Below are 72,089 nucleotides of genomic sequence, written 5' to 3' on the forward strand. Positions count from 1 at the left end.
GAAAATGTCAGTGCATCCACACATTGCACTTGTAGTGCCATTCCAAACCTCTGCAATTCTCTGTTATGGAGAGTTAGAGGCTGGAGCAAACATCTCCAGAGCTGAATGTTTGTACAAAACACCCTTTATCTTATTTGTTCTTTTCTGAGATCTACAAAGTCTGTTTCACTGTGCTGCTGTTCAGTCCTGGCTCATTTCTATTCTCAGACTGAACAAAGCAGTCTTCAGATTATAAGTTTCAGAGATTCCTGTAATGGAGATCTATATGAAGGGTTTCACAGTTGGATCTAAGCTGGCTTGTACTGATTTCCTCCAGATGTCTGGTCATCTGGAGAAGGAGAAATATCAAAGGTCTCCCCGTGCATTTCAAAATGTATCTTTTCCTTCTTCTGATGGAGGCCCTAGTGCCCAGTAGTGCTGCCATTGTTGGGACTGTTTCAGGGGAAGCTCCTTCTGCTGTGTGATGGAGTTATTCCTTCAAGGAGCTCACTGATCTCATAGTTTTAAATTATAAAGGTGACCTGGGGCTTAATGTCATGCCCATGTTCAACCCTCCACATGCCCCAAACTCAAGCTGATGCCATTTTTATAGTGTGTTTGCATACAGCAGGCACCTCCTGAGGCCCCTCACCATGCTCACACTGGGGAAGAGTCCTAGACAGAAGAAGAATGAACATTTGGATAACAATGCAATTCTCAGTGAACCCCTATTAAATCTCCTTTATGTCCATATCATGGGGTTTCTTTTTCTCAGAATAAGAAAAATCAGCCTTCAAAATTGGGATTTAACTCAACTGCAGTGAAGAGCTTCTAGGTCCTGAAGACTACAGCCGCTCTCTCCTGTAACAACATAAGCATCTCAGGGGCTTCCTTCCTGTGAACTGATCCTTTCATTCACTATTGTTTTTGTTATTAACTTTTTGATATAGCGTTTGCTGTTAGATGCTACTGTTGATATTTTGCTTTTATTTTAAAGCATCCAGGAGCCATTAGGACAACTCCACTTTTTCAGGTCAATACAGCTACCAAAACCAAAACAGTAAATAAAATAGCCCTTTTTGTCAGGAGATCATGCTATGGAAGTAGTTTACTAGGGCAGGTGAAAGCTAAACCTCTCTTTAGCCCCTTGTCACCTTTAGAACATGTGCAAGATTTCTTCTCTTTCAAAATTTCAACATATGAAATTCAAGTGTGTGGAACAAGACAACAGAGGTGGGTGACAGCCAACTGTCAACTGATATTTCAGTCAAGACCTGTACCTGCAGCAAGGGAAGAAAAAGAGCAAAAGACTCCATGAGACACATTAATCACTGTCCTTTCATACCAGAAGACTCTGAGAGGCTGCAGAGGAGGATGATGAAAGCTTTAGAGCAGATAAACAGAGAAGCACCACAAAAGCTGGGTGATGGTGAATGCAACAGTTGCTAACACTTCCATACAGTTCTGTTCTGTAATTCAACAGGGCCATGAAACACAAGGCCAGAAAAAGTTATTTTATCCACAGGTTCCATGTTCTTCTGCATAACATCTGACACAGAGCTTTAAATTCAGTCCTGACATAAGTGACTGAAGTAACTGGGTGGGTCAGTAATGTGGTTTCTGCAAATACATTGGAGATTTCTTGTTACTGCAGGACAAGGATGGCAAGATTAAACCAAGTGTATGGTGACACTTGCAGTCTGGGTTAAGAATCCTCACTGTTGGTCCAAAGACTGGCAAGACTGGCTGCAGATTGGTAACCAAGGCCACCATCCTGCTCTAAATCAGCTCCTGTTCACCATGTTTGGGAAATCAAAGATAGTGGCATGGGATACAGTGGCCATGCTGGTGTCCTGTTGGCCAGAGAAAGCAAAGTTACAGGTTCCATCCTGACCCATCAAGGCAGGCAGTCTCAGATGGTTCCTGAATTCTGGGTAGGTGAAATGGATTTCCAACATTTCCAAAATGCCTTAAATACCAGGTATGCAATCTGCTTCAACTGCATCATGTTTATAAGAGCATCAATGAAAAATGCTTTTAGTGCTGCACCATCAAAGAGTTTTAGCTGTTCTCAAACTCAAAGAATTTGTATTTATGCCCTGAAATAAACAAGAAAATATTTTAAAAGAAAGGGTATGTTCAATTTTATCGTCTCCTTATGATTATTGAATTGATCCATTCTTCCTTTGCTCCATCAGTATATAATATTGAGTATATTACTTTCCTACAAATGCCTGGAAAAAGAGTAGTTAATGCATCATGGAAAATAACTTTGTGTGAAAGACATTTATTTTATGAATCTGGCTTTAAAATTCTCTCTTTGGTTTTAAAATTACTATCACAGCCAGATTGTGCATCAAAAAGATCCTACTTAGCAGAATATATGATCTCAAAAATTAATATCTGTTGGATTGTTCATACAGAGTACTTTGAGAAATAATTTCTCACAGATGGAAAGCTATAAAAATGGTATTCTGCTATCTCGTAGTTTGAACCACAATCTCAGAACAGATGAAATATCGATATTGAATCAAGCTGTACCTGGTTCCGCTTGAATGAGTTCTTCCAAGTTCTTGACCTCTGTTCTACCATTGTTTCATTTTAAACTGGAGTCCAATGGAAATAAAAAACCCAAAACCTACACAAAACACACACAAAAAACCCACCTTTTCTCCATGAGCAAAGACAAATCAGGAATGACATACTGTTTTCCAATGAGCCTATTTGATAATATATACTGCCTTTGAAGAGTGTAGTTATAATAAAGAAATGGCATTAATGGATCACACACATGAACATTTACTTGGTGTGAAGTGTTTTCACTGCTCTCCCTACAGAATAGATATGTCTTGACAAAGAGACATCATAGAGAACACTGCTGACATTTTTAGGTGATGGAATAATGAAAATAAATGTTCATTACTGCTGACTTTTTCTGGAGATGATTCTCTATTGACAGAAATATTCTCAGGGAAAAATTCTAACATCATCAGTACAGAAGTCTGTCTGTGAATAGTGAATTTTTCTCTTGGAGTCTCCTCTCTTCATTCAGCAGTTCTGTCCTGGCACAGTTTCCAGAGTGTTCTATGAGGATGCTTTCAAGCACATTGCCTTTAAATCACTACGTAGGCCACACCAAAAGTACCAGTATAACCATTTCCTGGAAAGTTTCAGTGCTCTCTCCAGGTGTTCCTAACTTTCTTAATAACAGTAATTCACAGTGTCAGGGTCCCATTAGTAACCAGATGGATCATTTAACCACTCACAGAAGGTATCCAGCATCTGCCCCACTGGTCCGCGTTTCCTGATCAGAGTCTGATGCCTTTTGATCTTGGGCTGCAGTTTGTCTGTGACTTCTTGTGAACAACAGCTCAAGCGCTGACACCTGACACCTCAAAGTCCACTCTTAAGCTAACAGAGATCCTGGAGAAAGAGCTGAAGAAATGGAGCATCAGTGATCAGACAATTCTGCTCTTTACCACAGACCTTACACAGAGTCATGACACCCTGCTCTTTTTTTACTTTTTGGTAAATACCTTGTATAGAGCAACTTGTCCCAGACAGGCTCTTATTTATTTCATCTCAGTATAGCATAGCAGACCATTTACAGGTACATTACTTTTATTTTCCATACCTTTCATTTGAACATATTTATTATCCTTCACCTAATAAATCTTTTATCAAGTTATACATAAAGCTTGGATTGATTTAGAAAAGTGTCTGTGGCGGGTTTTACAGCTGAAGATCTCCAAAGTGCTCTTTTATCACTACTGGGTTTTCCATATAATGCTAATAGTGGTTGGTCCCTTTGTGCTGCCCAGGACTTGCTGCAGAGGGTCCTTTGAGGGCACTCCAACTGCTTCTCCCAGGACAGTCACTCCTTACCCTGCTCAGGACTCATCAACCTGAACAGGGCTCACAAAAGCTGCTGCTAAAACTGGTTCTAAAAGCTATTCTTCAGAAAGCACGTGCTTATTGGTGATGTGCCTGCAGATCCCCACAGTAGCAGAAGCAGAGAGCAGAGGCGAGATTTTCATGTCCATGTGGCTCAGTTTGGGCCGAGGGCCCTTAGGAGCAAAATCTGGTCACTTTTCTGTGCAGGAGATGGTCACAAGAGCTGGCAGGCAGCTCCAGACCACACACTATGGACTAGCCCACCTCCTGCTGAGAGCAAGCCCAGGGATCTCCTCTGGGGCTAAATTCAGCATCTAAAATCAGACAGATCAGTAATTTCAAGGAAAAGATTTGAGGTGCCATTCAGATGTGGGATGGGTCTCAGCCCAAAGGTCAGTTGGAAATCGTAACACTACTCTGAAAGGGCTTGGAAATTGCAACAGAAACAGACAACCTCCTCCTGCCAGAATTCTTGCATTCGTGGTGATGAGCATATTCCCTGAAAAAATTAGAAAGGGGGCTGTGGACTAAAAAGACTACTGCTGGATGAGAGGTACAGCTGAGGTACATCATGCGTGGTGTGAAGTCAAACTTCCCTGGTGCTCAGAAGTGTTAAGCCCTCAAACAATGTTCTGTAAGATGCACTCAGATTTTCACTGCAGAGGAGAGGTAGTATTTTTTAAAAAGCTTATTGAAAAGGAATTTGGCTCTCACAGGAGGTCAGCAGGATTGAGCTACTTTAGATCTACATTAGCATATTTCCTCTGTGTCCAGCCAGACATCACTGATGCATCACAGCTTCGAACTTTAAAGGAAGCTGAATGGTTTCTGCTATAACTTGCCCAGGGACTGCAAGGAGCCCCAAAATCCAATTTTGGGTCTGCCAAGGGAGCTGAGGACATGCCCTAGGAGCCCAGAGCGGCTTTTGGCTCCCGGAAGAGAATGTGAAATCCAGCCTCACCAGGCTGTCTGGAAACAGAGTTGTCTGGAAAAGCACTAAGGAGGGCCTTAAAACCTGCCCACTGCAGCAGGTTTAGATTAAAACAGGTACGTTGTAAGCAAACCTAAACCCACTCAAATGGCTGGAGACCCAGCTCCTGCTCAGCTTGCAGGGATTAAGTGCCTCACACTGACCAACTTCACACTAGCAGCCAGCCCCCATGCTGCTCAACTCCCATCTTGACTCTAGATCCCACCAGGACTCCTTTTTTCAGCAGGTGTTAGGCATTTGCTCTGCAATGCAAAATCTGTGTTGAACCTGCTAACTGAAGGCTGATACAGAGCTGTAGGTAGTCCTTTTTTTTATGTTGTTGCACGTAGGCATGGGAGCATCAGTGTGCCCAGCTGACCTTGTAGGGCAGTGCTTGCACAGCACCTTTTTCCACTCATGTGTTAAAAAATGTCCTGCGTACACACTTCCACACACTCTTGTGAACACTTTGCTTTTGTTCTTGCCTGTTTTGTTTCCCTTAATCTAAAAGAAATTACTCAAACTGAGAACATATTGTTGCTCTTTGAGTGTGGAAAAACATAACATAGCAACTTGTCTTAGCTTTCTAATAGTTTCACGATGTGCTTTTAAACAATGTCAAACTTGTTCAAGGCTTGTGACATTTGAAGTTGGCAAGTAAATCAACGTTTGGGTTTTTTCCCAAAAGCAAAACTTTTTAGAAATAAAATGGTTGTATTTATTTCAAAAGAAAATATTCGTCTCTGTTTTTTTCTGGTTTGGGGTTTTTTTTTAGACACAAAGTGCTGTGTATGCAGGATTATTTTTATTTTGCGTGTATGTTGCAGTGCTCAACATTTTAATTGCCACTTCCTCAATAAAACTATTGGAAATCTTCCATCTTGCCATTAGCACTTACAAAATAACTGTTAACAATATGTTATCCAGACACAGAAACTTTATAATTAACATTGGACTAGTCTTCAAAGTCCAGTGACTAAAATATATCCTATAAAATTACTGGACTTCATTCAATGCTATTCTGCTGGTTTAATGTTCAATAAATGTGTTGAGGGGAGATATTTGGCAGCATGGATTGGTCTCTCTGGCAGAGAGAATGACTACAATGGGGCTTGCTCTCTGCTCTATGGCAAGAGCACCAAGGCTCTACTGGGCTGCCGAGCAAACACTGAAAGGTTGCTGCTGGTGTGAAATAACATCGCTCCCAGACACACTGCTGTGCAATCCTTCACTGCAACGCTCCTCCCTTGTCAACTGACAAGGAATTGGACAGTTTTCACATGAGCAATAAAACACAACAGGCAGTGTATTTCTGGACCATTATAGCACAACTGGGGTAGTGTCAGAAGGCTGAAGGCCAAGCGTCTCAACTACGGGAGAAATACAAGATTGGCTCTGAAGCGTCTTAATGCTATCCTTAAATGGAATTTCTACAGTACATTAAATAAGGACAAATACTTAGTCCTGTGCCTTTAACACAGACATGGACATGACATCATTGGCAGCTAATTAAGACTTATTCCAGCCAGGATTGTGCTACAGCCATAGCAGGCCACTGCGCTGGTAAAGAGTTTGGAGGACAGGATGAAAAGAATTGGAACTCACTTTTATTTAGATTAAACTGTGAAAAAGGCATGATAATGGATTAAAACCCACATAATTTTGCAGGATCAAGGTCATTTAAAGCAGTGTCTCCACGTAATCTGATCATACAAAGCTCTTTGCCCATGGGAAATATCTGAAAAAACTCTGCCTAGTTTCTGAGATAAACAAGACTAATGGACCAAAAGACATGTGGATAGAGTTCTGGGAGTTATTTTTACTAGGATAGAGCTCTTAGGCCAGCCAAGAACACCGTTGTGTTTAGCACTCTAGCTGCTCATGGGGTGAAGCAGTCACTGTCCCAGTACACTTTCAGTTCTTCCAAGGTATGAAATACTTCACATGCAAGGTGATATCTGTGCCAGGAGGTGCTGAAGGCAAGAGTCAGGCTGTACAGGGTTCCTGCCTAGCAAGAAAAGTTGAGAAGTCAGAAGCAAAATTCCTGGCCTTAGAGCCATTGGACTCAATAGGACAGTGAAGAAAGGAGGGGCGTGAATGAGACATGCACAGCTCTCCCACCCCTGCAGTTTTTGCCCTGGGTGGACCCAAATATATAAAGAGAAAATGCATAAATATGAACTATAAATATTAATACAGTTTTTCTCTATCCTAAAGGCAAAATTTACTGTTTTTCCAGATCACTTTACTAACCTCTTACAGATTTTTTTAGCAGGCAATATGTAAAAATATGACTGAAACATCTGGGCAGACTTTCCTTCAGAAAATAAGCTTTAGTAGGAGCTGTTTTCTTATACTTTCCCTGTTCTCTGCTCACAGGTCAACTAGTGAGGCCACAGGTCGGGGTAAAGGCTTCAATGGAAGAAAAGCACCAGGGAAGAGCTTTCATCTTTCATGCTTGTTGTACATATGAAAATTTCCTTTCTGTCAGCAATTTGGACACCCAGTCAGACCAGTTATTTTCAAATTGTTTGTCATTGTCTGAGCAGGTTTGGTCTCTTTGCAAAGCATAATTTTTCAGCTCTGTCACAAGCAAGAACAGTTATCTGAGCAAGTGGTTGGATTGCTGAGAGAAATTGTTTGGCCTCAGAAGAACCCACTAGGACACAGTGCAAGGTCCAGTCACCTGGATATGTCTCTGCACTGAATCAGTGGGCTCCTTCTGTTCAATAATCTACTTATACTATAATCTAATAAAACCTTTGTGAAATTAAGTTATTGATCATTGTGAGAGTGACTGAATTGTGCAAGTAGGACACCAGTATATCACAACAGTCAGGTTTGAGATGAAAAACACAGTTTGTTAAAGGGAAAAAAATCCTTTGTTTAATCACTGTCAAGCACTCAGACTGAAAAGAGAAAACTTATTTTGGAGGATATGTATTTTTTGCATTTTTTTTTGCCATCGTCATACAGTTATCACTCATAAGGTCAGATGAAAGGCACCTATAAGGGACACTAAAATGTTATCTAGCTGATCCACCTCCAACATGGTAGGGCATATAACTACATGTACATCATTCCTACCATTTGCTTTTCTAACCTGTTCTTTCATCCCTTTGATAATTTGGCTTCACAGTTTCCCTAGACAATCTATTTTCATGGTTGGTTATTTATTACAATGGAAACAATGTTCTTACTCTTCTGCTACCTAAGTGAATTATTCCTTGCTTAAATTACCTCATTTTTATATGCACAAAGGGCAAAGGATTTTTTTTTCATTCTTCTTGCTTCTACCCTCATGTATCTGAAGGCTATTTTCACAATTCCTTTTGATTCTTCTGCAGACTAAACAATCTAAATTCCTTCAGCTGTTATTTGTAAGATGTGATTTGAGACCTTTGCCCACTGCTGAAGTACTCTTCTGGTGCCCACCATGTCTTTTTGGAATGCAACACACACTGAATAGAAGGAATATGACTTATGTCTTACATGATATCCCTGTCAGCTGGCTTCTTCTAACATCTGGGATTAGGAGGCTGAGAGAAGAGATGTGAATCATTCACACTGTGACCAGGGTAGGTATTGTAAGACAAAGCATTTCTGTGATCTTTATCCAATAAAACCATTTTCATCTTGAACTCCATTTATTTTCCTGAACATTTGCCTGAATACACACAGAAGGTGTATGCAACTGAGGACACAAAGGCAGCTGTAACAAATTCAGACAGATATCCCTAAATAAGTGTAAATGTCATCTCATCCTGAGTTAATATAGGTACTCTTCTTTAGGATGATGCAAGATTATAAATTATTCTGCAAGTTTGAAAAGAAAAAATTGCATATATTTATCAAACTGGTAGTAGATGTATATTATGTTGTAGTTTTAATGTTTTAAGAAAAATGAGGCAATGCTAATAAAGAATACATGATCTTCTTATGCTCTAAACAAGAAGGGAAAATACACAAAACCCCCCAACAATGAGCTATCATGCCCAAGCTGTCCTCAAAACAGGACATGACAATGGGGTTTTGACCTGAAAACTCTTCTCTTTTTTCCCAATTATATTAGTCAGCCTAATAAAAGAGATGCCCTCTCTCCATAGATCTTGTTTCTCTGGTGGTTATCACTGTGATATTTGCCACCACAGGCCCCTAGGAATTTATGGATCACTGTCTCTCTCCCTCTCAAAAAGACAGAAAGGAGAAGGTTAGATGAAAACCTATCCCACTCCAGGTCCATACTCAGGGACTTCTGTGTTAGCCTCAGGTGAGCTGATAGGTTGGTACAACAGGTGCAGTGCCATGAAGAAATGTGACCTCGTGTCCCAAAGCCATGAGACCACCAGAATCGGTGCTGCACTGGTGCAGTGACACCAGGGTGGGTTTTGGAGGCTCTGCTAGTGCTCCCTCTGCTCTAGTGCAGCTCCCAGACTTCAGCTCCTTGGGTGCATGGTGGCTTTGGAAAATACAGTCTCCACTCACAAGCAGGAGAAAATCACCAAGTGATTTGTTACAAATTATTTGCCATGCTCTAAGAATAACCAACTTATTTCATTTAAAAAGAGGGCACAGAGGTTCTCTGCAAGCACGTGAGCACTTTTCCCCAAGGAAAATCTCATAATGGTTAATATAAGCAGAACTACAGTAGTGCATATGGTTAACAGCTGCTTTAACATGATATGGCATGACAACTGTCTGGAAATCATTAGCCTAACTTTTCTTTAGTATTTGGGTAATTAACCAACAGACAGAGCTATTTCAGCTTATCAGATAATACTCTTTTTTTTATTTTTCCATTTTATTTACAGTACATATAGTGCTGTTTCTCAAAATAATACATGAAATGATTGCTGAGTGAATGAAAAAAAATCCAAAGTCTCAACAGATATTTGACATATATTTAGATCTTTCCAAAACATTGAAGCATTCATGAGTTCCAAGGAAGACTTTCCTTTAAGGAAATTAAAACATAAAACGCTATTACTGTTAAGGTTGCATAGAGACTAGCAAGAGCCCGGAATATAAATATTTATATGAATACATATATAAATGTTGTATAATATATTAAACTGTAAAGCAGAGTTCTCAGGGACTTTGATAACGTCGATCACCTTTTGATACAAGATTCTGTAGCATATTTTTATTGCTCTTGACAACTGCCACCTTCCCCCTTTTTATTCTATCCATAAGAATTTTGTTAGCAGTATGGCTATTCTTCAGCTTAAACAGTGATATCAGAAAAATGTTAGATCTTGTAGTATTAGGCAGAGCCAAAACTGAAGAGGAAGAGAGAACAGCACCACACAGGGAGAGTAAAATAATCTTATGCTGATCTACAGAAAGCAAAAAGTCATCGTTGTCTTGTATGAAAACATATATAAATGTGTGCAGCATAAAGGAAGCATGGGAAGCTTGAAAAATATTATAGTTTAACAAGCCAACAGCTCTATAATTCATTAAGGTTGCTGGTCTAAGAATCAAAATTTTGTTTATTAAAAATAATTGAAGTTTTGTTGCATACTAAAACTTTTTCTCATTCTGCAAAACAACCATAATGTAAGAATAATATCACTTCCAAAAGCTTCTTTAGGAAGTAAATATGGTCAAAGGAACGTCCTAAAATTTAGGATGTACATAAGTGGCAGAAACAAACACTTAAAGTCCTAAGAGCTGAATTCTTTTCAGCTTCATGAGTCCAAGTAGTAGGGAGGTAATGACATAAAACTTTCCTTACTGCTCCCCAGGGTGTTTCATTTGGGAATTTTTAGACCTGTCCTTCCTTGAGGACAGCTCAGAATTCTATATAATACCCACAGAAGACACCCTCGTGCAGGTGCATCCAGGTTCTTTTAAGAGGGGAAATGAAATGCTTTTAATAGTTTTCTCATAATGAAGCATTTTTTTGGAGTGGGGAAGGAGAAGTGACTGGACAAAAATCCAAGGGGTTACTCAGCTGCCTGAGAATAAGCCAGGGATTAGTTTGACCCAACAGACTTTTATTTTGGATGCCACTATGTGCATCCTTCTCTAGCTGCTGTACACAGGATAACTTATTTTCCCCTTAAGGACTGCATATGTACCAAAACACACATTTTTTTCCAGCACACATCTGAAAGCAGAGTGGTAAATGCTAATCCTGTGATGGATTTTGGAGCTCAGCTACATTTTTGCTTGATAAAGATTCCATTTCAACAGTAGCTGTTTTGTAAGAAAAATGTGTAATGCACTGCTGTCTGAGTCTGATCTATCACGTTTCTGCTAATACAAAACTTTCTAGAAGCCAGACACAAAAGACTCATTAAACATCAGTAGCTCTTCCAGATCGCCACTGCTACTAATTAAGTGCATGTTAATGAGGACAGCATGCTTTCTAAATCCAAATCTAGCAATTTGGACAGAACTCAGCAATAAACTCCCATCCTGATAGGATTTGACGAACTCCTAAAATGCCTGTTTGTGGTCATCATTGGATAATATAATAGTGAAGCTACCTGATGGTATTCCCACATTTACCAGAGTCCCGTGTGTTTTGTGAATCCAGCGTGAGCAATGAGTGCAGTGTCTGTGAAGTCACGGTGGAGATGGATCCGACTGTGCCTTGTCAGTGGAAGTTGTGGAAGCACAGAGCAAGAGCTCATATAGCACAGACAGCTACGCCTTGGGAATAGATGCAGGGCTGAATCTGTTCCTAGTTTTGGTTCCATGGGAGACAAATAACTGAAAAACTCGCATTTCCTCATAAATGTCACAAGTTGAGCTACTTCTCCAAGATCTTCATATAGCAGAGAATGCTTTTGGGCTGACAGTCTTGCACAATGTTTAATAACTCTCAGGAGAGTATTTAATTACATTTTGTCTTCTCCAAGCTTGACCCAAGCTTATGCTAAGTCATCCTTTGACTGAGAAGGACCTTTTGAGGCGCAGTGGTGGAAGTCCTACCATCTTCTAGCTGAGCATTCCCCTCCTTGCAGAGATCATGGGAATACTTTTGGAGCACCAACCATGAACTGCCATGCGCAAGCACATTTTGATGACAGCATCTGAGCCAGATTCCCAGCCTTCCTGGGGAGTTTCTAGGAGTAAACTTTCAGATTGTTCCCATCTTGGTGCAAATGAGGCATACAGCCATTCACGTACAACCAGCCATTGCAGTAAACAAGCACACAGCGTCTTGTGAGCATGGATAAAAAGCAATTCTTATTGGGGGAAAAGGGCTTTTACCTCACTTGCCCTTTTTCACTCTCATAGGACAATAGCTTGAGTAAATCTGCACAACAATAGAATCAGATTTCTAATCACAAACTAATGTTTCCATTCACAGCACATTATTGGCCTCTGACCAAGTTCCATGTGGGTCCAATACTGCAATCTTCATTCAAATAAGAAGAGATTTATCAAAGCAAGGATCAGGACTTTTGTCTATAAAATCAGCTGGTTCCTGTTAGAAGATTCATTCAATCATGATGACGTTTGTAATATCTCCACCAAAATCAGTTAAACTCATTCCTTTTGCTTTGCAAGATTTGTCTCATAGTACATTATCAAAGCCTTTTTGTTACTCAGACCAGTGACTGTAAAGAATTATCAGAAAAAAAATCTGAAACTGCTTAGAAATACTGATTTCATGAGGTGGGTGGGATGACTGTACAGAAATCCCCTTCCAAATTAATAACATTTGAATTCTGAAGCAAATGTAATGTGTTAAAATTGTCTTCAATATCACAATGATTTTAATAAGTCTTAGAACATTTCAGTCACAACAATAAAACACAGAATTATAAATAAGAATAATAGTAACAGACAAATTTGAAGAATAAGTATTGCATCTATCTGGTAATAACAATGGTAAGAAAATGAGAAATTAAATCAAATCAGAAAATGAGCTTTCAATTGAAAGTTTACTATACAGGCATTTTATAACTTAAAGTATGTCTAAAACAAAAGTGATAAGATAATGTTAAATATACCACCATAACATTAATATTTTTTCCAGTTTCATAACTTCCATCTTTGTTTTTCAGTATTTAGGGCAAGATTCCTGGGAATGCTTTTCATAGCTAGCTTGTCATTTATAGTGTTTCTTCTCTTATTTGTTCCTAGGAGGTAAGAAATGACAGTAAAGGAAAAATGATGGGTCAGTGAAAGGAAATTATGGAGAAATTATCTAGCTTTATTCTCATTTTCTATGACATTATAGGTCCTCTTCTTTTGTTAGAAATGACACATTATAGTTTCTAGGTATTGCTAAATGCTGAATCTACCTGTCCACCAGACCTATAGTTCCCAGACTATTTGTGAATCCAGCATTGGACTGTAGCTCATGCTATTTATGAATCCAACTGGCTCTTTTTCAAGTGACCCAGCCTGTAGTCTATAAACCATTTGTGCATCCAGTGTTGGACCTGTAGTTGTAGTTTTGCAACACCAGCAACATTTTTGAGAGGACTGCTGCCAAAGAACAAATAATATCTACATTTCAAGAAACAGAATTCATGTCCTAACGCTTCCTCCAAGGAAAAGGAGAACATTACTCCCCGTCTTTACATGTTTCTGAAGAAACATTTAATCCATGAGCTAATTGGTTTATTTTGCAGAAGAGTTGTCCTTTCTTCTTTCTCTTTTTTCTTATTTTCTCTATTTTTCCATGTTTCTTTCTCTTCCCCTCCCCCAGTGAAACAAGGATGCTGTCAGGACAGCTTTTTTTAAATGTGAAGATCTGCTTAATAAACTTCTTTGAGACTGTTTGGGACAGAGATGTTTCTTATAATTGTCAGTTATAGCTAAAGATAAAATGATAAAGGCAAATTAGAAGGTTGAGTTTGTTACTGTGCAGCTATTAAATTTCTATTAATGACTTTATCCAACCGTATGTAACAAATATATTACTGCAAAGCATACATTTAATATACAGTGCACATGTAGCCAGATAGTTGAAGGACATTACAAACAATGCAAATATTTGCATTCTTTTTCCATGGGGATGCATTTATTTCTGTAACATAAAGCAGTCCAAGTTCATCTAATACAAGAATAGGTGTTTTTTTCATGGCAAATGCATAAATCCTTCCCCCTGGATGTTTTCCTGTAAAACTTTTGTGGCTCAGCCCTCTCATGCAGAAATAGGATAGCACTCACTGTTGACCAGGACAATATGGCCATGTTAGACCTGGACTTAGAAAACAGGGCTCCAGTATCAGCTGTCTTGCTGATGCTCAGAGGTCTCTCTTGGTGATTGGGACCTGCCTCTTCTAGGCACCTCACATACACCTAAGAGCAAAATTTTGGCTTCCCTGAAGAGTTCAGAGGCTTGAGAAAGCAATTTGCTCCTCAGCCAGGCAGTCGTGGCTGGTACAAGCTCCTCACCAAAGGCAAGTGGACATAGCCCAGCTGAGAGCAAGGGCACAAAGCCTTTGGTGCTCCTCCAGGCCATGTTCTGAACTGCTGACTGCAAAAAAGTCTTGTTTTCTCCGTTTTTCGTTTTTGACATGTCATAGCTGTGTTCTCTTTCTCCCTGTTGGTTTTTTTGTTGCTGTTGTTGTTGTTGTGGTTGGGGAGCATTTTTCTTTTTATTTCTCTCTCATTCTCTTTCAAATCCATCACTGTGTTGCCACAGAACTCATTTAAGCCATCAAGGATTTAAATTTAGCTCTGGCAGAAGTCAGAGGGTAGGCTTATGCGCCCACCTCCAGTGATGTAAGGCTAACCTCAAGGTCCACACTTCCAGCTGAGCCCAGTGCTCAGCCCAGGAAAGCTAAACACACTGATTTTCCCATGCCCTCAGAGAGGCCTGCAAAGCCTCTCTGGGCTGCCTGGTGGCAACCACTGGAGTAAACAAAATGAAAATTCAGCACAGTCAGTTCTTGTTTAATCCCCCTGCATCAGGACTGACCTGACCAACCCGGCAAGGCTGTGCCAGGTTGTGTCACCTGAGGGACCTGGCCCCTGGTCTGAGGAGCCTGCCTTGACATTCACTGGGCAACTTTCAGCCAAAAAGCTTTGTGTTCCCTTTCCAACACTGACTGCTTTTTCCCACCCTCTGGAAATTCTCATAAAACATGTACTGTTATTATTGAGGGACAGTAATGCTAATATTATAGAAGCACCCAGGGGCCTGGCATGAGGTGCACACCAGCCATGGCTGTCTTCAAATACCCAATCTTCTGCGCTGAGGGCAGGTTTTCACCTTCTTTTTCACAACCTCAAAAAGTCTGCTGGAAAGAGAAGTTATAGGATGTAACATAGAGGGTAAGATAGAGAGGTCTTAGGGGCTCTCGCAGAAGAAGTAAGAGAATATCTGATCTCTGCATCAACACCAGTGTGTTTTTCCACAGGAATATTCCAGTCATAATTTCTCTGAAAGAGAGACTTTTGATGGCTCAGGGTAACCAACATCTGGCTCGTGTTCCCTTCAGGGATTCCAAGATCACCTTTTCACATTCAAAAGGGAGAGAAGATGTACATGCTCCCAACCTCTGGCTCGCAGACATACCTTTAAAAACTTTACAGTGCCCTGAAAAAGTGTTACAGAGGAGATGTCACCAAACAGAGCCTGTCTGAAAGAAGTTTTCCATGGTTCAGACAAGTGATCTGCTGAAGAGACATGGTGAGTCCACAGCTCATTTGTTCATTCATTTATACCAAGAATTTAAAAAAAAAAAAAAATCAATTAGCTTTCACGGATTTGGTTAAATATTTAACTATTTTAGCATGAGAAAACTCTAGTTATTGTGCCAAGTCTTTTCATGGAGAAGCAATTATTGATTGACGCATGCTATTTATTGGTACTCTTTAAACAGATTTAAAATTCCTCAGTCCTACTGCTGCCATTTATTCTCTGTCCTAGGGTACCTGGAGATGACCCCACATTTTATCATTCTGCAAGGTGCTCTGTGGCCACGTAATGGTTTGGAAACTCTGGTGTGAAGACTTTCAAAATCACGTTCATGGTTTTTGGACTGGTTTCTCTGTTAGTTTAAATTGGCAGCCCTGCACTGACTTCACTGAAAAGTCTGGCAATTTACACCAACTGTGAATTTTGATCTTTATTTCTTCTTCTTTTAATTTCTGAGGACAGATTGGTTTATTTTAAAACCTGGCTGCTGATTCAAAATGTGTGAAATAGCTTTTTTTTGCTGCATAAATATTTTCAAACAGTATTTTCAAGGATTTTGCAATGAGCTACATGAAGCTGGCAAAGCTCTGGTACCCCCTTCATCTTGTGCAAACAGAATTATGTAAAGAATAGGCCTCTGGGACATTAACATGTTCAAGAAAAAAGGACATTAAAAAGCAACTTTTTTCTCAGAGACCCTTAACCTTTCCCCATCCTGGCCCCTGGAGAGACATTCCACCATCTAAATATTTTACCTGATTTATCCTTACTGGATTTTCTTTATACCCCTGACAGAACCAGCTGGCCAGTTCACTGCTTGCATTCGCCATCACTGCAGTGAACAATTTATCTCATGCTGTGAGTCCCTTGGTCTATAAAGCTTATTCCAGATTCAATTAAATTTCTAAGTGTAGGCACAAGGCCATCTAAAAGTTGTTTTTCCCTTGAATTTAATGGGGTTTGGCCTAGAAAGTTGATCCTCTGGCCTGGTAGTCTTTCCCAAATAAGGGATGCCTTTCTTCCTTACTCAGAATTACCTCAAGATCTTCTTAGCAGTGGGTATTTGCTTAACTATGCACCTTCCTAAAATGCTTTAATGTGATGAAGCCGTTGAGCATTTCCAAACATAGATGTAAATTTGAGACTGTACTGTAAATGGTTTCTGCATCCCTTTGAGTATTGTCTGAGGCCAAAACTCATAGGCAGGGAAGCAAGTCTAAAACCTTGCCTTGAAAATCAAGGCTCAGTATCTGGCTGTTGAAGGAGGGCTGCACCTCCTCTGAGGCTGCAGGGATGTTCTTCCTTCTCCAGAGCTGGCATTTGCTCAGCTCTCTGCACGTGCCTCAGCATCCTCTCCCTCATCCAAGGTTTTCTTTCCCTTCTCGGCAGTGTTTTGGGGAAGCAATATCAACTTCATGCAGCATCCACTCTCTTTCCGGATGAAGAAGAAATTTTCCTCCTCGGCTCTAACCACTCTTATTCCAGGTTTCCAGTCAGTTGTACACTGGTATTGCCAGAGGAAAAAGTTAACAAATTGGATAACAGCAAGACACAGACACTGCCAGATACCTACATGCATGTGGGATGACTTTGATCCCTCCTTTGAGCCTGAATTCCTTTCACTTTCTTATCTCCAAAGGCTGCGTGCAGGTGGGTGAGAGCTGCACAGGCAATCCCAAACCCAATCCCAATCCTGACACAAATAGTTGTCACAGGCCTTTGGGCATTAGATGTAGATGGATTCTCCTGGCCTTTGCTTCATTTGACAACCTGCATGCCTTGCACCAGTGCACTTCTCCGTCTAACAACAAGAGATGCTGCTTCCTGCCCCTTTCCACCTGCCCCAGATCTGCCCACTGCCTGCCCCTGCTGCCCAGCTCTATCTCACTTTGCATTTCCAGCCCCGAGGGGCTGCTTCCCTAGCTGCACTGTGCTTCCTCACTCTTGCATTCCCAACACACATACACAAATACATTGCAGGTACATCTGCTTCTGCAGGGATTTCCACTGCTCTCTGCCCATCCTCCTGCTCCCAGTTTTCCAACTCACAGCATGACAGCAGGGGCTGGCCGGGGGATGTGCATCCACTTGAGCTGCTCCCTTCTCCTGAAGGTGTAGGGGCAAGGCACAAGGGGCCAGGCAAGGAGGGCTTCCTCCCAAAGGCAAAGCTGAAATTTATTAGAGGGCTGGAGTTCTGTCTTTAGATCTTTCCTGGCTCTGCTCCCGAGAAAATCATGTCAGTGAGAAGAGCTGGCAGCGCTGCTGCCGGCTCCCCCGGCTCCACAGCCCTGGAGCACAGGCTCAGCGCTCGGCCCTGCAGCTTCTGAATCGCGGCTGAGCCGCACGTGGAGCTGGCTGTCGCTCCCAGCCTTTTCCCTGCCTCTCCGTGCGCCGCTTCTATGAATCACAGGTGCTGTGCATTTCCCTCCGCGGACTGAAAGGAGTTTTCAAGAGCTCCAAAATCACTCCAAGTTAATGGGAGCCGGGAGCCCAAAGTGTCCCTGAGGAGCTGCACTGCCCCAGCGCCGCTCAAGCCCCGGTGTGTGCTGGAACTGGGATTCCTAAGTCACAGGATGCTCTTAAAAATGTGTTTCGCTCTCTCACACAAGTAGGAGCCAAGAGCTTGAGAGTTCTGGTCTGGCTTCTGCAATTAAACTGTTCGAAGTTTTTTTAGGCAAGTCACAATCCTACTGAGCCTCTTTCACCATCTGTAAACAGGAGATAACAATACTTAACATCCTTCCAAAGTAAATGTTAATGAGACTTCAGCAGCTTATGTCTGCATTGGGTCTTGGAGATACAAGGCACTGGGAGAGCATTATGTGCTGTTGTTACTAATTGTGAATATCCTTCACTTTAGTTTGTTGTCAATTATTATTAAAAGTGAGAATTTGTGATCCAGTGTAATATTACTCAGAAAAGATTTAGTATCTTTCACAGCCTGTAAATAACTTGGTTGTATTTGTCTGATGCAGAGATGGTAATAGGAAACAGATTTCAAAAGTGGTGCAAAAAGGAATGTGTGGTTGTTCTGACAATATAGTTTTCTTAAATTTAAACCTGATAAATCAACTTTGAACTTATATTTTCTGTGAGGAGAATATTTTTAAGTGAGGCAACATAAATGAATTCCTTAGCTGAAACATAAACATTAGCACTATGTTCCAACCCTTCTGTTGAATTCTAATGAATAAACAGACACATGTCGGGGCTTTAAACAACGTTTGGCAAAGCAGTATAGATAATTTGTTCACAAATTGCAGAAGGAATCTGAGGTGGCTCTTCCTTTTACCAACTTTTTAAACCCAAGAAGTGAAAAGTGATGCACACATTGCAAGTCCAGACACATCAGTGTCATGAAGGGCATTGGGACATTTCCGCTGTTTACCAATACTCTTTGTCTTCGTTACCATGAAATACCTATCTGAAGCCATCTAAAATTTTGCAAATTACAGTTAATTAAGCTGAAGTGAAAATATTAGATCAACTAAGCCCCTCACAGGGAAAATTACCCAGGCACAGGAGAGCTCTGCTCAGCTTCCTTCATGTTTTTCCTTTTCTTTATTTCCTCTGGAACCACAGGACAATAGATACATCCACTCAAACTTTGTATCTCCAGCATGAATATCTGGTTTTCCTCCCCCATCCTGTTCATTCCTATGGATTCACACTACCATGGGCTTCCCTGAAGTGCAGGCTATCCCCAAAAATCAACCTTACTGTAAAGGGTGTACTGTCTTTTGGCTGCCGTGTCATGAAGAAGTCAGTTTAGGTAATGCAGAAATTTTCCCAGGGATATGGGATTGCTTTTAGGGTTTTCCTCTTAGAGACTTCCATCCCCAATGGACTGAGTCTACACTCCCTAAGACCAAAGGGTTCCCAGCCCTTCTGGGCCATGGTGCAGCAGCTGAAGGATTACTGATGCTGCTATACTTCTTTGCACAGGAGCAAGTATGCACACAAGTACAGGTCACTGACGCGAGGCAGCCGATTTGTCTGTGGAAAATGAAGTCTGGGCTCTTTCTTTCATGGCTGAGGGGTTTTTTATGCTCTCAAGCCTCATAAAGCCACCGTGTAGCTCCAGGTGTATGCATGGTTTTGTGTGTTTTTAATTTGGCTTCTAAAATACTTTAGATTAATATCCATAATATTTTTCTAATATGATAGAAAGTTTGGAAGAGTCAGCTCGAATTAGTTTTATTATTGTTGGTAGCAGCTCTTGGCATACATGGATCTTTAGTGGAATCTTGACTACTGTGGAGCTGGAGCAGATAGGAATTTCTTACAAGGACAGAAAGGAGTGAAAATTTTAGTTTTTTCCATATTTCTAAGCAGCCAGTTATTTTGGAATCTGTTGCAGATGTATCCCATTAACTGTCAAGTTACTTAGTAAACCCACCAAATTACTGCACACTCACTCAATAAAAGTGCTAGATATATAAACTATCAAGAAAGTTCTCAAAGTTTTGTTTAAACTTCAACAGGGAAAAGTAATTGGTTTTGGTTTGCTGTTTTTTGTTTTGTTGTATTTTTGGGATTTGCTTTGTTTTGGTTTGGATTTTTTGGATTTTTTTTTTTAACCAAGGAGTATAGCCAGGGAAAATGAATGTTAGAAAACTAGCAGCACAAAATGAGGGCTTACATTTCCAAACCTCGACATACCACATGTGCCTATAAAATACAGGAAATGGGTACAAATGTGAAGCTGCACACAGGATTAGAGGCACATGAACACATTTAAAGCAGGTGGAAATAATGTCAGCTGCAGCTGTAATGTTAGGTTTGTACCAGGGGGCAAAGAGTAGATGCGGCTGTACTGCTATTAAAGTACTCTTGATACAATTTTCTGAGAAGAAAGCATAAACACAAAAAAACTTCTGGCATCCTTAAACAAATGTACAGATGTTAGTTGCATCTCCTCCCATTGCTTTTAAAACAGGAAAGCCTCCAGGCCTTCAGTTCAACTGCAAAGACATCCAAATCTAGAGAGCTACTCTGTCAACAAAAGAAGACATGGGGAACAACACAAAAGTGACATTTTTTTTTCTTTGATCAACTGGCATTACACTATCATGCAAGGCCAACACATGACATCAAGCTATTGGGAAATCTGTGGTCTGGTGCTAAGTTATCCTTGAATAGGTGTGTCATGCATTAAAGCAATGATGGGATGTACAGAGAACAAGTAATTAGATGGCCTCTACTGCCCCCACAGACATCCCTACAAGACCATCACAGGCAGGGGTAATCCTCTGTAAAACTTCTGTTTTCCCTCATGTTTACCAATTAGGAGCCTTTGGGGTATTCTATATCAGAAAGAGCCTGGCAGGATCTGTGTAAGGTCTACAGAGGAAACAAGCTTTTAATCTCTTTTCAGATAATCCTACCATCAGTCAGGGTAAAAGTAATTTGTCATTAGCTATGCCCAGTGCTACAATCTCCTCCCACAAGATCCTGGGGGCAGCTTGAGCGGCAAACCCACCAGCCAGGTGCAAGGGCTACGAGATGGCACAGAGGCACAGCACAGGATGGCCCCGGCCCTGTCTGTGTCCCCTGGGATATGAGCTGCTCTGCGTGCACAGTTGGTAAAGTTTACTGCATCCTGTGCCTCTCCTGCCAAACTCTTGCTCACAGTGAGGATCCAAATCAAAGGCTCTTCTACTTCTGCAGCCCTGCCTCCTCATAGCAGCTTAGATTACACATTTTCCATGGACTAGAGGAGCACCCATATCCTACAGCTTAAAAGCAAAACCTGAAGGATTGCGTGGTCCAAAGAAATTTGTGTTTCCAAAAAAGACAAAATGCGAATGATTTCAGAGTCTGGAATCCCTTCAATCAGTGCCTTCCAAAAACAACCCTAGCCCTGCATCCAAAATCTACTGAGAGAAAACAAGCAAACCTTTCCCACTTCTGAAGATACGGCATACTTGCTTCAGTGCCCATTAAATGCGATAGTAAGTTTTCCTCCTCCTTGCCAGGTTAAACTACAGATATTTCTTCCCATTCTCTTCTACTGTGCTCTTCCAGAGCACAAATAAAGCACCATCTGGCCCTTCATTAACTCTATTTGATTTCTTTTGATCTCATGTAAACGATGAGAAAAAGATCTAAGACTCCCTTCTCCTCTTTAGACATGTGCATAACTCACATCAGTGTCAATGAGAGTTAAACATGCCTACAGAGAGGAAGAAATAGAAACCACTGTGTGTTTCACTTTAGCATCTTTGCATTTGCAAAATGGAAACAAAATGGTCTAAAACCTAATTCCCAGATCACATTCCTCCAAGTTTCAAAGTGAACCTCAGAGAGGATGTAGAAATACCAGGATACTGTGACGGGACACAATGGGGTTGTTGATGTTCTTATTCATACAGAAAATCCTCTCGATTGTCATGAATTCAAATTTCTGCAGCCCTAAGAAAGAGAAAAATAATAAAATTTAAAATGCATTTTGAAGTTTTCCACAATATACTTAATCTTCTGTTTATACACAAGACAAATTTGCTGTAAATTAAAGCCCAAGGTCACAGTGCTTTCCAAAGCTCCTCTTTTATTTGCCGTCCACAACCCCCCTCCCTAAACAGCACCATCACTTTCCAGATGAATGGAGCACGTTCAGCATTATCTTTTCTCACTGCTGGTCATTTTGTATGGACAAAAGATGCTCTCTCTGTTTTTCCCTGGGCAAAGAAGCAGTGGCTCTGGAGAGCTTGCAGTCGCCAGTCAATCCCTCACCCTTTCCAAGGCACGGGCGGGAAGTTTGCACCCATCTCGGGCAGTAAAGGCCAGGGGTACCTACAGCCCCTACCGGGAGAACCCCAGTCACCCACGCAGCTGTGGTCAGGCGGGGAGAGGGATGTGGCGTACCCCCTCCCATCCTCCGGAGCCGGGTGCTTGCCGTGGGATGCTGAGGCGTTCACTCCGTCCTGCACCACACCCTGGCACTGAGGCTCCCGCTGTGCCCTCCTGACAGTGAGTTTCTCAGCCTCCGCCCCACACCTTAGCATTCCCTTCAGCCCCTGCAGCGAAACTTTCGACGGAACAGGTGATGGATCTCAGGGTACATGAGTGTGGTAAGAACAGCTAAGCACGTCCACGAGCTCATCGTTCTAAACATACGGCCTCTTGCAGCCAGCGGAAGCCCTCTGTGAGTGTGTGCGCATATTTGTACACGCACACTTACACATCTCGGGCCTGTCTCTGCGGTCCGTACTCCCAGCCTGAGCACAGCCGGACTGACGGACACCACGGGTGCTTTGCTGCCCGACCTGGACGGAGAAAACGGCGAGCGCGGGGCTGGGGAGTGCGGAGCTGCTGCGCGGGGTTCCGCGGGGCGCAGGCGGCACGGGCCGTGCCCAAGGGGCTCTGAGCCCTTTGGCGGCACCGCGGCTCGTCCCGTCCTCCGCGGGCGCGGAGCGCGGCAGGGAGCACAGCGGCCCCGCGGAGCCTCGGCCACGGCGAGCCGCGGGTACCGCGGGCGGGAGCCGGGCCCTCACAGCCGGTCCATTTCGTTCTCCTGGCGTTTAATGCGGGCTCTGATCTAGTGCAATAATCAATAATCATCCTTTAGTCTTTGAACACCAGGGGGCTGAGAGGACTTTTCAAGACAAATTCCTCTGGCGATGATGTATATTTCACACTTACTGTGCACTTTCCACTGAGAAAAGAGAAAGGAGGAGAAAGGAAGGAAAAAAAAAAAAAGGAGGAAAAAGAAGAAAAAAAGAATAGAGTCAAAGAAGAAAATACTAAAGGAAATAAATTAATTTATCTACAGACATGAATGATTGAAAGAATCTGGACCGCAAGGCACGTCTATATTTAATAGAGAATAGTTCAATCGATGTACATGAATGTGTGTATTTGTGTTTGGACATACATATAGATTTATATTACTATGTGTATGTGACTGGATATACACACAGGCATTGTTTGTTGCTAAAAAGGCGCCAAGGAACTTTACCCATGCAAACTTTAAAGGATAGCGATTTTAAAGCCCCGCTTTTCTTGAGTCCCCCACTAGCGCCGCGTTCTCGTCCCGCTCCCCGGTTAATTACGAGCAGAGTGCTCACACAGTTTTAATAACTGTCTCCTTTTCAGCTCATCATCGAAAAAAACAATATATTTAAAAGATATATCTTGTATGAAACACTTGATAGGTAACACGGGGGAAATGATGTCCTGGATGTTACTCTGAAAGCATTTTGGTCTGACTGATTGCGGAGGAATTTAATTTTGAGGAGCCGAATCCCTTCATTCAGGCGACAGGCTTAATCGGGCCATGCTCAGGAGCTCGGCCGGCACCTCCCTGCAGCGGGCGACGGGGCGGCGTGGGGAGCCGGCGTGCGTGGGCTGCACGGCAGAGAAGGGTGTTTGGTGCCTTCTTCAAAAATCGCTGCCCATATGGAGCTCAGTTTTTTCCTTCATCGATTCCTTTCTAACCCTACAGCCTACCCGCCTGCATCTTTCTCCGCCGGCTCCCCGAAAACGCGCTCGCCCGTCACTTCTTTGGTGTCCCCATCCCGGCAGGGCGCTGGGGGACGACGGCCCCGTTCCCAGGCAGACCGACTCCAAAAAAGCGAGCAGGCGGGACGGAGGGAGCGCGGCTACGGGCCGTGGTGGTGTTTCAGTACGGAAACGGGACTGCGGGGACCCGCGGCGGGTCCCGGAGGGTCCCGGAGTGAGTGGCGGCCCCATCACCTCCCCATCACCGTCCCCAGACGTGGGCCGCCGCCAGCCCGCCGCTCGCCTGGGCTTCGGGGACGTTTCAGGGGAGGGGAAAAAAGTAGAAAGCGAGTGCTGCCCCCCAAATGAGCGTGTTTGCGCTCCCTCGGCAGCGAGAGACGAGCGGGGCTGATCCGAAAATCCGGGCGTGAGGCTGCGAGGCGAAGCCTTTGGGCTCCCAGCGCCGCGTCCCACTGCTCGGGTAAAGAGCAATCGGCGAAGGCGCGCTTCAGTCAGCGAGACAGGGCAATTCCCCTCGCATATAAACACAGGAACGGCCTTTCATGAAATTCAGACAACTTTGTAAAACGCCATCTACTCACACGTTCACACCGAGAAGAGCAGTAAAAGGATATGAGTGCAGGGTCTGGATTTTATATTTTCCTGTCCTCTGGGGTCTGGTTTTAGACGGAGGGGATTGTGTCTTTTTTTTTTATTTTAGGGATTTGTTTTTTTTTCTTTTTCTGTGTGGAGAAAGATTAACCTTTCGAGCTGAGAAATACAGGTGCTTCCAGGAATTTCTCTCTCCCCGCCCGCCTCCCGACTCACACATCTAGGAGAGAAGGGCCAAACTGGATTCTGCCGCTCAGGGAAAGAGAGATTACGGCGTTGAAAGTTAAAACAAAGGGCTCCCGTGTTTCCCACCGAGCAGTAGTGGGCTAGTGGGCCAAGGAAAAAGCCAAGTCCTTAGCAAGTGAGGGAAGAAGGAAGAAAGCCAGTTCAAGACGGAGAGACAGGGATTTTCGTTCAGAAACTGGTCTACGCTTGGAACAGGAAAAATTGACTCTTCCCTTCACATCTGCCCGATTATTTCGGTTTATTTATATCTGATGGAGAAAATATCTTCTCCCTCGCCTTTCTGGAAACAGGAAAAGCACTAGTCGCTCTCTCCTACGGGATAAGCTTTTCTGCCGCCAAGAAGAAGCGCTGCCAGCGGGATCCGCAGGGCGGGGGCTGCTCCGCGCCCCTCCTGCCCCAGCCGCTGCCCCTCGCCCGTGTCCCACAGAGCCTTAGAGCGCCTCGCAGGTCAGGCTCGCCTTTCGGGGGAGCCCTGCGAGACGCGGAAAAGGAGGCCCGATCCTGCAGTCACCCCCGCATAGCGTTCGGACTGAGCAGAGACCGAAAGGTCAGCTTCCGAAGCAGCCTGCCGGGCCGATTGGTGGCCGTAAAGCCCTTAGGTAACTTTGCAGTAAAACACAGAGGGGTAAACAAGACAAGACAAGGGAAAAAAAAAAAAAGCCTTATTTGATACGATTCAGTAATAAAATAATCGAAAAAGTTATATCGTTAAACCTCTCCTAATCGGGCGCTCTAAGAAGGGAGTTTGCAATTAGCTGCAAAATCCCCTGTAAGTTAATGACCTAATTTGTGAGATATAAATTCACGAGCTGTCTTGCTTTCTTCCCCTTTTTTTTTTCTTTTTTTCTTCTTTTTACATTTCTTTTTTAATTCCCTGGACCTCCGTTGACATGTCTCTATTTATTTGTTATAATACATGAAAGCTACAACTGGGACACTCCACAACATTGAAAGAACAGAAAATACTCGCTAGAGTACCCTAGGCTTTGTAAATAACCGCTTTGCCAATAGATGGCATAGTGTCCTTTCCATTGTGAGGAAGATCCGCTTCCCCGTTTATTTACCTGTCTTGTTTGTTTTGCATGCAGAATTTTTTTTAAACGTGTAAACGTCGCTTTGCATTTCCTCCTCTAGAGTACAGAAAACACAGATATCTTTAAAAAGGTATATTGCAAAAATTAAAATTACAGATGTAATACATACTGTGAAACCTATAAAAATGCGTTTACAATGGTTACTTAAAAAAGAAATTTATAACTTTCATATGTACCTTACTCGTGCAATATGCAACTGCCATATGTTTCCTAGTTCCATAATTCAGTTTTTCCTGGACAGCTGGAGCAGGTAGTACTTCTTAAAGTACATTTCATGTAATATGAGAACTAGCCCTGACTAAAGACCGAGGGTTGCCATAAAAAGACACAAACCCTGCTTAAAAAATGTTGTTTAACTACACATCATTTCTTACAATGGTATGATATAAATGTTCTCGTAGACCCACGTTATGATAAAAAGGGGATATACCTTATCTTTTTACTGCTGAAATCCCGGCTTCGAAAACATAAATATTTCCAATTAGTGACTCTACCCCAAACTACAGTGATTTAAAACTACCTGATTTAATTTTATTCCATGCACGTTTTCTTTTTTTTTTTCTGTGACAATAATGAAAATATGAGTTAAATTTATAAGAAAGCAATAAAAAAGTAAAGCCAGAGGTTTCTTCAACCCTCATTTAACGTTTGTAAATGCTTATTTTGTGGCTGAAGTAATGAAAAGGCTATTTTTAAAAATCATTTGTCTGAAATGAACAATAAATATAAGTGGGAGCGGCGTATTAAAGGATGGAGATTTCCTTAAAAAGCATTCATACTCGTGGCTGTGTAATTAGGAATTAAGATAGTAATACAAGCGCTACAAAACGCAGTCACCAGAATGTTTATAATTTTAACACAGATGCCTTTAAACTGTGTTTTCAATGCATTAATGTCGTTCCTCAGCATTTTCATCCGTCCGGAAAGCCGGTCGGTTGGCTGAACGTTTATTTCCGTACGCTGATCTTATTTATACACCGCAGCAGGGGAGCGACTATTTTTTTCCCCTAAGTTTTAAAGCGAGACCTGAGGCTGCGGGGGTAGTGCCCGGTGAGGACGGGCGGGCGGAGGGGCTCGGCGGGCGCACGGGGAAAGGCCGGTGCCCACCGCGCGGGGGATGATCCGCGCCGGCCGGCGGTCCGCGCGTCCCGTCGGCGGCCGCGGCGGGCTGGCCCGGACCCCTTCGCCTCCTTCGGTGCGCGGCCGTCCCGCGGTGCTAAAGCGGGAACAAAACTTGCCACGCCGTATCGATGAGCCCTCCCCTAACCCCACTCGCCGCGGCTGTTTGAGGGCCGCCGTGGCCACGCTCCTCGCAGGTTGGGCTTGGCTTCGGCGCGACCGGCGACAACCGCAACGAGGCTCCCCGCAGTTCATCCTAAAGCTGGGTCACTCCAGGTTACAAAGGGCTCTGTGCGCGATGAAAGCGCGGGGGGCTTCCCCTCTCTTCCTCAGCCCTGTTCCCTTTTCTCGGCTCTTGAGCTAGGAGCACAGGACGGGATGCTGCATGCTCTGTGGTCCTGGAGGCTGCGTACAGAGCGGCCTCGTCATCCGCTCGTTTTGGGACCCGGCAGTCGAGTTATGTAGTTTGAACCCGGGGAATCTCAAGCGTCGGGAAATCGACCCGGCTCCCTCTCGCTCCGGCTTGGCCGCAAAGCTAAAGTCCGGGCGGGTGCACGAGGCGGTGTGTTCGGGACAGACCCCGGGACGAATATCAGGGGGCTGCCCACGGCCGCCGGGGCACCGCGAGCCTGGGCCCGGCGTGGGATCAGCCGGGATCGCCTGCTCCCCGCGCTGTGAGCTGCGCTCGTTTTGCGCCCGAGGAAGGTGACACACAAGTGGGAGCAGGGGCTGGGCCGTTCTCATCGGAAACCAATAAAGTGCCCCTCCACCGCTCCGGACGACCGTTCCTGCCGTCTCCCTAGTGCCACCTCTTCCTTCGGGCTGCAGCCCACCTGGCAGCGGGGAAAGCTACCCGGCCGGAGGATCCCTGGTGGAGAAGGACGTCAGGGCTCCAGGGGACTTTCCCGCCTCTTTTAAATTTAAGCCATGCTTAACCTTCCCTCAACCCTTTTGAGGGTCATCTGTATCGCTGGGACAGTCTCTCTAGGCTTGCTGTTCACCCCGTTATAGAAGAGCTGGAAGCGCTAATTGGCCCTCGACACACGCTCAGCCGCAAGCAAGGGCAAGGGAGAGGGACGAGGGCGAAGGTGCACTTGGGATGTACAGAAAAAGGGTTTACAGACTACTTTCTAACCTGAGCGTATAATTTTTTCAGGGGTTGATAATGTTTGACTGACTAGCCGCCGTCAGCTCCTTGCTGTCAGTTTTACACGCCGCATCTCCTTAGGGTGAAGCGATTAGGCTCACTTGGGTGGTGGAGGGAAGAAGAAGCTAATGATATAAATATGTTTTCCTTAGTGACCGCTTCTATGGATCCCTGCTGGGTAGTTACAGAAAACCATGTCTTTGAAGGGAAAAGGACCCTGTGGATATTTTACTCTCTGGTGGCGTCCGGCTTCAATGTTCGGAAAGATTTGCAAAAATCCCACTGTGAATGGCAGAACATGGCCATAACCTTCCTGTAAATGCCCCTCAAGATTTTCGAAGGGAGAACAGGAGAATATCTTTTTGGTGGAAAAGAATACATTTTTTACCCTGAAGTCTAAATATGTTACTCTCCTACATCAAATAAGCACTGCCTCACCAATTGCCTAAAAACCCAGACTGCGTTTTAAAGTCCGGAAATAAAAGTAACCCCAGAAAGGTGTTTTGGATAGATATATTATTCCATTAGCAGATCACTATATATATAGATTCTTCTCTCTTTCATCATCCCATAAAAAAATTAATCGGACAGACATATGGATAACAGGTTGTTCGATAAATTTAAATCCAAATAGTTATTTCAAAAAGTCAAGAAATGAAAACAACATGCCACATAGCAACCTACAGAAACCTAGGGAGGAGTAAAAAAAAAAATCAACAACAATGGGCATTCCTCTAAAAATAAAAACAATCCGGGCGATCTGTCCATCCGCCGTAGAGCGGGCAGGCTGCGCGCACCCCGCTGTGCGGCGCGGAGGGGTGCGGAGCGGTGCGGAGCAAGGGGTCAGGGTCTCCTCGGCGGGAACGCGCGGCGGCTGGCTCTAGAGGGAGGGAAAAGAATAAAAAACGGGCAGGATCAACAACCCCGTGCCCAGAGGCTTCTACGGAACCTCCGCGGCACCACCGCCGCTTCGTCCTCGTCCCTGCCTGCGCGCAGCAGCCGCCCTCCGCCGGCGCTGCGCCGCGGAGAGCCCGGCGGAGGAGCCGAGCAATTCGCCCCCATGCCGGCAGGTCCCGGCGGCCGCTCGGGGCCGGCCCCGCGCTCCGCGCCCGCGCCGAGTTTCTCCAGTAGCTCAGCCTCGCCCTAAAGCCCCCGCACCCCACGTCGCTCGCACCCGGGCCGCGCCGCCACGGAGTTCGCCCTCCTCCTCCCGCGCTCCTCCGCTCCCCTCCCGGGCCGCGGCGGCGGAGGTCGGTACCTGCTCCCGCGGGCCTCGCCGGGGCCGTCGCACCGGTGGCGGTGGCGTGTGTGGCCCGGCGGCAGCGGGCGGCGGGAGCGCGGAGTGGGGCGGCGGAAGGTACCGTCGGAGATGGGTGGGCGGGAGAGGAGGCTGCGGGAGCGCCCTCGGACAGATAGCATCCATTTCCTTCCTTCCTCTCCTCTATCGATCTCATCTCCACCGCGACGGCGTTTAAACTCCTGCAAGATCCTCTATCTTAGCACGTTTCGATCACTCTCGCACATCTGATTTCCTTCAGATTCAATCACGGCTGGAAAGGCAGAGCAGGCTGACTTTAGACCACGGAACAGTTAATATGTCCCAGATTTAATGTAAAGATAAACTAACTCCACAGCACTGTTCGTCGGTGACAGGCATTAAGCATTTTCTGCTCTCCTATCAATTCAGAGCGGCAGCAATTGCAGGGCAATTTTTTTCGTAGTGACGAATTTTTCTCAGACAAGTTGCCATCTCTTCCAATGTGGAAAGAGTTAGTGCTCCTACGGCGTTTCGTTTCTGTTTTATTTTTTTCTTTAATTAATTATCTTTTTGTCACATAGCTAATTTTTCACGTCTGGAAAGTACTTTTGCAATTTTAACGCTGATAACCTTATTCGAAGGGATAATTTATCTCTAGGGTATATTTATTAATCAGCCCATTCCTCATAGTCTCTGACGAAACAGCTATTGAAATTAGCGATAAATTTGCATTTTACGGGTAGGTAAAATGCGATGGTGGAAACGGTTACGTCTCCTAAATGGCAGCTATTTCCGTTTCAGATTACGATCAGAAATCTCAGCTGTGCCACTCCACGGCCTGAACAGGACCTCCAAGACTGTGACATAGGCGAAACACATCACGAATTTCCTTCTCTCCGTTGCCCAAAACAGAATGAGTCTGAGATCCTAGTACCCTACACAGTGAAATTTGCCCCATTGATTTTTTTTTTTTTTTTTTTTTTTTTTACAGCTGTAGGGTTTCTATTCTATTTCTTTCAAGCGACCACGTCACTCCATTTAGTTATGAGGATTAAAAAAAAAAAAAAAAAGGGAAAAATGTCCCAATAAGAAAAAAAAAAACACAACAAAAAACACAACAAAATCTCACTTGCTTTTTCATTTCCCTGGATATGCAAAGAAAATAATATCTGGTTCCAAAACTTCAGTAGTTTTTACTCACTGGAAAGACACAAAAGAGGATTTTCCCTGTGACTATTTTGTGCACCTGAATATGATTATTACTAAAGCTGCTGTGGCTGGATGCATCGATGTTCATACAAGGTTCGGTTTAATTCTGGTTTTATTGCAGCCTCAGCTCTAATGCTTTGGGTTTAGCGGAGGTTACGGATGCTACGCTGGAACCTCACTGCAGCCAGAGCTTGAATAACAACGCGATGAATCTCCAAGCGCAACAGTAACAGCAATAATTCCTAATTCCTCACAGCAAAACACGGCACAACGTCATTTTTTAAAGTCCGAACGGTTTTCCCGGCCGAAACGCCGCGCTCCAGGGGAGCCCCCCCTTCCCTCGGCGTTTCGGGGGGAGGTACGGCTGGGGGCGGGGGTGTCCCTTTAGCGTTCATTGCGGGTGCATCTGCCGCGGGCCGGGGGCGCGGGGCTGTTTGGGCCTGGGCGGAGGCGGGCGCGGGTCGGTGGGGCGCTCCCCTCGTCCGCGGCGGCGGGGCCCCCTGGAAGGGCGGCGGGACCGGGGCGGCGGGGCCGGGGCGGCGCTGATTGGGCTGCGGGCGGCCGAGCCGCACCGCCCCCGCCCCGCGGCTCCGCCCGGCCCCCGCCGCCGCAGTGACACTAATGAGCGAGTTCTTCCCACAGGTCTCCTGCCTGGAAGTGCTGACAGATCAAGGCAACAAATTTCAATTACAAGCCCTAATTTGTGTCCGCAGAGCGTTTGTTACCCATGTCAGCCCTGCCTGGCCCATCAGACGGGGCAGAACGTGGAGGAGGAGGAGGAGGAGGAGGAGGAGGGGGAGAGAAGGAACTCATCTGCAGAAAGGAATAGAATTTTTTTCCACTTAAAAAAAACCCAAAACAATCCCCCCCCCCAAAAAAAAAAAAAAAAAAAAAAACTTGGCTGATAACTCGGATTTAAAAAGAAAGGCGAGGAAAAGCCCCAGCCCCTTGCCTGCGCGGTCGGGCGGACGGGAGGGCGGCCGGCGCGGCGGGCCGGGCGCGGGTGCCGGTGCCGGCGGCCGCTGGGCGCCTGGATGCGCGGGCTCTAGGGTGGCGGGCATGGCCGACAAGCGGCGGTCCTCGCCAGGCACCACCATGAGCCTCAAGGCTCACGCCTTCTCCGTGGAGGCTCTCATCGGAGCCGAGAAGCAGCAGCAGCAGCAGCAGCCGCCGCGGCAGCCCAAGCGGAGGAAGCTGGGCGGCGAGGACGAGGCGGCGGAGGACGAAGGCGGCAGCGGCTGCTGCGCCAAGAGCTCTCCCGCCGCCGCCGCTGCCGGCAGGACCTGCGGCGACATGGACCTGGGCTGCGCCGCTCGCGCCCCCGCCGGTGAGTGCCGCCCCGCGCCCCGCCGCTGCCCCGGCCCCGCTCCTCGGCTGGGCTCGGCATCCCCATTCCCGGCCGCCACCGGTGCTTTGATTCCCCGTTATCCCTTCTGTCTTTCCACCCTACGTGGGCACCCACCACCATTCCCGCTGGCCTGGCGGTGAGGATCCGCGGCGCCCCTCGGCCGCCTGCACGGGGCAGGGCGGCCGCCGGCGGGGCTGTCGGTGCCGCGGCGCGGTGGAGCGACGGCGGGGGGCTGTCCCGAGCCCTGTTTCCGAGGAAAGGCAAAAGCGCTTCTATGACACATATGTGTATGTGTGCTGCTGAAAGTGCATATGCAACTATGTATATAATTATGTGGGCATATATACGTATATATATATATATACACATATAAATAGACACGCACACAACACCTACGTATATGTGTGTGTGTAATTTGTAATTTGTGTGGAGGGGAGCGCAGTTTCACGCTGCAGAGCGAAGCCCGTGGCCAAACGAAATGCGCCGCCGTCCTCGCATCCCCGACGGGCTGCGGCCCGCCTCGGCCCGGCACGGCGTGGTGGCGATGGGGGCAGCTCGTCCCTGGCAGCCCGGCCGTGCTGCCGCGGTCCCGGCGCTCGGGTTGCCTCCCTCCCTGGAGCCAAGGCTGCGGCCCGGGCTGGCCGCTCGGCCGGGGCTGAGGGAGACCTCGATGGAGAAGTCAGCGCTGCCCCGGCCGCTATGGCTCCCTCCGCTCTCTCCGCAGGCGGCTGCGAGGAGGGCTTCCTGGCGGGCTCCCCGCCCGCCTCCCCCGGCGGCTCCCCCAAGAGCTCTCGGCCCGGCTCGCCGCTGCCCACGCCGCAGGCGCCGCGGGTGGATCTGCAGGGCGCCGAGCTCTGGAAGCGCTTCCACGAGATCGGCACCGAGATGATCATCACCAAGGCGGGAAGGTAACGGGCACGGCGGGGCCGCCACCCGCGCGCTCCCGGGGCGGGCGGGCACATCAAAGCGGGCCAAAACCGGGGGAACCCTCCAGATTTACGAGGCAGGTAGATGGCGATAATGTTAGATGGGCACGGGAGCATGTGGCGTTTCGGGTTTCCTGTTCATTAGGGCGAGGTCTGGGAGCGCCGTGCCCTTCTGGGGGGAAGCTTTTCCCCTTTCCAGGGGATACACATGGTAAAAACCTGGGAAGTATAAAAGTATTTGAACTTATTAGAAATTACAAAAACATATTTTATTGAATCCATATGCTACCGTCTGCATTTTCAGAGAGGCTTTATTAATGATTGAAACGCAGTCTTAAACAGCACAAAGCTGCATTTGTCTTAAGAGAGTCCAGTCGGGGAATTTCTGTTTTATCTTACAGGTGCACTGAAATAACAGCAAAAACTAGTTAGCCATAGTCAGGTTTTACCCTCCTTCTTATTCAGAAATAGCGGAGATAGGATTTTTGTTTCCAGTAACTACTTTTAATAGATTAGTTTTTAATATATATATATTGTTTAGCACTTCGGCAAATACTGAGTATACTGGAATAACTTTCAGGTTTATAAAATGCAGAAAAGTATTTTATTAGCTTGTAGTTAGGACTTTTTTTTTTTTTTTTTTTTGTGCTTCAAGAATGAAGTTTTCTGATAAAAAGCATGCCAAGCTAAGAGCTAAGGGCAGTTTTATGTTCAAACCACCTCATTGGTTAATTAATCCGTTTCTCCACAGAAGGATCTAAATCTTGAACGTTTGGTTTTTCGTCGTTTTTGTTTTATTTTTTTTTTTTCAGAAATTTGCTCGTAGATTCGTTTCTGCTTTCAATAAAGAAGTTTTACTATACCTTTCAAAGACAGAGTAGCTCTCGCACTTCACCTTTAGTAAGTTGCAGACAGGAAGTCCCGTGTCAATAAAGACCATATTGTTGGGTTAGAGCATGGCACATTGGCTTTTATAACTGCATCCTTGCGGTGTTATAATTGTATCACCGTAGATTTAGCTTTCTAATTCGCTGCTACAGCAATGATACACCATTTTTCTGCTGTCACTTGAAACTTTAGTGGCTATTTGCCTTTCTGTAAGCCTTGGGCTTCCTGGGTGGAGGTGGTGTTTGCACATCTCCAGGAATACATTTCTTACTAATATCTCAAATGGGTTTTAAATGTGTGTACTGCTAAAGTAAAGTCTCAAACCCAAATGATTTACTGTCTAACAATAAAGTTGAAATGATGTGGTAATAGCTGTACTCCCAAAGCGTATCCCCAAACATACAAAGCATTGTTCGAGCAAATGCACTTTAGAAATCTGTTTTGACATATCGAATGGGCCATTTCATGGCTATGTAACTATAATCGTCCAAAAGGACTCTGTAGGCTAAAAGGAAGAACGAGAAAAATCCCACGAAGCGGTTACTTTTCCTAAACAACCATTCCCGAGTCTGTTTCGTATTAAAAATGACCTCTCTCTTTCCAATGTTCAGGCGGATGTTTCCTGCAATGAGAGTGAAGATCTCAGGTTTAGACCCACATCAGCAGTATTACATTGCTATGGATATTGTGCCAGTGGATAACAAAAGATACAGGTATGGTGGCTTTAAGGCAAAAAACATATGATGTAAGCTATAGGGTGCTTGGCTGTTGGGAAAAAATATTAACACAACATAAATCAGCAGAAGATCATGTTTAACTCTCCTTGAAGGTTCTTATTTTCATCCCAGTGTATTTTAGAAGACCATATTGTACCAAGTATGCAAAAGCAACTAAAATTCGTGTTGAAGCTCTTTATGAAACATTTGCCTCACACTGTGTATGTACTGCGGGCAGATGCTCAGGTTTGGCTTTCAGAGTGCAGTTCTAGTGCAGTCAGGAAATGTTATAATATTTTATTCCTCCTCCTGTCAGTAGGAATTATTTCCTATTAACAAATAAATATGAAAATGTACATTTTTTTAGTGCCAAATGGTATTTACATTAATTGATAACATTAATAGCATGGATATCTGCTTTAAATACTTACAAGCTATGTAATGTGACTTAATAAGTAAGTCATGCTTCAAATTGCTTATAGAATTTAATTTAAAAAGTGAGATATTTGGTTGCTTAAACTAAAAAAGGTAATGTTTCTAATTACAGTTATCTAAAGCATTATTGTCTGGAGAATGATGTGAGGAACAAAAGAGGCTGTTCTTTGAACATTTAGGAGTAGAAACTTTGTGCTGAAGCTCTCACTGTTTTGAGGGTAGTTGTGTTTTAAGGAAGCTGGTTGGGCTCTGCAGAAGCCACTTGTCCTGTGGAAATGTTTTCAAGATTGGGCCCCCAGCAGTTCCTGTTGTGAGTTGAAGCCGTTTCCAAGGTCTTGCTTTCTAGATGCAATCCCATGCTCCGGAGTAGCCAGGGGGGAAGCCTGGCCAGAGTAGCTCAGAGGAGACAGGATCAGGTCTTTACCAATTGAGGGTTTGATTGTTTTAACCTATACTTAGTATAATGTAGGGAAAACTGCTGCAGATTTAATTGTAGAACTAGGAATATTGCAGACCATGATTAAAAGGTTGGTTCTGCAGGAATGCTGCCATGTTTCCTAAGCAAATGCTGCCCTGTATTTTTCCTGTACTTACCTCATTGACTGCTATTTTGTCATTTTCTTGTGTGGTGTATAAGACCTTTCTTAGGACCATTTTTGATTTTGAGTTTTTCAACAAGGGGCACCAAATACCAGGGCTGACGATGCTCAGCATGTACAGTCAGGGGAGTTTTTCCTGAATCTACCATACAGGAAAAAAATGCTTCTTTTTCCTTGTATCAGTGCAGTGCAGTTCAAATAGAAGCTTTTTTTTTTCTTTTTTCTGTTTTGTGTTGCATGTGTGCATTTGCTTAACAATCTAAACATATAATTCCTAGAAGGTCTGAGCAATTCATAAATTCATAGAATACCCAAGGTAATAATTCCAAATGAATTGAAATGTTAATACTAAAAATTAAGAGCAGTTATACTGAGTATGAATTGTTTAAACCTCATTTCGTTTAAAATAATTACAGTCATACTGACCTGCACTGTCTTCACAGTGTGCTACATGGTACCCAGATAACTGAAGTACCTTAACGAGAGTTGTAGGAAGGGCGGTATTTTCTTAGTTGGCAAAGTAGATTTTTTTTGTATTCATGTATTAGTAACTATGCCTTTAAGCTTTCCACTAAATGTTAATGTTGTACATGTTTTACTTGGTGCCTCTTCTCATTCTAGTCTGTGCTTTTTATTGCTGTCTGTTATTTCAACTCTGGCTGTTTGTGCAGCTTCACACACTGTCTTGCAGATCTTTAAATTTCATAGAAATGACAGCAGTTGCATGGAGCCTAGTCTGCTGACAGAGCAGATAGCAAAACTAATGGAAATGAAGAAAATTACATATAGGTCTGGATTTCTACAAAATTTGACCTTATAAATATTTGGAAGCTTAAGCTGTAGCTTAAAATGTGTCTTTATCACTAAATTTATATTTATGTCCATTTATGACTTTATTTACTTTTCTACGAAAAACATATATTTAGTATAAACCAAGAAATATAAAATAAATGAAAAATGTTACAACAGTGATCTGGGGTGGAGAATTTGTCTCCAGGAGAGAATTTCACTACCATTCTAGATCTTAGCTATGTAGCTTGATCTGAATTGTGTGGTGCGATACTTGCATTGGATCATTTTGTTCTCTGTTCTGTGTTGCTTGTCTTTTTCTAATAAGGAACTGAATTGTGCAAAGATATGATTTGATGAAGTCTTTCTTGTTTTCATTTAAAAATATAGCTGAATTACTGGATTTTTACTGTACTTGAAAAAAATAACTTTCAATTAGTGCTTTTTAAACTGCTTTGTAAAATGCCTGCCTTCAAAATAGGTTTTTAACCATAGCAGGTACAATTTTTGTTATAAAATCATCTTGTCAGCACTGGCATATCAAATGAAATACAGACTCCATGTTTTGATTTTTTAACCTTTTTGCAGTACTATTCAAGCCTATTAGGATGACCTACCGAAATATCAAGAGCATAGTTTCACATACTTTCATTGTTTTTCTCAATCATAATGTTCTTTCCCTTCAATGGCTTTATTTATAGAGTCCTATATTAGACTCCACATGATGAATCTTCCAAATATGGAATTATTACTCAATTTGATAAAAGAAGGATCAGATTCTTCCCTATTTGCTAATGCCTTTTCAGAGCAGAGCTGTAGCAGTCAATGAACTGACAGCAGCTCAAAGCTCATTTTGAAACCTAATGTTGAGACTGTGACTGATTTTAGGAAGAGTAAGACCAGGTCAGAGCATGGATTTTAACTTTATTTTTGCAGGTGCCAGGACTATGTTTTGAAACAAGCAAACAAACAAACAAAATTTCTTTTTGTTTATATGAAATTGTGTCATTTCATGTTTTGTTAATTGATGGGTTTTGGCTGTAAGCATGGGCCCTGATTTATTAATGCTGAAGGTGTCTAATAGATTGTTTTGGTGCTAGTGGTTAGAGGTATTTGTTTTCTTTTTACAGGTATGTTTATCATAGTTCCAAGTGGATGGTGGCTGGTAATGCTGACTCCCCGGTGCCGCCTCGTGTTTATATTCACCCTGATTCACCCGCCTCGGGGGAGACGTGGATGAGACAAGTGATCAGCTTTGACAAACTGAAGCTTACCAATAACGAGCTGGATGATCAAGGGCATGTGAGTACTTGCTCTTTCTTCCTTTCTTCGGTGGCATTATGTGTAGGCACATTGCTCAACCCTGAGAGGCTCTGATGTACAGCTTCGGGGTGCTAGAAATAGGCTTGACTTTTCAGAGTTGTTTTGGAACTTTACTGTCCACATCTAAAAGCTTCTTACTTTCTGCTCCCATAATTAACTGCTTATTAGAGCCTGCTGTTTTACTCCCCCCTCCAATATAGAACTCCTTCTGCAAAGTAAGACTTTACAAGGCTAAATTGCCTAATACAGAGGGGCAGAATTGCTCTCAGTATTTCCCACCGAGCGTGTTACTCGCAACTTCTCCTCCGATCGAAAAGGACTCTTAAATTCACAAGTGGCTAGGAGAAACATTAATAGTGTGTAATAACTTCACGTGAATAAAAATACACTTAAGTATTTTCTTAACCTAAACGTTTGTGTGAAATCCCGTGAGGTGTTAATAATTGCAGTCAAAAGCGAACAACATGGGAGCTGGGTTTGCTCCGATGATGATTTATTGCATACCTTATGAAGCAAGACCCTTTCACAGCTGAGGCTCATTACTTCTGGAAAAGCTGGCGAAGACGTATGCAGTATGAGTGTTCTGTTTGCAAGTTCTAAATTGTTTAGTTATGACATTATCTAATGTGACAAAATGTGTTATGTTAATATTTCCTTTTCTCTTCAAAACTGTTGAAACATGACAGATGTAAGCCAGTATCATTCCAGCAATCCCTAAAATAGTTTTACTTGACACCTTAAGAAATAATTAAATAATGAGAATTGTTTTTAGTCAGGGTGAAGTGTTTGATTTTACAAACCCCTGTAATAAATGACAAATGTTGGCATCCTTTCAGAAGAAGCATTGAGTTCCAAGTGGTAGAGTTTTAAGATGTTAGAGGAAAGTTTTGAGACAGGATGTGGATTCCATTGTCCTTAGCGTAACCCAGTTTATTAACCCAAATACTTTCTCCTTCAAGGAAAGGAGTGAAAGAAAATGTACCTGGCATAGAGCACAAAGATACCACATTCATCTTTCACTATGGTTGTAACTCTGTAACATTGAGCCAGGTATTTTGCTAATACATAGTCTGAGATTTTCCCCCCCTTATTTGTGTTTGCAAATGCAATGATCAGAGGCAGGAATACAGGAGCGTGGCTGACCTAATAAATGTGATAACAAGGATAAAAAGACTTCCATTTGTGCAATAATTTTCATTATTTTATTTTGCTCTTCCTTAAAAGAAATGTGGGGGTATTCATGCCTCTTAAGTTAGCAGTGCTTTTCTTAGGATAGTACAAAAGAGGTTTTATATTGCTACTCTCCAGAATTACAGTTATGGAGTCTTATTTGGCAGTGTCCATTTGAGTTAAGGTTAGCTTCCCCAGCATTTGTGTACTTGTGATTCCTCTCAAGTGGGACTTGTTTTCCCTGAATCCCGAGTCTGTTGTAAGGGCTTTGAAAGTGAAGCAGATGCAAATGGATGAAATACTGCTTTTCCAGTAGTGATCTGGTTTTTGTACTTGGAGGGTGCAGAGCGACGATCTGTGGGTAATGTGTGGTCCATCCATGCACTTGCAGTCGCAAACTTCCCTGTGATAAAATCTCAGCTATGCAGAGAATTGTGTTATTCTATTTTTCCATCCCAGATTTTAGCTTTGTGTTCATTCTGAACTGAAACCTGCGTAGTGTACACAGCACACCATTATTTGTAATACGGGGGGATATAAATTTTCTGGTCTTTAGTGAAGTATTTTGGCTTGGAAACGAGTGAAGCAAAGCTCAAGTACTGTGATTTGAGACACATTGAATTGATTCAGAGCTATGGCAGTGCCCCTCCTCCCCAAAATGGAAATTTAAGTATTAAAATAAAAGGACAAAAGAAGGATGACTGTAAAATAATTTCATATTTCTCAAATCTGGAAAATTGCAAACATGTCATTCATAATTACCAGAAAAGGCAAAAGCAGAAAGCAGAAAAGTGTCTCTTCCAATGGGTACATTTTTTCTTTTAAAGCTATGGTAGTGTGGAATGCTGTATTGAAAAAGCTATGTAGCCTCTGAATGCCTCTAGCAATAATGGAAAATGAATAATCATATTTTGTGATGAATATAAAAAACAATTGTTTCTCATAAGCAGGAAGAAACCATTTTTCTCAGGAGGGTACCAGGGGACGGATGGCAAATTAGAAAAGCTAGGAGTCAAGGCTGTAGAATCCCTCCAATATTTACTCTTGTATCAGAAGTTCTGACTCTCCCACCCATGTATGGGACATGGGGTATATTTTAGATCATTAGAAAGTAGATTTTTTCCTCTCGTGCGTAGGCAGAGTGGTTCAGAGAAACCTCAGTGGGGTTTCCACCAAGCAGCATTGGCCTTGAGCTGTTGTTCTTTGGGAATGCTTTCCCTGCTTTCTGCTTCTGGCAATTTAATCCTTGTTGAAATTGTTCCTTTATGCTTCCTGTGCTCATTTCATGTGTAAGCTTTTGCAGAGTTTTTGTGTTAAAATCCTGGGGGTAGGTTTTGATCTTGAAGGCTTTGAGGTAGGGAGCTTGCATGATGTCAGTCTAGGGCCTTTTTACCTATTCTAGAGTATTAACTCTCAGGATCTCTGAGAGAAGTGGTCCATGTCAGTGGGAATAGAGACAGTATTTGCAAATAGGCACTAAGGTAGAATTCCTACACAGTATTTATGTTGTGGTAGTATTGGTGGCAGCCAGTTCATTCCCCTTGCATTGTGTTGCCCTGGGATTAGCATTCTGTGAAAGGAGATCAGCCACCTCTATGAGACTCGCTGCTTGAGCACTTTCCAGATTCCGTGCTGCCCGCAGCTATTTTCATCAGCATTTCAAGTGAGACTTTGTGACTGTGCAGTTTTATAGTGTTGCTCAGCTCAGAGATTTTTGAAGTACATATCTGCACATAGGACAGTCTCTGATACCTGGGTTCCACTTGTAGTCTGCAGAGATGAAGCAAAATTTTACAGACATGTTTTCCTTGTGTGTTTCTGATCTCAAAAGAAGTTCCAGAGTGAATTCTCTGCTTTGGAAATACTATAGAGTCGTTAAGACACACACTATGGCTTTTGTGTGGTTCACCTAAGTTGTGATGTTAAGGAAAAGTAAACCTGGATTTTTGCGCTGAAAAGTGCATGGTCTGATGCTCTTTGTTAATGCCTCTCATCCCTCTCTCATCTGTGGAGTGAGTGCTGCATTGTAAAACCAGCCTCTCCCTCCGGCTGGTTAGAGCCAGCTAATTTTTCTATTTCAATGCAGTTTTTCAACTGAATTTCAGTGGAGGGGAAAAGTCAACATTTTTTATGCTATTTTCCATGCTTTTCAACTGAGTATTTTTTGATGCAGAGGAACATCTTTTAACTTTTAGTGAAAATGAGGCTGTTAGTGTGTTAATTGTTCCTTGGTGGTTGGGGTGGGTTTTTTTCCCCATTTGAAAGTGGGGAGAGGCTGGAAGCAGAGGCAGACTGTAACTCTGCCCAGACTTGGCTCCAAGTAGCGAGCTCTGCTTACAGTCAATGGGCAGTTATATGTTCTTGTCACAATGAAAAGCTGTGAAACATCGGTATTTGCACTTGCAGTCTTGTCTTAGTACAGAGGGAATCCGTGCTCCTCAGCCCCACGCACTTCCCTAACTGCAGAGAGCCTGAGTGCTTGTGCTTTGGAGGGAGGGTAAAGGAGGATTTTTGGCAAAAACAGCAGCAAGGACTGTGTCAGTAGTGGGGAGGTGACCGTGTAGTCTTGGCACGGCCAAGTTGCTGGAGGATTGGCGTCTCCCCTGTGAAGGAGTTTCTGGCTCTCCTTTGCTCTGGCTGAGATGGTTGTGCCATGGTGGTTCTCATGTTCAGGGTCAGTTCTGAGGCCTCATCGTGGCAGCAGCTCTCAAAAGCCATTGCAAAGGTAATCCCAGCTTTGTGTGGCTGCAGGTATTCTGGTGGCCTTTGCTCTGCCTCCTACCTGTGGGCTCCCTGCTGCAGTGTCTTCTGTCTGATCATGATTTCTTGACAGCTGCTGTGACCAAAGTTTAATTTTACTTTTTGTGAGAGAGGTTTATTCCCGCATGAAGTGCTTTCATCTTGTTCTATGAGAACCTTGTAGAGAGAGGCAGGCTCTGTGAGTTGAATGTAATGCCACTTCATATTTGGGAGTTGAATGTAATGCCAGTTCATATTTGGGAGCACAGTGGGATTTCTGACTGGGGTTTTTTGGTGTTGGAATTTAAGGGCATGAAGGGAAAGTTGCTGTTACTGCAGATAAACTGTTAGATCCCATTCATGCTTTTAATTGTGCAAGCACTGTGAAATGAAATCCCAGAATCTCCTTTTCCTTAGCTATTTCTTCACAGTAGCTTTAGGTGATCCTTTGAATAATAGAGCTAGATTGTTTTTGGAGTGGATGTTGCATCTCCCTCTCCTTTCATGTCCTGTCTTCATATGTTGCACTTTAATTCACAAGGGCTTTGCAGTTATGCATTATTTAGAGTTTGGAGTCCTTCAGATCACAAACAAAGATCCCATTGTTAGAAGACATGGTACAAAATCAAGAAAAAAGAAATATTGCTATGGATTTGCTAATTGCCAAAACAGCATGTCAGCACAGGAAATTTCAGTGCAGGACAGAGGCCAGACAGGTTGTTCCTAGGAGATGACATGGATCAATTTAGCTGTAATAGCCACCCAGATAAGCAGTGGGAGGTGTTCATCTCTGTGCTGCTTTGATATCACTTGTTCTGATGTGTGAGCAGGGCTCTTTGTAGCTGCCAGGGTTATCGTTGATGTGTGGGCCAGCAGTGGTTTGTGCCACAGAGCTGATGGGGTCAAGTAATCCGTGTGGGAGAGAACATGGCATGCTCAGTGGCACCCAGACAAATGGCAAGGCACAGAATAGCAGTGGATTTGAACTGTGCAACGTCTTTTCTTGATCATTTCTTTTTCTGTTGCACCAGTATCTCCCCTGGTGCCACTGGGTGTTCACAGGGAAACAGAGTGAGGAATGTGCTGTCCTCTCTGCATTTTCATTTTGTAGATCTTTGCCGTTGGAGAACTGAAAGGAGTGTTGTAAAAGAGAAAACACTTCTGCATGATAAAAAAATCTTGCTCTGTTCAGAAACTTGAAAAAGACTTCATATGAGAACATCCATAGGGCACTCCCTGAGCAAATTAATTGGAGCCTGTGATGTCATTGTCAAAACCTTACTAAAAGGCTAATAAAACCCCTGATTATCCAGAAACTGGCCTTACCAAAACAGGGTCATGGAATCTGGACAGGACCAAGTGTATTAAACTAGCCAAACTCTAGTTTATCCAAACAAATGTAATGTCCCCTGTATGATTTGGGTGAATGAACTTCCATGGTGCCTGACATAGGGGCTCTGTTGAGTGCTTGAGCACGCGCGCATTCGGAGCCTACTCAGGGAGCAGGAAATTAAAAAGCTTCCCCAGAATGTTGAAGGTTCTGAAAACAAAAGGCAAATTTCTGCTGCTGTTAATCCTGTTAGGTCAAATCCAGACTTCAGTGGAAAAAAGTGACAAAACTTTCATAATTCCAGTGGGACCTGGAGTTCACTCCTGATTTCTCTTTTTGGTTTTTTTTTCTTTTTTTTTCCTCTTTTTGAGCCAGTTTCAATTAAGCCAGTCTCTGAATTTGGAGCTCCTGAGTCGTAATTTTTAAATGCTTAGGGTTGGCAATAACATAAATGCACAGGGATTAGACTACTGTAACAAGAACCTTCAGAGGTTAAAGAAAACATTTGATTTCCAGTAAGTGGCATGGTAAACACATACCATAATCTGTTCCAAAAAGCTATTAGTCCTGAAACAGCAGGGTGTCCTTTCTAACAAATGTTATCTTTTTCCTTGCATGACTGCGTAGATTATCCTTCACTCTATGCATAAATATCAGCCTCGTGTCCACGTCATCCGAAAAGACTGTGGCGATGATCTGTCCCCTGTCAAGCCCATCCCCTCGGGAGAGGGGGTGAAAGCCTTCTCCTTCCCTGAGACGGTCTTCACCACTGTCACAGCATACCAAAATCAGCAGGTAATTCAGGCTTTCTGGTTAGCTCTTCACAGGCTTTTCAGAGCAGACCAGAGATGTAAGAGATAGGAGAAAAGGAGATACTGTCGTTATATCACTTATTAAAATAGAACTATTTAAACCTTTTTTTTACTAAAAGTAGCTTTCACTATTAGTATTACTGTAGTGCCTGGAGGCTATAGCTGAGCCTTCAGAGATACTGCATGTAAAAAATCTTTCTTATTATGGAGATCATGCTTAATGGTGTCTTGATTATAAACACAGCATTGAAAACAAGGCAAAGAGCAGTCTAATTTTCAAAGGTGTTTCTGTACCTTTAAATGTAGATACGTGTCAGGAGAGACTTTTTAAAGCACTTTTGTTCCTGACTCCAGTGCTTTTACTACTCCCAGGACCTTAACAGAGAAGCTGAGTTCTGAAGAAAGTTGCAGTTGTTTTTATTAACTGCATTCAGCCTGTGTTATTAAGGACAATTTATCTGGGTCCACACAAGTTCAAAGTCAGAAGTGAACTGCAGGTTGTATCACTCGGCTCTTTCTACCTCTCGTTCAAGTTTCAGCATGCATAATGACACCATAGTTAGTGTTGTGGCATTTTATTAATTCCATATAAATTATTGCAGCTGTGTTTTTTGAAATTACATATGCATTGATAACTTTACAAAGAGAGGAGCAGGAGAGCCATGTAAATACTGAAATATAAGTATTTGGCAATTTTCCCATTTATTAAAATAAATTATGGTTATTTGGGCTGTGGTGTGTTTTGCTGGGTTTTTGGTCGGTTGGTTGGTTTGGGTTTTTTTCATGGAGGATAATGATCTAGAGATAATCTCTCTTTTCATATTTCCTTCTTGACCAGTACAGAAATAAAATTTAATTTAAATTTTATTGCAGTTAGACCGTGAACTCTCTTAAATGAAGAATGACATTTGCCTGTTTTTTTTCCTCAGTAATTCCTACTGCCATTTGGCAGCTTTAAATACCTATTAGCTTCTCCAGGGATGTACAAAATAATGATCAGAAGATTGGTCCTTATTTTGCTATGTTTCAGGACAGCCATCTTAAACCATGCAAATATGAAGATGTTTCCTCTGTTAGCTTTTTTTCTGTCAGGAGAGTTGTTTTCTGTGCTCCTTATCTGAGTTTACAGGTAATAATTTTTCTTAATAATATTCGCAGATAACTCGTCTGAAGATTGATAGGAATCCATTCGCCAAAGGCTTTAGAGATTCGGGCCGTAACAGGTAGGTGTTGGGAAGGAGCTGGGCTGCTTCCTGCTGACCAAGTCAGTTTGTGGAGGCTGTTCAATGTCAACACTTGTAGTTACAGACAAACTTGAGAACTCAGACTCCTTGAGGGACCACTCAGACTTCCCAGTAATGTTCTCTGTGGTGAGTTGTCATTGCCACACCTCTGACCATCTAGGTCAGGAAAAGACTGGCACTTGGCTTGACTCATGTGCTCAAGTTTCCTTTCAATGGAAGCAGTGACGCACCATGAAGGCTGCAAATGGACTTGAAGTATACTCAGGTCCTTGATTTCAGGCTGTGCTTGAAATCTCCTCTTTCTCCTGGCTGGAGACAAATTGCAGATACCATTGTCAAACTACAAGCTCAGGTTCTCTTGCCTGTAAGTGGCACATAGCATGGGTTAATGGCTTGTCTCCTTGTTGAGGGGGAGAAGCTGGTTTGTGCAGTAACTTTATGTTTAGTACACTTGCCTAGGAGGTGGGAGACCTATGTTCAATGTCTGTTTAGTCTAAGGAGTTTTAAATCTGCTTCCTAGGTGAATACCTTTTCCAGCAGGCTGTACAAGACCTTGAAATGAGAGTGGTTTCCACCTCTTCTGTGGCAGATAGGCTGATTAATTGCTTATTCTCTCTTGATCTGTGAATCTTTCAAAATAGCAGTGGGAAATTTGTGTAGTGCAAAGTGGAGACTTAGGTCTGGTCAGGGCTGCCAGTATTTGCCAATATGAGGTATTTTATCCAACGACTGTTTAATGCAAGCTACTTAAGCCTGTTTTGAATTGTATGTTAAACCATTTCAGCTAAAAAAAAAGAAGCAGTATTTCATTGTGGTGTATAGTATACATCAGTTCCAGCTACCACATTGTGTTTGGTGTCTGCAGCTGCTATATTTATGACCAGGCCTTGCAGAGAAGGGAGCAGACTGTGCTGGTAGGAATGATCAGAGAGTTTCTTTTTGATAGTTGTTTTATTGAGCTTCTCTGTTAGCAGAAGCTACAGCAATAGAGCCTGTTTTACATAAAACCCAAGTTACATAAAACCTGAAACTGGACAGTAAATGGCAGTAGTTTTTGGAAAATGGCTACTTAAAGAAGGGATGACGTAGTTGCAAAGATTTACAGGCATTCACTGTAAGTATCTTTTTAGTATGTCTGAGATTTCTTCTTCTAGCAAGAAATAAGTATGCTTGTTCTGTGGCCACTGACATAAATAGAGTTTTGCCCTCTTTTGTAACCTTCTGGTTAGAGATGAACAGTAGCTTCCAGGTAAATGCAGTGACTGAAGAAGTAAAACATGCTGTGTGTACTTTAGGAAGAAAAAGGGTTGCCATACATGCTCTGTTTGAAAGCTCTCTCTCTCCTAGGCAGTGTCTCTGCTGTGCTTGCTGTTTGCAGAACTATAAAATAAGTACTATGGAACCTCCTAAGAAACCCTGATCCTCTGAAACATGCAGATTTAGGTGGACTTAGAATTTCTTCCATAATGTTATATGAAAAAAGAGAAGATACCCTTTTAGACAGCGAGGAAATAATTGTTCAGAAATTAGTTTTGAACAAGTTTCAATGTGGCAGGACAGCTCTGGAATTACCTGAGGATGATGTAAGAGTGCTGCATCTGCAACCACACAAATACAGTTATGGGACTGGGTGTATCCAGAGAGATTTATTTTTTTGTTTGGCTGCTAGGAATAGTCTGGTTCAGGCATTGGAAAAAAAAAAGCAAGATATTTTGATTGAAAGTCTTTTTGAATTGAAATGGATTAGAAAGGCAAGTTCTGAAGGAAGAGCCAGCATCTCTGAAATGTTTTGGAGCAGCCTTTAGATGAGGTCTGAGTGCTTTTACTCTACAAACTCACTTGTTACAGAATTGACTCTGCAGACTCTTGTTTGTTGCAAATTGTTTTACTGAAGTCAGTATCACTGTTTTCTTTTATAGTCTGCACTACTGGAAAAGTATGTTTGGGAATTCAACTCAGAAGTTTAATTGTCAAGGAAAATTTCTATTGGTATACTCAGTGGATTATTATTTTGCTCTGTTACTAAATACTGAAATGAAATGTTCTTTTATCCTCATTGTTCTAGCTGGTGTGTTTATCATTGAGGCATTTTAGTCTGCAACAAGTTTAAAAAAATACTGTGGTTAAATTATACCAAACTTTTCAATATTGTTTTTATGCAGCTATCTCACTCTTCACTGCTCCATGCAGTAATTCAGTTTTTATTAAGAATATGCCCTTCTAGGTCATTCCTGTTTGGTCCCACAGGCCATTTTACAGAAATCAGTAGCTTCGCCTTTTAAAAACATTCCCTGTGCGTTTGCAACGCACAACAAAATTTTGGTGCTGAGAATAGTTTCACTCTTCAGTCGGGCCTTAAGTTCGACCCTATAAAAACTTTTACTCAGGAAAGAACCAGAATTTCTCCTTTTAAATACTTTGGGAAAAATATAACTGTTTTATTAAATAAACTTGGGCATTTGATAGCGCAAATTAGGGTGGTGATAAAATGTGGAAATTGTTCAAAGGCATCTTGTATAAATTATCACCTTGGCTACACTCCTCCAGGAGGTGGCTTTTATCTCCACTTTAACTAGAAATGAAAATTCACCATTACTGCAGAAAATTAAGGCTATCTTTTTAGGCCGGGTTCAGCTAATAAACGCTTTATAAATGTTTCCTGACAGACATTTGTGTTCCTGCTGGAAGGAGCAGTGTCAGAACAGGTCTGTTGCTTCAGACTGGCCTATTTGCATAATTCGAGTTTACAAAGTATTGCTGCTCAAAGGCAAGCACTTGTACTTGGTGTGTGCCTGATGCTGACACTCAACAGGCCTCTGCTGAGCAGCCAAAAATAACACCAAAGTTATACCTCTAAGTTTATATACCTCTAAGGTGTATTATTCATAAGTAATTGTCAGAAAACAAATGGGCCTTTATCTTCAGGAAACAGAGATTCTCCTAAATAGTGTCTGCCACCACTGTCTCTGATTTCTCAGGACACTGTTGTAAGAGAATGAGTGAAGACTTTTAGTTTCTAAAGGCATTTTGCTTAGCAAAACAATGTTGGGGTTTTTTACACATGATTTTAGTAGCAAAATAGCTGTACATCCATGCCTTGCTCGTGTTCTAAGTGTGATTTTCCAGCTCATCAGTAATGACTGGGAATCCTGTTTTAATAGAAGTTGTCAGTGGATCACCTTTATTCTAGGAAGAAATACAGAGGGATGATCTCTTTCAGAAATACCATACTAGCAAAACATTTAAAATCATTTTAGCCAAATCTTCCCACTCAAACAGCCCTCCCAAAAGGCCCAAAATATTGAAATAGAGAGCCAGGCTTGTGGAATTGGAAAACACTTTGTGCAGCCCAGTGGTAGCAGGTCGCTGTGGTCTCATAGATAGGCTATAAGGCTCTTTTCTAAAAAGCAAAATCAATTTGAAAATAATCCTGAAATGTTACTATTTTTTATGTTTCTGAGGTAGGGTATTCAGAGACGTGTGGCAAAATACAGCTTGCTTTCATGACACCATGATTCTTTTGTTCTAAATAGAATGGGACTGGAAGCTCTGGTAGAGTCTTATGCCTTCTGGAGACCTTCTCTGAGGACACTTACATTTGAAGACATACCTGGGATACCCAAGCAAGGTAACGAGTGTCTTTGTGTTCTTTCAAAACAAAAATGAAAGATGAAGCTTTGCCCCTCATACCTTACAAAACTCTAGGTAAGTGTGTCACTCACCAGGCAAAAACAACCAACTAACCACAGTGCAGCCATCCCCCCTCATAGGAGTTATTCTAAGTTAGGAAACTAATGCTAACTCAACCACCATGTCAATAAAAATGTTAGATTGTAAAGAAAAATCATATCACCTGTGGAGGAGAATGCTAGTTATTTAAGGATTAAATAACCTATTCCTTAGTGTTATGCTCTGGCTAGATACAAAAGGTAGAGATCGCTTACAGACGACTTCTGTTGTACACATCCAGACTGCAGCGTAGGAATTATTTGTGTTTTTAAGAAAAATAATAATAAAAAAAAAAAAATTAAAGAAGAAATGGAAGAAATGTTCTCTTAAGTAAGGAGTAAATAGGAGGAAGTTTAATTTGTTTCCTTCTTAGATCCCCTTCTTGATTCTTAAAGACCTGAAAATTGTTCAGTAAATGGGCCAGCAAACTTTCTCTGCATCCTAGAGCTTAAAGAAATGGATCAGCTATCAGTTTTGCCTTTTCCTGCTCCTCACTCTTTGTTGGAAGCCTTTGTTTCCACTTTCACCATTGTGCAGGTAGTGTCATGAATGAGAAAAATATTTAAATGGCCCATTTGGACAGAGAGTTGAATCTCTGTACTCTTTTCTGAGTTCTTTTATTTCCTGAGTATACTACAATGCACATAGAAAACCTCTCGGCCTTTTCCCAGCTAAATCAGTTCAATCAATTCAATCAAATAAATTCTTTGCATTTTCCGCTACCAAATCTAAAAACATCCAGTCTGGTTTCTTGATGATGTATTGATTGCAAAGTTGTTAAACATCTTCAGAGCAAAAACCCAGAACACAGAGAAATTCAGAGAAATCACTTTTGTCAGCTTTTTGGGTCACTCCTTTGAGAAATCTTGTGTATCAGTCCTTGATGTGGGCAGCTAAAAGGAAGGTTTGTGCCGAGTCATAGACACATTGGATGAGTGTTGGCAGAGTTTTGGGCGTAGCATGGGGGTGAGGGATGGTCTCATCAAAAAGGTCTTTAATGAGAAGATAGAATGAGACCTGAAGTACCTTGTCAGACTGTGTAAGACTGAGAGGCAACTGATGATGCAGTTAATCCATTTAGGAGACAGAACAGCTTTATTGGCTGTTTCTGTGTAGGAGCATGGTTTGGGAGCAGGGGAACTGCTGTCGTGAGCTTCTTGCTTCCTTTCCTGCTGTTACCTGAGGTTAAGAAGATTGTTGAAGTTACTCTTGATATTCTGGAAATGGAAACTGGGATACTTGCAAAATCTTTAGTCATTTATACCTTGGACATACCAACTTTGTGAAAGACCCCATTAGAAATTTGTCCTGGTTGTTAACACTGAAAGTACACATCTTCAGGCAGTGGAGGCATTGATGGAGATTTAAAGAGAAGTGTGTCTTATACCAGGATTTCTGTAATGTGGCAGTGTCTGATGGTGCCTTGTGCTTGCACTTCTCTGTTAATAGAAAAGCAGCAGGCAGTGTTCTTTATTAATGTATTTTTCTTTTCACTAGCCCACCTATTATAATAATCTGTTAATTTATTGACAGAACTTCTCTCTTTGCAGCATCAAGCTGTTTGATTGTTAGTGTGATTCATAAACAGGACATCTTCCTTGTTAAGTGTCTTCTGCCTGAGAGACTGTAAAAGGCCCCAGTTAATTTTTCCACGCTCAGTTTTCAGGAAAATGTAATCTTTTAAGAAAAGGAAGTCTTCCTTGCAGCTGGGAAACTTTCAGTCCTGAAAAATGGCTTCACCTGTGGCAAGCAGTGTGCTTTCAGGAGCATTCAGCACTGGTATTTGTAATACAAAAAGTTCTGATATCAGTAAATGAGCAATTTGCAAACAGTTTGCTACAAACCTACCCATTCCAGAAGTGAAGCAGCTATGTGCAGTGTTCAGTTCACACTTTTCCTGAAGTTGTTCTGAATTTTTTGGTCGTTCTCAGAATTTTTTTTGTTTGAAGTCAGAAGTTTTTTGTTCTGAAGTTGGGAACTTTCCTGAAGTTGTTCTCTGTGAGAGCCTCTGAGCTAAGGAGCTGGTTCCTCATCTGGTGCTCTGACAGTGACAGTCAGGCACAGAGCACTTGAAACACATTCTGGACTGTAGCAAGAGCATAGACAAGCCAAAAATCATAATTTTGAAGAAGGCTTCCTGTGATGTGGCTACATCTTAACTGCCATGAAATTTCCTTCCATGTCATATAAGAAGCAGTTAACCTTTTGGGCAGGAGCTCTAAGTACTCAGTGGTGGTTGTAAAAACATAATTTCAATTCTCTTTCTTGGTCAAGTTTTTTCTTTAGAAACAAGCATGTGGTTTACTCACACAGTCTCCTGCCACATGTATGTAGAAGTTTTTAATTAATTTGAGTTGGATTTCATCTCAAGGGTTATTATAAAAGACAAAGGTCTTATCTTTCACCTGGGAAGTGGACTTTTCCTCATGTGCTTCTTACACTGTAATATTCTCTTCCAGGAAATGCAGGTTCCTCTACTTTACTCCAGGGATCTGGCAGTGGAGTGCCATCTACCCACCCTCACCTTTTACCGGGCTCCCCTTGCTCTTCTCCAGCCTTCCACCTCAGCCCCAACACCAGCCAGCTGTGCACCCTTGCTCCAGCTGACTACACGGCCTGTGCCCGCTCAGGCCTGGCGCTGAACAGATACAGCACTTCCTTGGCCGAGACCTACAACCGGCTCACCAACCAGGGCGGCGAGACCTTCGCTCCCCCAAGGACTCCCTCCTACGTCGGCGTCTCGAGTAGCGCAACTGTGAATATGTCCATGAGTGGCAACGATGGGGATGCCTTCAGCTGCCCGCAGACTGGCTTATCCATGCAGATTTCAGGGATGTCTCCTCAGCTCCAGTACATCATGCCTTCCCCATCCAGCAATGCCTTTACCGCTAACCAGACCCACCAAGGCTCCTACAACACGTTTAGACTGCACAGTCCCTGTGCGCTCTATGGATATAACTTTTCCACATCCCCTAAACTGGCTGCCAGTCCTGAGAAAATCGTTTCTTCCCAAGGAAGTTTCTTGGGGTCCTCGCCAAGTGGAACCATGACGGATCGGCAGATGTTGCCCCCCGTGGAAGGAGTGCACTTACTTAGCAGTGGGGGGCAGCAGAATTTCTTTGACTCTAGGACCCTAGGAAGCTTGACACTCTCGTCTTCTCAAGTGTCTGCACATATGGTTTGATGAAGCCTTTAAGTAAAAGTACAGTATGTTTGGTGTCTACAATGTATTTCTTTTGGAATATGAAAGGACACTCGATGTAGCTTGTAAAGTGTGTGTGTATATATATAATATGAGAGGAAGTTTCACTGAAATTTTGACTTGCTTGTGGCCAGATTATTCTCCTATTTTGAGTTACACAGAGTTTGCTGCGGTGCAGACTGCTTCAGTTTTCTGGTATAATACACGTAGTTGTATAACACATTGGGACATATGCAACAAATTAAGTAAGACTTCCTCCCCTTTCCCCCTCCTCTGTTCTAACCCCTTTAAAGAATGAAGTGACACTTGGAGTATTAAACAACACAAAAAAAGCCCACTTATATTTCCTATAGTACTAGTGAGTTTCTTTAAAACATTCATACAATAAGCTGATGCACCAAAGACATTTTACAAGTTTCTTCTGTTATAAGGGATACAAAGGGTATTTGGACCTCTCAGTGTTAAGCATCAAGCATCCAGCCTAAAATAGAAGTTTAGCTAATGGATTATTTACAAAGTAAACAGAAAGATTAGTTTGCCTTCTCATGATATGCTGGTTTTAGCTTATCAATGGCACGGCATTCTCACTAGAATTTGTTTTTTTCAGCATTAGTCTAGATTTATGATTATATATTTGAAGACAAATGATGCATATTCAAATTGTGGTGATAGGAATTATTCAAATCAACAGCACTAGAAGCAGCATTCCTTTGTATGAAATGAATGTTGTGGTGCCTAATTTTTGTCAAAGGTAGGGCTTGATTCATTTTTTCCTCCATAAATATTGCCTATAGGACATTTACTGGACACTAGGATATTCTAATGTATCTTTGTTTTTGTATTTTTACTTTTTTAAAGGAAAATTCAGTTTGATTTAGGGAAAAAAAAAGTGAGCAGGATGAGAAATTCCGTTATTGGTTTTACCTGTTTTGTGTGTGTGACATGTTTTGGGTTTGGTTTTTTTCTTTTGTGTTTGCTTGGTTGTTTTTCTTTTTTTTTAATAAGGGCAAAAGGTCCTGCATCCTCAGTGTTACAAAAATGACCCAGTTTGCCCAAAAGTGTTTCTGGAAGCAGAACGTTGTCATAGCTGCCTTCCTGTTGCTCTGGTTTTGTCCTGGAATAGGAGAAGTTTCCTTCATTCCCCCCTCTGGTTTCTAAATGGCACTTGTAAGAATGTAGATCACCATCTGCTCCTGACCAGACTGCTCCAGAGTCACAAGGACACAGGGAGACACCATGGTGAAATTTCTGCCCTCATCTGCACCTGCACAGCCCAGGTGTGTATCAGTCCTTTTGCAACAGCTGCCTCTCAGCTGCCAGTCTGTCAGAGCTGAGCCACAGGGGTTGTGAAACAAATTTTAGTTCTTGAGAGAGCAGGTCATCTTCAACAGCATGCTAATCCTAATTTATATTGTGCAGGTGATGTAAAGGCATTCTAAGGTGGGTACAGATGTGCTTGAAAATGCTTCCCCAGTCAGCACTGAAGGAGATTAAGGTCTTTCAGGTTTATGTTTGTTGGATTTTTTTTGGTGAAGGTGAATTTTCATGTGTCTCAAGTGTTCTTATACCTTTTCAGACAAATAGTGGGCTTTCCCACTCTCACTTCAGAAAAGACTCATTTCAGCTAATATTTCTTCAGTGGGGTGGAAATAATACATGCAGAAACAGCCCTCTTGCTACCTCCTCTTATCTGGGAATAGAACAGCAATCTTTAAGCCTGTGCCTGAAGAATGCTTTACTTCTATTGGTTTTGTATTTGTTTCTGTTAAAGTTACGTATAAAGTTCTCTTTCAACGTTAGAAAGAGAAGACGATGCAATTGAGGTGATGTGGGCTTGCTTTGCTGTCTTAAACTTTCTAAGTGACCTTTCTGAGTAAATCTTAGTTCACTCAGTCTCTATCAGATATTTTTCTTCTGAAAAATGTGATAATAGCACTTCTCTTCCTCTGAGGAAGGGGTGACAGTACATTGAAGATGCAGATCATCTTTACATTTGCTGTGCTGTGGACAGTATGTTGCAGATGAACGGCGGGGTGGTGTTCATATTTGAGGATAACAAAGTAAATTCGTGTACTTCAGCTCTGTTGCTGGTCTTGGCCGTGCAGTGTCCTTTCAGGCAAACTTCCTAGAAGAGACCTGCAATGCTAAAAATGCTATTCAAACTCATGCTATTGGTTTGGGAAATGGTTCTAAGGTGTATAGAAGATAGGAAAATTTTCAGCTATGCAAATTGTTATAGCTCTATTGGTTTAAATGAAGAAGTAACTTGGGTATAGTTATTCCTGCTCTGGGCAAAACTTTGAAATTTTGCAGTTGGAAAAATACTTAAGTGGAAATGGTACAATTAATCCATACTTGAAAAAGCATAAGTAGCCATAATAACTTAAGAGCTGTGACTAGGTAGAAATGTGGAAGAGCTAAATCATGCATGTTCTTATAAGGAGAGGGAAAAAAAAAGGGTTGTGCATGGATGTTCATGGTGGTGCTCCTGTCAAGACTATGTACTTTATTGTCTGGGACTTTTTTAGAACTGGTCTCTTATTTTTCCTCAAATTACTCTTATCATATAACCACACAATATTGTTTTATTGTTCCTTAAAATTTGAATAATATTGTAAATACTGGTTTGTCATTGTGAAAAGACTAGCTTTTTATCAATACAGTAAATGCTATATATGCATTATATCTATAATTATATATCTGTATTTTACAAAAATGCCACAGAAAATATATTAAAGTGTGTATTCAAACACTTTTTACTACATTTGGAAAACTGAGAGGCTTGAGCCTATTTTTTTCACTAGAGTTTCAGCAAGAGCAAAGGCAGTGACTCAAAGGTAAGCTCTAAATTTCAGAGACTTAATACAGCAAGCTCCAACAAGCCCACAGTTCTTCAACCACCTACAGCTGAACCTCTCTTTATATTTCTATGCAAAGAATCGTCCCAACAAATGCTGTGTATAAGGAGATAGTGGGCTGAAAGCAGACCTGTGAGGTTTTTCGTGGGGAAAAGGGACTGAGCTGCTTACCAGGGTCTTTAGCCAGTGACGGAACTTTGGTACTTCTCGTAGCCCATGTCATCCCAGCTGCCAAACCAGTTCAGCTGCCCTGTATCAACTGGATCTGAGAAGTTAGCACTTCCATGTGACCAATTTCTTGAGCTGGAGCTTGGTACTCTGTGCTTTTTCTCTCTCTGTATTTCTTTGGTAATTGCCCTTTGGTTCTGCTCGTTCTAAATGCAAAAAGCCATTGATTTTGAAGGCAGAATTTATGACCAATAATCATCTGGGTATACTGTTACTCAGCAATGAGCAGTATTTCTCCCTCCAGGAATACTGTTAGGCATAGTGGCCTTATTTCCTATTGTACTGCAATAAACGATTCCATGTGACGTAGGGCACAGGGCCTGAAAATCTGATTACTTCAGAGACTGGGGTTTCATAGTCACTTAACACCAGCATTGTTGCAAATGACCAGAATTAGGACAAGAGAAGTAGGCATGAAATGCTTGATCATAAATATCAGGCCTCCAGGGAGAATGAAAGCTTCTGTTTTTAATAAAAGAACAGTCTTTTTTTTTATTATTATGATTTTATTTTATTTTTTTCTATAGTACCATCCGACTCTAAAAGGGCTCATTTCTGCTTCAGCAGAGACACGACTGGAGCTACTTGAAACTCATGGACATTGTTGTCATTAATGCTAGTAAGCCTGTTCCTTAAGCAGTTCAACAGAAAAAAATATAAATCATCCTCAGAAATAGTTCACAAGTTATATGGGTATATTTTTCTTGTAAAGATAATATATCTAATTAATCTATACAGAAGTATGCTTAAAAAGGTTGCAATTCATCATGATGAGTTAGTGCTTTTTTTTCAGGTTGACTCTGCACTTCAGATGACAAAAACTGTTAATTTGTCAGTTGGGTTCTTCATTCATGTGATCCTCAAGATTCAATATTTTGCCTTGTATCTAACACAAAGTTGTAGATATGTCAATTTAATATATGCAAAACTACAGGAAAATTCTTTTTTTTGCCTTATATTCCATCATATTCCTCAGATGGTTGATTCAAAACATTGGTTTGACAAGGTGACACACACTTCTAAGAGGTGATGACTTTCATCATTAGGAAATAACATTTCTAGAGAATTCAAGTTTCTTTAAATGCTTTTTGTCGGTGCTGTTGTGTTCAAACTCTGAAAAGGTGTTTGTTACCCAAAAAACCAAATCCTTTGCAGTCACCACTTACTCTTGAAATCCTGTGTAGTCACCACTTACTCTTGAAAAGCAGTGTTGAATTGGCCATAAAACCATCTCAGTTAGCTGGTCCCCAAACAGAGCAATTACAACAAAATGAGAATCTGAATCTTCTGCCTCAATTTTAGAATTTGAAGTCCATAAAGTAAATGTTTTTAAGAAGCATCAGTAAATCTGCTCAGATACTGTGGGCATATAGAGACACTCAGCTGTTCTACTACTGCAGAATGAACATGAAGCTTCCATAAGATGGATAAATTTCCAAATTTTTTTTTTTTTTTTGAGGCCTTTCTAAATGTTGGAGGTAGCACCCAGGTTTCAAAACAAGCACCTGGGCTCTGGTTTTGCAGCAGGGAGTGGCAGGAGACATGGAGATCACACAAATGGAGCCTGCAGTGCCACCACACACTTTTGGAATGTCACAGGTGCTGTGGTGTCACCCACAATGTACAGTTCTAACCAAGCACATCTCAGTGCACTTCTCACAGGAGGCTGTAGCCTAAACTGAGAACTGACATCAAAGGCTGGCCAGGAAGGATAAAGTGTGATGTGAAAATCTTTGCTCTACCAGAAAGCTGGGCCAAGGCAGTGAATGTTAAGCAAAACCCAGCGCAGACTTGGCCTTTGTCAATGCTGCTGCCACTTTGACCAATCCACGCCCTTATGTTCATTTGCACACCGCTGGTTTTATTTAGATGCTATAATAGAGGGCCAAGAATAAATTTAGAGCACATTGAAGGAAACCTGGACCCACTGTGGCCAGTGGTAATGTTGCCACTGACTTGAGCTTTATGGATACCACATTTCCAGACCCTGAGACATCCCCCTTTCTGTTCCAGAGCGTTTTACCCGCACAGCAGCTGTAGTCATAATGGTCTTGGCCCTTTTTCTGTCCATCTGTGATGTTTTTCAGATGGATAACTGGCTTTTTGCATTTCACATTCTTGTATTTAATTTTTAAATTTGTGATTCTGCAGTTTTTGGGGCATAGACTGAAAGACAAGACAAGGTTGCAACTCGTTGCTCCATCCCCCAGAAGCCTGGCCGATGGATGGTGTATCCTTTCCACTGCAGATAATTGACTATATATTTCCCCACAATGTTTTTATTGTATTTTGCAGAGAAAAGTAATAAAAATAGAGGCTGTATCACAATCAAAGCAGTGTTTCCATTCCTCAGGCAATGTTCTTCAGTAACCCAAAGGAAAGCACCTCCCCACCCTTTCCTGGTTGCTATACTCGGTATATGGCTCTCAGTAAGAAGAAAACCAGATGCCATGTTTAAATGTAAGATGGCAGAAACCAGAAAAGCAGAAAAATGGGTCCCGATTCAGGGAAGTGTTCCCAGATAGTTTTTGTATTCTTTGAAGTGCAATATGGACACTAATGCTTCCAGAGACCTCAGCAAAGGCCCTTTGATACCTCCCCCAGACGTTTGCTGCAGGTGTGTGATAAAGGCCTCGCTGATGGATGCAGTGAGCACTAGGGATTACCTGCAACACACTCAGGCAGGGTGTTGTCAGTGTCACACAAGGACGTGCAAGCAAATGCCATTTATGTGGTTCTAGTAATCCTGTGCAGAAGTGTAGCCTCACAAGTATTAAACAGACCCCAAAGCTATGTGAAGAGACCAGGTCTTGGGGGGAGCTCATTGCAGGCCAAGCCCGTGCAATCCAGTTACTCTTGTGGTGGTAGCTAAAAAGCATCTTACAGTGAATATAAAAGCAATTATCTAAGCAGACATTTATTTCACTTTGCTATAACTGGGCATATTAATTTCCTGAACCTGTTGGTAAGGTTGAGAAGTGGGCTAAATATCTATGGGCTATTGCAATGAAGGTTCCAGTCCCACACTAATTTTTTTGTGGCAAGAAAGGAGCCTTGGAAAACAAAATTTAAATTAAGGAAAATGAAGACTGGTTTATGAGTAAGGACTGTTTAGACACCATCATGAATGTCTAAAATATAATGTAATATAATATAATGTCTAAAATATACCATCATGAATGTCTAAAAATTGTCTGGTGTCACATCCTTGCTTTCAGTAGAGGACAGAACAGTTAGATTAAGGAGTGATCTGTGAAGTGTTGGGTAGAATGAAAGCTCTTGGTAAGCTGAACCACTTAATCAAAGTTTGAATGCCATTTTAAGTCTTAACATTCTTGCATTCTTGTTTTTTTGTTTGTTTGTTTTTAAGATGCTATTAGCAAAGATGAGGTGATGCTGAAAAATTTCCAGCCAGATGTGTCTCCAAACTTTCCCAGAGACTACAGATATTTAGATGTAATTTGAATTAAACCCATTCTATAGATAAGTTTGTTTTATAGCTGGCTGCAGCTGTGAAGTTTGGATTCAGATCTGTAACTCCCCTCAACTTTGAAGCCTGTAGTCAAATCTGTGGTTTTGGATTTGAATCTCAAGTTGCCTGTTGCATCAGGCTGTCATTCACATCTGTTCCACCACCGGCTCGGTGCAAGACGGTGATACCAGTTTCAGCCTCAGCAGAGCTGAAGCTCAGAAAGGCCCCTTCCTTCTCAAGCAGACTGACACACAAGGGCAGTGACAGCAGCATTTTGTAGGTCTGTAGGCTAGCAGCTCTCTATGTGCCATCTAATGGCCATCAATGACCCACCATGGAGCACTGGCTGGTGGGCCACAGGTTTTTGGCTCCCATCCTGCAAAGTGTGATTTGTATACTTCCTCCATATTATGTTTCTGGGTAAGTGAGAGCTGTAGCTTCCCACAGGGATATTACATGATCCAGTGTAGAAGGAGAGGGGGCTGGAGTAATTGTAAATAGGATGAAAGCTGTTCCTTGAGGTCCTCTCTGAAGGCTTATCTATGCAGAGTGGTTGCTGAGAAATTAAACTAGGAGTGAATTTACAACACCTCAGCTCCACAGGTGGGCACTCTTAACATGCAGTTAGGAGAAGGTGCTCCATGTGAAAAATCAGAGAGAAAATACTCCACACTAGGGATGTTCCTGTGAGGATACAGTGCTTTGAGGCTGAGGTTGTGCAGTTTCCCTCTTGTCTGCTCTACAGGCAGACCTTAAGGCTTCAGCCACACTATAAAAAATAACAACCCACAAAAGTCTGTCTGGGAGGGTGTCACTGGTTGTCACCATGGCATAGACAGCCTCACCAACTGCAGTGACAGAGCCACCCATGGTAAATGCTGGACAACTCTTCTGACCTGTTAATAGCTGGCAGACTATTTGATGACAGTTGCAAGAATCTGATGCACAGCAGTATCCTTTACAGCAGTTTAATCTTTGTCATCAAATCCCCCAGCAGCCATGATTAATAGCAGCACTTGAGCTTGTTTTGAAAGTTGTATATTTGGCAGCTATGAACTTTGATCTATGGTTTCGCTTTAAAGAATCATTATGACACAAACTTTTCCTGTAATCCTTCCATCTAATTAAACCACACACAAATACTGTGTGGGGAAATATGATGCTATTGATATAAGCTGTGTGTTTATTACATTATTTTAGGCGCTTTATTAAAGTGGATAGTTGTTCCCAGCAAGATAGTAGATAAGCTCCCCAAAAACAATAACATCACCCAGAAAGAATATATAAGAAAATTTCCCAAGGCCAAATTCGATTAGAAACTTTCTTTTTTTGATTAATACTGTGCCCTTGAACCCATTGAGGGCTCAGATGTTTTAACCTGAGCTAAAATTACTAGCATTTAATGAATTCAGCCTACTAATGTGTACTTTTCCACAAAACATTTGCCTTTGTTCCAGACAGTCAAAGGACTTCAAAACCTGACATGATAGTGTCTGTCTTCCTGAAGTAGTTCTTCCAGTATTTGGGTACAATTTAATCAGAAAGATTTCAAAAATCCAAGAAAATTTATTTTCATGTAAATATTTTAAACAACAGAACATTTGTCTTTTTGTAGATGAATCGACCATAAAGCAGCCATTTCTTTCTGGTCTCTATCCTGCTGCATATTTTGTAGAGAAATTCCCATAAGGCAGCTAATGCTCCTGTTTTCAAGATGAGAATATCAATTGTGGATCAGTCTGATAATTTTTTTTTTTTTTAGGGCCAAAGTATAGGGCTACATAGTCTGGACTGAGCTGACTTGCTCATGGATTTCATCATCATGACCCCAGCACTTGTGCAGAAGTGCTTTCTTTTCTCTAGAGCCTCTACAGAGTCTCTGAGCAGCAGTTTTATGGAGCTGCCTGGAATCCCCAGAGTTTCTCCTGATTGGTCTGCATGGATCTCCTAATCTGGGTGCCACCAGACTGAGAGATAACAGAGGTATAAATCACCACCTGGAAGCTTCTACTGCTGCCAGGGCCAACAGTGTTTGCATTTGCCGATCACCATCTTTTCCATATTTTTGGGGTAGACTTTCTGCCAGCTGGCTTTTGGCTAAAACATTACTTCTGTCAGTACTGGTTAAGCCCAGTGACCATGGTTTCTGAGTCAGCTGGAGACCAGACAAAGTACCAAGCATAATAATTTTCCCAAATTGTCTCACAAATTTGCAGAGACTTCATATAAATGTAGAACAGCTGAAGCAACATGAGTGATCCCTTAGAGAATTCACAGCTGAGCACCCTCAAGCAGAGGAATAGCTGCCCATCACCACTCTCTGGACAGGACCAGAAAAGAGTGAAAGGGAACGGCCCTAATGCAATTCTTTTCCTGTGCCAGGTTTTCTAGTCTTGGTATTAATACTCTGTGATGATCTGTGTCCAAGACTACCACAAAACTAAGCAGAATTAGCTGGGACATTTGTCATGTGTCTGGTGTCATGAGGGAGGCTGGATCTGTGGCCAAAAGTGGCCTTGACCTAACCTGCTCCTGAATAGCTGGACATGAGCTACTTGAGCTGTCATCCTCTCTTTAGTGGCTCTTCTCTGAAAAGCAAAGCTTGCTTAGGTAACCTGGAATCCCTCAGACATCTGCACAGTCAGGGCTTGAGTGACAGTCACAGCCTGGGCAGAGTGGAGGTGTCACATTATTCTCAGCCAGCCACACAATCTTGTGTATGGATATGGGGTCAAAATGTATTTCATATACAACTAGAATAAAGTTTTGTATAAAGAGCTTGTATAAAAAGAGAGCTTTTTTATAAAACCTCATGAGGACATTTTACTAGTTCAAGGGCTGCCTCTTGTTCTTATTGAACTCAATGGGAATTTTGCTACTGACTTCAAAGGAAGTTGAAAGCAGCCATGAGGGGTTGATTTGCCCTCCTACATGTGTGCTTCTGCACACCAAATTTGCAGCTGGAAGGACTGTGTTTTAGTTGTTTTTGTTGCTGTACTTGTTGGGTTTTTGCTACTTAAAGTTTGCTTAAGCACAAGATCTGCTACATGTAGATTATCTACACTCATGCAAAACGTATGTAATGCAAAAAGGATTCATCAAGCTACCTCATCTGAGTGGCTTCACTCTCCAGAGAGGCAAAAATCTCTCCTAAGCATATAATGGCTGGTGAAGAAGGTTCCTCACTTATGCATCCACTAACTGTAGGATGCATAAAACCAAATCAAATATAAATTACTCCTTTTGCAGGTCTCTTCCAAGGCTGCAAAACGGAAAACTTCAGCTTTTTTTCTATAACCAGGCACCAACCCTTAAGACCAGACTCAAGAATCCAAACATGTCAAACATGTCAAAATGTCACTTCTGAGAGTATTCTTTTCCATTCCTTCTCTGCAGCAATTTGCAGAGGAGGAGGCTTACCAGCTACATCCAAATACACTCCATCAGGCAAGAGGACCCCTTGCAAAGGACTGTGAGTTAAGATTTTCATGGCTCAGAAATAGGAAGAAAGTTGTTTAGAGTGGGAGCACAATTTAAAACTAGCGATTCACTATGAATAGGGGAGCGACTTTCCAAATATCTGTCAGTTCTGTACAAACTGTGTGAACACTGGAGGCTCCTGGGGGTCAAGGCAAAATCAGATAGAAGTCATTTCTGTGTCAGTAATAACATACTCTGTTTGCTTTAGAGTTGACTGAGACCTGGCTGCTGATAACTTTCTTTTAGAGATGATTTCATAAGCTATAGATCTTCCTTCTAGGAAATGGTCCTGCATTGTATGCTTCAATAATTATCATCCCATTCTTAATATACTCATTCAATGTGAGTCTAAATAGCATTACTCTTGCACAGCTTTTTAATGTACTTTATATATTAGCAGGCATTATCTGTCATAACCTTCTTCAGCGATCCTGTAGCCAAGCCATATGCATTTAACTCTTTCAAAATTCCCTTGTGAAAACATTCCAGGGAGACCAGAAGAAAATTTGAGGCAGCTTGCTCAGAATCTCCGAGCAAGTGTGTAACAGAAAGCAGAGTGGTTGGGCCCTCAGCCTCTCAAAAGAAAATTGCTTTGCTGGGTCTCCCATCCTGCATGACTCTTTTCTGAATTACTCAGATCATGGGCATGGGGTAGAAGATTGCAGAAGCTTCATAGAGGATGGCTGTTGCTAAACCAGGGAGAATTGAGTGACCTGTATGATGTGTGTAGGAAGATACTGACTCTGGAGATAGAGAGTATTGGTGAAAGCTTACACAACCATGTGGTAAAGACTTTGGATAGTCCCATAAAGTACCAGCACCTGGCTGCTGATAAGAAACAAATCCAGTTTTCTGAGCTAACTGTTGTTTCTTTCCTCTTCATGAAAAATATGTACTTGAGATCTCACACTCTGGAGCTAACCCAGTCAACTTTTCAGAACAGGTTTAATATCTTTCCTTGTATTTGAGGTCAAAGGGCTTTGCTGCAGCTGCAGCTCAGTCAAATAATCTGGACCTGTTGCAGGAGTTACTAGTCAGGGCTCTGATTTGTGTCAGGTGTAGGTTTAAACCAGATGTGACAGGGATACTCTCTGGTGTTGAAAGCTAGAGAAGGTGTCCCACACTTCCTGGGAGCTTAGCCTTGGGCAATAGATATTTAAAATATATTTTAAAGGCAGACAATAAAAAAAGTGACGCTGGAAACGGAGTTATAACTCATGTAATAAACAGAAACATCCTATGCCATGGTTGTGGTGGTGCCTAGTGTTGATTTTTTTATGCATTATATAAGGCTTGCTTTATGTCCAGGATTAGCTTTTCAACATCCAAGAGTGATAAGGGCTTTTGAAGGACTGTAGGTAGCTGGCTATAAGATAAAGCCGTAGAGAAGCTAATTGCTTTCTTTCTGTTATAGCATATATAGGTATCAAACCTAAAAGAAAGTGTCGTGGACGCAGGTACTGACACAGAAGTCTGGTTTGGAGGTTCAGGTCTTTTAAAAGGTGGGGTTTAGACTAAGAAGACTTCATGGTTGAGAGGGAATGAGGAGACCGAAGGGACATTTGCACATATAAATCATCAATACATGCAAACTGGAGTCCATGGTATCACAGCTTGGCTGGGCTCCCCTTTCATCTCTGGCAGCCCTCAGTGTGAACAGGCAAGGACACAGCACAGATACTCATCATCCCTTTTGACCTGACAGCTGTTTCAACCAGGGCATTTGACACTATTTTGTCACCAGGTTTTATGGCTGTAAGTCCTGACGGGATCTCATGGATCCTCACTTTGCATTGACAACAGTGTTTCAAAATATAGTCAGTAACTAAGATTACTTGGATGGACAGTTTCATTGGGATAATTAAGAAAAATTTTCTCACATTGATATATTAGACTTTCTAAAAAGCTGTTCACGTCACTTGCTGTCCACTAAGGGTCTAATACTGCACCCTGTTTCCCTGGATGTTAACAAAAAGAAGGAGATGTGTAAAATACCTATATGTTGCTGCCTGAGTCTTAGAAACTCAGGATACACCCTGCATATGTAAAAGCACAGAACAGCTCTCTTCAATAAGCAAAACGACAACACATGTATTTAAATATCAGAGTCTGCTTCTTTTCCCACACCTCTGTAAAATCAAAGTTTGAAACCCTGTAGGAGCTCTTTTAAAATATCCTGGCTTCCTTGCTGCAGACCATATGTTTTTTCAAAAACCAGGACTGCAAACTCAAATAATTGCATGACTTGCATTCTGTCACTGTAGACTGTGCTCCACTGGCTTCAACTGGCACGGTTTGGTAGCTGTTACAGATGCCACAATTCATTGCTTTGAAGTCTGCACATTAAAAAATGGGGGGAAGGGAAAAGAAAAAAAAGCTTTCAAAAGATTGCCTGACTTTCTGTTATGAATAAGTTGACGTTTTGCAACATCTGTCATAGTGCCTGCCACTTCAGCTTCCTTCCTCTGCTCAGGCTTACGGGCTTTGTGTTAATACTGGAGCAGCTGTGAATTCACACTCCTAGTGAGGTGCAGCAGAGTGATAAGGGCAGGTAACTGCTTTCCCTGAGGATCAGGGCTGTAGGTGCTGCCTTGTTCCTGCTGACACGAGGTGGGGGGCAGAAACTGTATTCCACTGGCACTTCTCTGGAAGTACATTGTCATTGCAATAGTCTGCAATAGCCTGTCCTTGTGAAAGAGCCTCAAATCATCCCTGAGGAGCCTGTAGGTAACCCAACCCCTCCCAGCACTGCTCAGGCATTTACCCCTTCTTTACTGCTCTGCACAAGGTGTTATGGACAGCTGTGGCTTGGCTCATCGGCTAACCTGCTTCTTTTCTTGCTGTTTGGAGGCTCAGGGCAGGGAATCCATGCTCTGCTCAGTCCATCATCACTACTAGCTCAAGTGTTACTGTTGGAGGAAATAAGCCTTCCCTGCTCTGTTTCTTTGGTTATTGATTTTCAAACTCCTAGATGCAATCTGTATAACCTCATTCAGCTGTTAAATGACAGGACTCATGAGGGAAAAACATGTCCCAGGTGGACTCGCTATCAGTTTGTTTTAATTAGTTTTTGGAAACTACTGCCAACAAGACAAGAAGTGCTATTAGTGGTAAGATAAGGCTTTGACTATTGGAGTGCTTGAACTCTGTGAAAAAAACACATTCACTTTGGCACCTTCAGCTGGAGAATTTGCAATGTGATAGCATTTTGCATGCAGTACAATTTCCCCATTGGAAAAGCGACGCCAAGCCGTCCTTGGCGTGTGCTAGCTGGGTTCCTCACATAGTGCTCATGCCCAGGGAGGTGCCCTGGCCGTCAGCAGGGTCCTGCCTGTGTTGAACTTTAGCTTTTCCATTCACACTCCAAATGGAATAAATCCACTCAGGCTGTTTTCAGGTTTGAATCTGGGGGCTGGAATTCATCGTCTCTGATTCAGTGGGGTGTTCGATCACAAGCATCTGTAATCCCTGTAATCCATTTCACCCTGCTCGCCTTTTGCATGGAGGATGGGAAGGGAAACAGTCTGACTCCATAAAAGCATGAAACACTGCCTGTGACCCTGCTTAAAAGCCAGAGGAAGGTGTCCTTGAAGCTATTAAGAGGAACTATGTGACAGCTCTTTACACAATTATTTTGAGTATCAGCTTCAACTTCCTTGTTAATTTCCAATATATTTTTTGTTTTGTTTCTATTTGCTAATAGTATTCTGAACATGGTGCTCATCTGTTTTAGTTGAGGTGGTGCTACTGAGGTGGGTTCCTCCATCCCCCATTCTGTTGGTCTGTTTTATAGAACATGGGAAAAGGGTCAGGGCAAGCATAATTAAAATGCCAGCACATGAGCAGATTTTGTCCACATGTTCTTAAGATCTTGTTGTTGGTTGTTTCTATACACCAGGTGTTAAGACCAAGCCATGTTATAAGGGTTTCCTATTAAAAAAAAGTATATTTGATGTGGTATATTATTAGCTGCCAGCACTGCTGTCTTATCCCAAAAGGTAAAATGGCAAGTTTTTGCATAACGCTGCACTTTGCAATCTTTTGCAATGTGAAGCATCTCAGTTTTGGGAAAGTGAATGCATTTCAGCAGATACTGCGTTGTCTCTCCCTGTCAGCTCTGATTTGGGAGGGTTTCTAAGTCTTTGCCACTTGAAATCACATCGAGTTGAAACTTGACCAAAAAGCTGTCAGCCTTGTTGCTTTTTTTTTTCTCTAACATACTGTTCATTACTTCCATATACCTTCCCCCACAAATAAAAAGTGGCAAAAAAAGAAACAAAGGACGTTTAAAAAAACCAGATTTCTAACTGGTGGTGATTTACAATCTTTGCAAACAATTAGACTTCAGTGAACAGAGAGGTTTTGGGTTTTTTTTTTATTTTGATGATTAGCATTTCTAAAGAAAAATATTTTGAAGCCTTGAGATACTGATGTTTGGAAAAATTAATTAGAACCATGCTGTGTTTTTTGTAAGGATATGATTGTCTATCATGATGCTTGCAAAAGTTCAGATTTAAAATACAGAAACATTTATCTTTGTCTAACTAAGAATCAAAAAAGAGGCAAACGTGAAAGGAGAAGTTGTTAGAGTGGAAGGGGGCATTTTTCTCAAGTAAAATTTGTGAGCAGAAACCACCTTTGCTCCTGCTGCTCTTGCCCCTTTTAGTTAACAGGATGCCTAAGCTGCAGATCAAAGTGACGCCCCAAAGTGATTCTCTGAACAAGCAAGGTTAAGGATCAGCTCACCATGGTTGTTATCTTCCCTGCATCATTTAGGATACCTCCAGGGGCAGAATTCGGGGTGTGGGGAGGGGCAAGGCTGCAATAAGACTAGAACAATGTTAAAATAGAGTGAAATGTGAATACATCATGCATACATGAATATGCCATGCCAGGGTCATGTCATTTTGTACCATGGAAGCTTTACCAGCAGCTGGGGAAACACAAACTGAGCAGCCACCATTTGAAAAGGTGGGGGTCTATGCATGTACACAGGTTTTTGTACGTGTTTTTCATACATAGCTACAACACATGGATGGTTGTCTAGTTACTGCTTTATAGCCCACAGCAGAAAGTCGAAACTTCTAAGTTTCCATTCCTCCTTTTCCCCCAAAGAAGATATATAAAGCAGGTCAGAAAAATTACTTTCTACAAGCACTGCTAACTCTCCCAGAATTATAAAAGGCAGTTACAGGAACCCAGCTCAGATGTAACAAGATGTTTGTAATCAGGTGGGATGAACTTTATCTAAAATCTCTGTGCTAATGATTCTGACTTCCTCTGGACCTCCTTGCGTCTACACAGGCATAATACATAACACACAGCAGCCCAGGCCTTGCACACAGCAACTTCTTGGCATTTGTCTAAGATTTGCTCATTCCAGTCCTGTGGTTTCTTTGGAAAAGGAAGTGCTTTTCTATCAATGCTTTGCAAGGTGCTATTCATTAGACAGAGTGACATTTATACCTGTGCCTGGAGCAACACCCTCTAAGCTTTGCTGGGCTGAACATGAGCTACTTCTATTTCTCCTCCTGAAGTGGCACTTGGGAACATTTTGCACTTGGTGCTGGACATGCACAACTGTCTGTTCAGAAACCTAAAACCTTAGTGTTTTGAACATCAGGTGTGGCCGAATTCTTCCAGCACTGTCAAAGAGCACTGGCAACACAACTTAACTGCCTCTGTTCTTAAACCAGGCTTTGACTAGAGCTGCTACACTGTGCCTTTTTACAGAATCCTGAGAGCAGAGATCAGTAATTTCACAAAGTTAAAATCCCTTTCCTTCGTCAAAGACCTCAAAGAGGCTTACTACAACTAAGAATTAGGTGTGGGCTGATTGTCCCTCTCTTTCCTGCTTTTTTAGTAAAAATTGAACTGTACTGATACAAAGTTGGGTAGTTAAGTATATAATGGTAGTGTCCATAGAGTGGATAGTTGTTACTTTACTCACTGTAACTCACTAGCAGTAAACTAGCCCTGTATATTTACTTATCTATGCTGAAATAAATAGATTGCTGCAGTTGGGACTTACAGTTAAGACTGAAGTGAAACTTCCAGTTACAGCTCCCACTTATATATCTAATTATAATGTTCTTAATCTTAATCTTAATCTTGTACCAGTTTTGCTTGGCTGAAACTTTGTATTCACACTCATTTGAGAAAAGCATTCACGGTTTTATCAGTCATGAGTAATGTTGTCATTTCTATTTCATACCAATAGCCACACAATCTTGCCTTCATATTATATATATATAAAGTTTACATATATAACTTGTTTTTTTATATGAGTACTTATGAGTATGTACACGTACATTCAGAGACACTTAAACTGATAAGGAAAAATATTTCAGCATTAGGCTTTCAAGGAATTATGAAGTTAGAACAGAGTGAAAGGTTCACACTGAAACTTAAAACTTTACAGGCTATAAGATTTCATTACTAACACAAAACTCAGTCCAATACTTTGCTCAGTCTGGAGTCAACTTATTTTTAGCAGGCAGGATAGTCTTATAGTTAAAATACAGGGAAGAATAAGGTTTGAATTTCCACACAATAATTTTACATGGCTGAGTAGCCCCTAAAAGAAAAAAAAAAAAAGAAAAAAGGGAAAAAGGAATAAGATCTGTATATTGGCAAAAATTAAATCTTGCTCAACTTTGGTTTTGCCTTCATCTGTGTATATGGGAAGGATCTGTATGTTTGTTTCTTTTTGTGTTTTCATCCACTGCACAACACCTCTACTTTATTCTTCTACTGAAATTGCAGAGGTTGGGGCAATAACTCATCCATGCACTAGCCAGAAGCATCTCTTTAGATACAAAGGTTGGCATGGTTTGGTTGGCATGGTTTCCTTCTGTGCCCTCCCTCCTTTCCCACGTGAGTGTATCCGTGCCAATGAGAAGGTTTTCAGAGAAGAAGGGGTGCTAATGCACACATAGCTGCCCCAAGTTCCTGAATAGTTATCTTGGAAACAGCTCTGCACTTTCAGGAGTCATCTCCTCAGGCAGGAGGCAGCAATGCTTCCTATTTTAGTCAGTCCCAGACCCCAAGGTCTCAATGAAGAGAAAACAGATCCTGCAATAATAGTCACAGTACATGGTCAGCATGAGCAAGTCTCACAACGGAGCTCATCTACATTTGGTGAAGGGATCAGTGCTGAATTAAAAAATAATTTTTAAACTTTACTTATAACTGGGATGTACTCTCTAAATATCTAGAAACATAAAGTGTGTATTAACAAAGCTCATCTTAGAAAGATGAACAACAGAAAGAGGAAAAGTGGCTGGATTTTCCCCTGTTAATTGCTTAACACTCTTCACTAAAGAATTTATTGTTATACAAAAAAAAAGATATCTTGAGCTAATAAAACAACATAAAAGTTGATGACTTTTCTGGTAGAATGTGAGAATTCTAAGCTGAGAAGGGAGAATTTATTTAGAAGGGAGTCAGTATTTCTGTCATGCAATAAGGTCTCAGAACATTCATCATCAGGAATTAGATTCTTGCATCTCTGAAGCTATGACACAAGCTGTGACGTTTTCCTCAAAGGATTTTGGGAAAATATATACACACATTGAAATTTTGCACCTGCCATTGGTTGCTTCCCTTGCATATTGGGGAAAACAATACTTTGTCAGCAGAGACATTTTACAGCCCTTTCATGGAAAGACCATTGTGACCAGTATTGTGCTAATATTTTCTTAATCTAAGCAGATGTTTAAACAAAGTTGTAAGACTGCAGCATCCACGGCTGCTGGGACTTGTCCTGTTCCAAGGCAGAATCATGGAAATTTGCCATAAGGAATTATTCCTCCATGGAAATGAAGCATAGGTTTGGAGGTGACAGACTACCCCTGAGGAGAAACAAGGAACCCCTGAGGAAGTTCTTTTCTTTGGCACTTGGCTTTATACAAGCTGGAAGCCCCCCTGGGTCTTCTGCAATTTTTGCAATGGGTGGGAAACACAGTTAACATTTAGGAAAAGAAATTTTTGATTGCCAAAACTGCAGAGCCTGACAGTTTTTCATCCAAGCAGAACTGATGAAAATCCAAATATTGGTGGATTTTGCTTCACATGCAAATATTTTGTATAGCTTCAATCCCAAATTGAAGTCCCAATGGAATTTTGATTAAAACTCCTGATATTCATACCTCAGTGTTTCTCTCATTTCAAATAATATCAAGCTGAATATTTTTTAATAACCTTCTGAGTGTATATACATGTCAAAAATATTTTGGCCAAGTACACACTCGTAATGTGGTATGTGTGTTTTCAAAGCAGACTTCAGTGAGGATTTTTATTCAGGGTGTGTTTTAGGTCCAAAATAATGAGCAGAAAAGATGATTATTTTCCAGGAGGTATCATTCAAACAACCAAACCACACACTTCTTGGCCTTGGGTCAATTGTGCTATCAATTGCCTTATACAAAACTAAACTCTGGAGCAAAAAATGTCACAGCTTAAAACAACAGTCAGTCTTGTAAGGCTGTATGGATTAGGAGAAAGGATATTGCTGAGGCTGAATAAGCATCACTGTCTTCTGTCAGCTAAGTAGACACGGCAGACACGGCAGAGCTGACTGCTGCAAGGAGAATTACGTGTAGAGTGATCTCAATTTTTAAAAAAATGTCTAAGGTTTTGTTCCATGTATGCAGTGCTTGCAGTTACAAACTTTCACATTAGTTCTTTGAAGCACACAGATCAGGGAAGGTGAAGCTGTATTCTCCTTCTTGAAAATCCAGAAAGATTTCAGCAAGGTTTCCTCACCAATGCCTGCTACAAAAACTAAGCTGCCATGGGATGAGAACCAAAACTCTGACATGTCTCTATCTGATTAAAAGACAGGAAAGAAAAGGTTAAGAATGAAAGGTGGAGAGAAGTCAGGAGTGAAATCCTGCAGGATCTGTGTACTGGCCTGTGCTGTTCAACATGTTCATAAGTGATATGGAAAAAGGAGTGAATAATGAGGTGACAAGGTACACTGATGATAGTAAGTTATTTAGGGTGGTAAGGACAAGGGCCTCTTCATGGCTGAAGAAGGACCTGACAAGATAAAGTAACTGAGTAAACAGAAGATATTTGATGTAGGTAAATGTAAAATAATACATTAATGAAAAAGCAATTCTACTTTACCTGTTCAGTGGTGGGTGTCAAGGTCTGTTGCCACAGCCTTGCACAAATGAGATCTTTGTGTTACAATACACACTAACAACGGAGACGCCATCTCCATTTGCAGAAACCATGAAAAAACAAATATTTGTTAGGCATTGGCTGCAAACAGAAGGCAGAAACGACTTATGATTATGCTGCAAAGAGCCTTGGTGGTGCTGGAGCAGTGCACAGAGTTCTGGCCTCTGCATCCGCAAGAGTGTAACAGAGCTGGGAAAAGGCTGGAAAAGAGGACTTGTCAAAGCAGGGCACAGCTTCTGTAAGGAGTGACTGAGGAGAGCATGAGACACCTGACAAGAGGAACAGTACTGCTCTCTAAAATCATGCTTCTGCTATGGAAGACAAATAGGAAATAGAGATCCACTGTCTCTTGCAACACAAAAGCAGTCCAAACAGAACAATGAGACCTTCTATGGAGCTAATGGGTGTTGAAGAAAAGAACAGTCTATTTCTTCCATAAGTCAGTGGTAAGCTGTGGAACACCTTTTGACTGAATGATTTGGATGCTAACTGGTGATTGAGTTGAAAACAGTAGACAAAAAACCAGTTCCAGACTAGAACACTCCCTAAGCTACAACTACTGTGAGATTGAGGTTGTGTTTTGAGGAAATGTTATTGCAAACCTGCACAGTTCTTGCTGCCTTCCCTAGACATCTGCTACAGACACTCTTGGAGACAGGACACTCATCTGGATGGACCTCTGGTATGGACTAGCCAAACTACACTTAGATTCCTGTATTTCTGACTCAAGATCTGTGTTAACTTTTTTACACTTTGGTGGAAAAATGAACCTTTAATTAGGAAAAGTGAAAATGCTCCCAGCCTCCCCAAGCCAAAAAAACCCCAAGTGTTTCTGGTCAATTCTTTTGTAACTTCAGCTGAATAATGATTTACAATCAGAAAATAGTTTGATGGTCACAAATATTTCTTTGGCCATTTGAATTTTATGTGGAAAAGCACAGGTGAGTGGTGTGAATCCTTCCTTCCATGCTCAACAAACTCACCTTCATATTTATCTTCTGCATCAAATCACCACAGTGTTTCCAAT

The 72,089-nt window shown here is 42.2% G+C and overlaps 1 protein-coding gene across 1 annotated transcript; it reads left to right on the forward strand.

Annotated features, from left to right (window-relative positions):
- The first annotated feature begins 31,192 nt into the window (after positions 1-31,192).
- TBX18 (T-box transcription factor 18) lies at positions 31,193-57,254 on the forward strand. Its single transcript, XM_059842516.1, has 8 exons — positions 31,193-31,912; positions 32,658-32,841; positions 34,359-34,460; positions 37,417-37,588; positions 43,476-43,643; positions 44,819-44,883; positions 48,438-48,532; positions 51,093-57,254. Exons 1-8 carry the CDS (start codon positions 31,645-31,647, stop codon positions 51,815-51,817), a joined length of 1,779 nt encoding a protein of 592 aa, XP_059698499.1. The 5' UTR covers positions 31,193-31,644; the 3' UTR covers positions 51,818-57,254.
- The last annotated feature ends 14,835 nt before the right edge of the window (positions 57,255-72,089 follow it).

The sequence above is a fragment of the Haemorhous mexicanus genome, chromosome 3, assembly GCF_027477595.1.
Source record: "Haemorhous mexicanus isolate bHaeMex1 chromosome 3, bHaeMex1.pri, whole genome shotgun sequence".
Taxonomy (NCBI): Eukaryota; Metazoa; Chordata; class Aves; order Passeriformes; family Fringillidae; genus Haemorhous; species Haemorhous mexicanus.

Excerpts from the sequence above, each read along its gene's own strand:
- TBX18 (XM_059842516.1), top strand. The coding sequence starts at position 31,645 with ATGGCCGACAAGCGGCGGTCCTCGCCAGGCACCACCATGAGCCTCAAG. Across the intron at positions 34,461-37,416 it reads GTGGATAACAAAAGATACAG|GTATGTTTATCATAGTTCCA; the intron begins GTATGGTGGCTT and ends TTCTTTTTACAG. Across the intron at positions 43,644-44,818 it reads CAGCATACCAAAATCAGCAG|ATAACTCGTCTGAAGATTGA; the intron begins GTAATTCAGGCT and ends TAATATTCGCAG.